General features: G+C 36.8%; 3 protein-coding genes and 1 long non-coding RNA gene across 4 annotated transcripts in view; 2 read left to right on the forward strand and 2 right to left on the reverse strand.

The window, feature by feature from the left end:
• Positions 1-1,742: 1,742 nt before the first annotated feature.
• kon (chondroitin sulfate proteoglycan 4-like protein) lies at positions 1,743-28,335 on the forward strand. Its single transcript, XM_074094518.1, has 24 exons — positions 1,743-2,172; positions 2,367-2,503; positions 3,085-3,231; positions 4,995-5,138; positions 5,317-5,498; positions 5,612-5,819; positions 10,277-10,432; positions 10,506-10,733; positions 11,068-11,358; positions 11,537-11,734; positions 15,641-15,747; positions 15,838-15,973; positions 16,217-16,392; positions 16,843-17,002; positions 17,094-18,481; positions 18,566-18,719; positions 19,714-20,208; positions 20,294-20,489; positions 20,693-20,848; positions 20,928-22,786; positions 22,865-23,103; positions 23,345-23,495; positions 23,680-23,827; positions 24,110-28,335. Exons 1-23 carry the CDS (start codon positions 2,118-2,120, stop codon positions 23,785-23,787), a joined length of 7,071 nt encoding a protein of 2,356 aa, XP_073950619.1. The 5' UTR covers positions 1,743-2,117; the 3' UTR covers positions 23,788-23,827; positions 24,110-28,335.
• A 19-nt stretch (positions 28,336-28,354) lies between these two features.
• Positions 28,355-39,496, reverse strand: LOC141432780 (alpha-tocopherol transfer protein-like). Its single transcript, XM_074094543.1, has 7 exons — positions 39,379-39,496; positions 34,874-35,067; positions 31,873-32,032; positions 31,377-31,438; positions 29,239-29,432; positions 28,945-29,149; positions 28,355-28,851 (listed from the first exon to the last, which is right to left on the reverse strand). The coding sequence occupies exons 2-7, from the start codon at positions 35,055-35,057 to the stop codon at positions 28,643-28,645; spliced, it is 1,014 nt and encodes a 337-aa protein (XP_073950644.1). The 5' UTR covers positions 35,058-35,067; positions 39,379-39,496; the 3' UTR covers positions 28,355-28,642.
• A 25,759-nt stretch (positions 39,497-65,255) lies between these two features.
• Positions 65,256-66,912, reverse strand: LOC141439222 (uncharacterized). The gene is made up of 3 exons (XR_012452573.1): positions 66,665-66,912; positions 65,946-66,130; positions 65,256-65,471 (listed from the first exon to the last, which is right to left on the reverse strand). It is a non-coding gene; the product is annotated as an uncharacterized lncRNA (long non-coding RNA).
• Positions 66,913-68,253: 1,341 nt separating this feature from the next.
• The window catches only part of LOC141432817 (uncharacterized), a 28,207-nt gene continuing 24,371 nt past the window's right edge, over positions 68,254-72,089 (forward strand). The window contains exon 1 of the mRNA XM_074094606.1: positions 68,254-68,767. Within this exon, the coding sequence (XP_073950707.1) occupies positions 68,549-68,767 (219 nt within the window). The 5' untranslated portion in view covers positions 68,254-68,548. The remainder of the gene's footprint in view (positions 68,768-72,089) is intronic.

Here is a 72,089-nt window from a genome sequence, read left to right on the forward strand (position 1 = left end):
CCGGGCGGGCCGGGCGTGTATAAGAAATATCATGTCGGTATTTCCATGTTGTCGGTATTGTACGTCCGGTAAATAGTGTCACATGTGCTGTAGGGCTACTACGAAACTCGAAACTCGAACTTCGTACTTCGTATCGTACCGTCCTTCTCGCTCTCGTATTAAATAGTATAAACTAAGTGTCAGAGGGACCGCACGACACGAACTTCAGTTTTGAGTTTCGTAGTGGTTTCGTAGTAGCCCTGCTGTTCGTGTCGATATTAAAAAAAGCTATAGTGGGGTATTCATTATCCCAGCCTATATACGTCCCACTGCTGGGCACAGGCCTCCTCTCAGAACAAGAGGGCTTGGGCCATAGTTCCCACGCGGGCCCAGTGCGGATTGGGAACTTCGCACGCACCATTGAATCGCTTCGCAGGTGTGCAGGTTTCCTCACGATGTTTTCCTTCAAAGCTAAGCTCGTGGTAAATTTCAAATGTAATTCCGCACTTGAATTTCGTTAAACTCAGAGGTGCGAGCCAGGGTTTGAACCCACTACCTACCCTCTGCTTGAGAGGCGATAATAGGTCAAACCACTAGGCCACCACGTCTTTTTTTTATAGTGGGGTAGTACATTATCATAAATAAGTACATTTATGGTAAAACATACTGCTTTTTGCTGAATGTTTACGTGGGGTGACACTATTTACCGGCACGGACAATTACCGACATGTTAATACCGGTCCAATATTTCGTGTACACGCCCATACCATACAAACTTGATACAAACTGGTGTCAAACTGACAAGAGTTTCTATGGGCGTGTACACGAAATATCAGGCTGGTATATCCTATCCATGTCGGTCATTGTCGGTATTGTAAGGCCGGGAAATAGTGTCACCCTTTACATAAATCATATTATGTATTATCTATAATAGCTATTCGTACTTATAAGCAATTATAGGTGAGAAATGACAAGTGACAAATTATCATACCCCCTGCTTTTAATTTGTTTTTAGCTCCAAAGCACAAAGGATTGTTTTCAGAATATAAACAGATAGTAATATTTGTTTTAGCTTTATAATAATACTAATAATAATAATATCATTTATTTTATATAACTGGGACACACATTTGAATAATTTCGCTCTGAGTATTTACCTACTCTTATTTATTTTATTTATCTTTCCATTTTTAAAGACAGAAAGGCTAGCTGCCATAGGAAGTTTAATTTACTTTAGAAAAAAGAAACCGGCCAAGAGCGTGTCGGACACGCCCGGAATAGGGTTCCGTATAGGGTTCCGTAGCCATTACGAAAAAATTAAGTAATTAAGACTTGAATTAACGGTCAAATTGTAACACCCGTTTCTCGGTATTTCGAACACAAAGGTACTAAAAATAGCGGCATGTACGTTTATTAGCGGTATTTATTATGTTTTTAGGGTTCCGTAGCCAAAATGGCAAAAACGGAACCCTTATAGTTTCGCCATGTCTGTCTGCCTGTCTGTTTGTCTGTCCGTCCGCGGCTTTGCTCTGGGACTGTCACTCGTATAAAATAGTATAGAGGGACCGCATTACACGAACTTCGAGTTTCGTAGTAGCCCTGCAGGGCGCTACTATGAAATGCGAAGTTCATGGCGTTCCGTCCCTCTGACATATATTGTTTAACATAAGAGTGAGAGGGACGATACAATACGAGTACGAGCTTCGAATTTCGGACTAGGCGCCCTCAACAGAAAGTAGAGTACATAGAGTCTACGTACTCTACTTCCTAGAGTATTAAAAATAAAAAAAATATATATTTACGTACGACCGACCGAATGAAGCGTAATCATTCTATTTCTTTTTACAATTAAAACAAAATCCTTAAGTATATAGTTTACTTTTGTTTTATTATATTGGTCCGTGTGCTCAATAAAATGTGTTAATTGAATGATGTTGTATGCATTTGTCTTTGTTTGACGCCACGCCTCATTGGCAGCTGTGTTGACATTTTGAAATGTATTCGTACTATTTAGAGACACTATTTCTTAATTCTAAAAGCCAAGTAATAAATGTAATAAATAGTATTCCTGTAGATTAGACAGCACAAAATGCGATCAACTTAAACAAGTCTATTTTTCATATCTTCTGTGTTCGAAAATGGAACTTTTTCTAATTTTATTTTTTGTTCCTTTTGGATTGGCTTACGACAAAGGTAAGATTCCAGCTTTCCGTAAATTTCTATTCAATTAATTAACTATCGCTGCAAATTGCTGCAGGTTGAATGTAAGTCACAGAAATAACCATAGAGAAGTATCTGAATTGATACCCTGATTATAAAACATTATTATCTTGTTTAGAAAAAAAAGCTTTTAAAAATTAATTGATATATGTATTTATGGTTTTCAGCATCTTTTTATGGGGCCAGCTACATAACTTATCCACTGCAGGAAGCTAAGGGTATAACAGACATCAGTTTTAGGTTTAGAACTCATTTGTCTGATGCTTTACTATTACTGGCTGCCGGGAAAACCGATTATTGCATGGTGAGTATTTTAGAGGAATAAACATACTTTGAACATTAAACGGTTGACACTTTCCTAATAGGTTAAAACCATATGTGTATATAGGGGGGGCTGTGTGGGCCCTGCCCACCCCAGGATGTTGGGCTACTGATTCAAAATTCTATAATACAGATATCTTCACACAACTGAACTATAATAACCCTTGATATGCCAATGGTTAATACTGACATGGTTATACCGACCCTGTTTTTCGTGTACACACCCATAGAAACTGACATGAGCTTCTATGGGTGTGTACACAAAAAACAGGGTTGTTATTTCTATGTCGGTATTGTCCGGGCCGGGAAAGAGTGTCACCCAATTAAACCTCTTTCTGAAGTTGTTAGCATTTAAATTAAGGTGAACTGATACAGTACTCATCATCATCATCAGCCTACAGCTGGACATAGGCCTCTTCCATGGCGCGCCACACCTCAACACTGTTTTTAGCCCCTCGCATCCATCCACCAACAGCAACCCTCTTAATGCTGTCCGTCCACCGTGCCTTAGGCCTTACACTATGTTTTCCTGTCTGTACTAATTTCCATTAAAAAATATTACAGATACGGTTAGAAGGAGGAAGAATGAAATTACACATAAACCTTGGAGCAGGTGAAAGTGAACTCACCTCATCTAAAGGGATATTTTTAAATGATACACAATGGCACCATGTCAGTATAGTACGGAGGGAAGCAAATCTTACTATGAAGGTAAGTAACTGCCTCATCATCATCTCAGCCTTTATACGTCTTACTGCTGGACACATAGTTCCCACGCCTAACTAAGTACCTGCCTAACTTCTATACAAATTTCAGCAATTCACTAAGGTTTCCGCTGTTTTAAAGTTAAATGCAATGATAAAAGTAAGTGATTTCTGGTAAAGTAAATAAATTTTATTTTTATGGAAACTGCATAAATAGGTATACATACAAGGTGTTAATTAAATAACTGAATACTCTAAAGCAGGTTGTGTTTTATTTAATCTTTTTTTACTGAGCCCAGTATAAAAGTAATTTAAAAAAGTTATGAATAAATGCAGCATATGGTAATTGATGGTTTTAGTGTGGTTGTGTATTATTCAAATCATTTATAACTGGCTGTTTTTCCATCAGTCATTTGCCAAAAACAAAAAAGTTGAAGTTGAAGAAGTCAAGTAGAATAGGGATTTTGACTCCACCAATCAACTGACATTCTTTTTATGAGCTGTCAAAACAAAATTCTCCCATAGAGTTTCAATGGAAATAGCAACATATGACATAACTTGTTTGCCAACTCAATCAACTAATTAATTAATTGTTTTAAAGCAACAAAAAAACTATTTTTGTAGTTAATCGAAAATTAATCTGGTTTTCAGGAATAAAATAAAGCGTTTTTTTACTGAAGTTGTGTCTTCAAATAATTTTTTAAATGTTTCAACAACCCTATTAAACATACAAATATTGTTCATAATTAAAGTATTTGAAAATAAATGCAATAAACTAACTTAAACAAAAAAAAGTTGTTTGGGGTATCTAAGGATTTTAATATGTTAACCTCTTCACCACCCCAGTCCTCTAGTCGTGACAGCCAATGGAATGCCTCACATGCTATGGTCATCTATAGGTACATGACCAACATTCAACTCAAAACTAATCCTTCTGCACTGGATTTAAAAATCAAGTTGACTTGCCGCTGGTTTTCCTGTGGTGTGGCTTAATGTGTTAATTAACACCTTGTCTGTAAGCAGCTGATATACTTAAAATGTTACATTATAACTAGACATTTTTTTCATTCTGTACGGAGAAAAATGCTCTGAAATCTGATATTTAAATTCTTTTATATTTACTGGTAACGTCGTAATTTAATAATTTAATTTGTAAAAATACATTGGAAATACTTGTATACATTTCGGACGAGAAATGACAACTGTTTAAAGCCGGGTGTGCATCATGTGATTAAAGTTCTATTTTTGTCACTCTTTGCTATTATAAGCAGGACAGCATCATTTCAAACTGTCAATTTGCTTTAGTGTAGACTTGCTTTATAACTGCCTTTGTGACGGTACACTGCAGGGGTCAAATGAAGGTCATTACTTAAATTTTGTTTATTTAATTCAGTTTATCATATTTTTGGAATCTGATTACTGAAAACGCTTCACAAAGCCTATTTCTCCAAACGGTTTTCGATTTATTATACATTGTCAAAAATTGGGACATCCCAATTTCAAAACCCAGCCACTGTCCCAGTTAAATAAAATTAACTGTGTGAAATATTAGTGCAATTGCTTAATTGCTTAATGTTAACACTACATAATTGTGTTTATAAATTGTATGATTTATAGTGTGAATTCTTAAATATTTTATGTGTATAATTAACCACAGAAGTGAAGAAATAAAATAACAATACAGAAAAGGGTCAGATGAACATAATTATTTCTTAATGATATACTATAGCAAAACAGTATTAAAAAACTATTATATATTTTTTTTTACAGGTTGATGAGGCTGTTGTGAAAAAAAGACTGCCAGGAAGATTCTTCGAACTAAACATACATTTTGGAGTATTTTTGGGAGGACAAGGCGACTTTTCAGAACTGTTTCTAGGTCACATGGAAAACTTTCGAGGGTGCATGGAAGATGTGAGTGGGTAGAAATTGCGTTGTGCTGTGATAGTGATTATAATATGTCATACATCGAAAGTGATTAGTGCTTAATCACATTGGTTTTTACATATTATTGTTATGTGTTTTATCAATGTTTTAACTTCATTAGAACAAAACAATTTTATTTTACCTTTCTTTGTAATTTTTTCGTCAGGTATTTTACAATGGAGTGAAGATAATAGAAAAAGCCAGAAGTCGTAGTGCTTCTGTGCGTGTTGAAGGTGTCACATGGAACTGTGCCCCAGAATTTGATGCTGATCTTAATTCAGACATCAGTTTTATTGATGAAGGAGCCTATCTCATCCTGCCAAAGATAAGCTCTAGAGCTGGAGGAAGGTGTGTTTCTACTGTAGTTTAAACTTATGATATGGACATAAAAATACAACTGCCATGATAGATAAATTTAACAAATAACAGTAATATTTGTATTTCTCTTTCCTTGTCTATAGATGGCAGATAGAATTTAAAACAATAACACCTAATGCCATTATTTTATACAACCCTGGAGGAGGTCGGGGAATGGATTTCCTTGCTGTTGAAATACTAGAAGGGGTGGTGAGGGTGAAAATGGCCCGTGGTCAGATTGTACACACAGTAAGAGTCAATGATGGACAGTGGCATAAGATGCATTTGTTATTCAATCCTTCCTTGATAGAGGTATGATTATTTATTAATTAATTACCAAGTATATAATTATGTCTATAAAATTGCGAAAATACCAGGTTTTTATCTGGAGTATTCATTTGCGATTCTGTTTATTGATTTGGTCTTCCCAAACAAATTAGTGCATTGTTTTCTATTTTTGTTTGTATATCCAGTGACCAGTTAAATATAACCCCTTCTTAAATGTACATCAAAGACATTAATGAAAAACAAAGTTGCTTTGCGTTTTTATAACCGTGGAGATAATTGACACCATGAGGCTTTGCGAATGTATTTAACACTGCAGTTTTTTATTTTGTTTATTTTATGCTATGCTAATGCTAAGCTTTACTAATTGGTTTAGTATGCACCTCTAGTGTTCATAGTGCCATAATAATATTTTTTTGTTTATTAACTTTAAACGTAACACGAAAAATATAATAAGTAAATACTTCATTTGTTTTCTTTTGAGATATAAACAATTATGAAACAAGACGTTCGTGTTACATTTAAGGCAAACTTTTTTTTATGACCTGTTGCAATCTATTATGTCCCGAGTTAACCAAATGAAGCGATGGGGTTGAAGGTGTGACGATGTAACGGCGTGGTGTGATTGGCTACACCAAGGTCACATTTAATTCGCACTATATTTGTACTCACGCCGCTCCAGTAATAGTGCGTAACATTATTATTAACAAATACCTATCTACGAGTTATTAATTCGTTTTTGTTTTATCATTACCCGAAGGGTTAGGAATATTAAATGTTAGGGATCACCACATAATCTGTTCTCATGCGATGGTGATTCCCAGACATTTTAGAACTGTGTTGTATGTTGACTTATTTTAGGTACCTTATGACCAGATATAATTAGCTTGGATGCGAATTAAAATCCATTTATTTATCCTTTTTTAACCGTTTTAAGCTTTGCGTGCTTTCACTCTATGCCTTATTTTACAAGGTTTTGTATATTTAACTGGTCAGCAAATAGTAACTATATTTTTGCAAACAGATATTTTTTTTATAATTAACAGGACTATTTAGTTAGATGACTACTGAAATTATTATCTGTATCTAATGATTCTGTTAGTTGTGAAATAAATATTTCTTATTCTTGTTCAGTCAGATAAAATGACTAGTTGGTCAGCAACTTGTTCAGTCAGATAAAATGACTAGTTGGTCAGCAAACATTTGTAAATCAATCAGCTACTAATGTCAGTCTAAACTATTCTTATTTTTGAACAGTCAATTAAATAATTGTGCTGCTAGAAAGCACCCTACGTTTTACCAAATTTTAGTTCGGAAAATAAGCAGATTTTTTGATTATGGTCAGTAATCTGAAATAGTAATAAATCTTACTTATCTTGCACAAAACAGGCGCAACTCTTACAAAGATCGATACTATGTTTATTTAATGCAATAAATAAATAATAATTATTATTAAAACAAGTAGATGCATCAAATAATATAAATATAAAATATAACAATTATTATTTTGAACAGTTGGACTTCGGGGCCGCCTTCTGTAGCAAAAACTATTCAAACCAAGGTTTTTGAGTGGGATTTGAGAGGGGCGGTTAGGGTGCTAATGTCTAATGATATTGTGGCGGCTTCGGGCCCTGATATTCTTGCTGCCTTGAGTTCTTTTAGTGGCTCTGCTGCTGGGTTGGATGGTATTCCGCCTATACATTTGAAAGAGCTTACATCTGCTGCAGCTGGTGATAATGGGGAGCGGTTACTTGGGCATTTGGCGAGGTTGTGCAACTTCATGCTCAAGGGTCAGGTGTTTCCTACGGTTTGCCCCTTTGTTCATGGAGCGTCTTTGTGATCGTTGTCAAAGAGGGATGGTGGTTTGCGACCTATTGCCGTTGGTAGCATTTTTCGTTGCTTAGTTGCTAAGCTCGGTTGCCGTGCCGTGAGGCAGGAAATGGTCTCTTACCTGCGCCCTTGCCAGTTAGGATTTGGTAAGCATTTAGGTTGTGAGGCAGCTATTCATGCGGCGCGGGCGTTTGATATGGATATGAAGGGAGCGCGGATTTCGTTGTCATTAAACTTGATATTAAGAATGATTTTAATTCAATAGAGCGTGACGTTTTACTAAGGGAGGTCAGGGATAGGGTGCCCTCCCTATATCCATTCTTGTTCCAATTATATTCGGCCCCATCTTATCTTTACTATAACGAATCCCTCATTCTTTCCCAAGTTGGCGCGCAGAAGGGGGATCCGTTGGCTCCTTTAGTGTTTAGTTTTAGCCATTCACAAGGCTATTTCAGATCTTCAGTCTCCTCTAAACATATGGTATTTGGATGATGGTACCCTTGGGGGAATGCCGGAAGATGTTCAGGAAGATTTGGTCATGCTTCTCCCTCATTTCGTGAATTGGGGTTGGAAGTTAATTCCAGGAAGTGCGAATTCTTCCCCTGCAGTGCTGCGTCTCGTGCTTTCTTTCCTGCGTTTGAGGGGCTGTTGCCCGGCCTCAAGGAGCTGACGGTTGACACATTTAGTCTTTTGGGCTCTCCCGTTTTCTCCGCGGCTATTCCGGGTGTCCTTGCCTATTCGGTTTGGTGGCTTGGGGATCGACGGGTGCGTGATGTGAGTCTGCCGGCCTTCCTGACATCCGCGGCTGGAGTTGCGGACCTTGTGACTGAGATTTTTTCACTGGGTGGTTGCAGGGCTACGATACCTTATGCTTCGGATGCTGGGGGGGCTTGGTTATCTCTCAACCCAGGTTCCTCGGTGCCGGAAAAGGCCTATCTTCAGAGCTTGTGGGAGGTTGGGATTAGGCGTATTTTTGATGGTCTGTTGGAGAGGGCTGCGGGGGTGGATAGGGCTAGGTTGAATGCGGGGGCTAGGCCGGAATCCAGAGCGCCTCCTTCTCCGCATTTGGGGACCCTTCTTGATGACGACTCCTTGCGGGTGGCGGTTGCGCTTCGCCTGGGCTGTGATGTGTGTAAGCCTCATTTATGCATCTGCGGCTCTATGATGGAGAGCAACGGTCACCACGCATTGGGTTGTTGTCATTGTGCGGGAAGATTCCCGCGTCATCACGCCCTTAACGACATTATTCGGAGGGCGTTGGTCTCCGCTAATGTTCCGTGCGTTTTGGAGCCTCCGGGTCTCAGTCGGACTGATGGCAAAAGACGGATGGCTTGACTTTGGTGCCCTGGCAGAAAGGAAAGTGCCTTTTATGGGATGCCACTTGTGTCAGCACTTTTGAGGCTGGGCATCTTGGTCGTACTGTACCTACGGTCTGGGGGGGCGGCCGCTGAGTGGGCGGCTCTTAGGAAGAGCGAGAAGTATGCGGCTCTCTTGAACTGCCGTTTTGTTCCGCTTACGGTGGAGACAACTGGGTGTTGGTGCGCTAAGGCATTAGTTTTTTTGGGGAAGTGGGGCGGCGTTTGCGAGAGCGTGGTTTGGACTCTCGTTCCGGGTCTTTTCTGGTGCAGAGGTTGTCCATCGCTGTCAACGGGGCAACGCTGCCAGTGTGATGGGTACTTTTGCGCCGGGAACGATTTGGGGTGGGTTGTTTTGTTAGTTTAGTAGGATGCTTTGACATTTTTATAAAAAAAATCTTTATATTGTATTGACTAATTTTGTAATTTTATTTAATGTATAGTTTATTTTAATTTCTTAAGTGTATTAATTAATTAACTTTTTTAGTTTTAATTTTTTTTATAGTGTTTTTGCTTTATCGTTGATGTGATTCTTGGTAGCTTTTAATTAATTTTAATGTAATTTGGGTTATACTATTTCAAATAAATATTATTATTATTTTGTTTTGTCATATACAAAATAAGTTTTAATGATGATGTGGCATTTATTCGACGTATGTGATTTATATGATTAGGCATAATGGCTTATTTGCTAGCAATGATGGTCTGGAAATATTTCTAAATCACTATTCACTACATACCTCTCAGATAATCCTTATAGATGTGTATTTTTTGCTGACCAACTGTGAAATCTTGCTGATCAAATAATTATTTTGCTGCGCAACTGTTTATTAAGCAGACATATTATTATAACATTACAAGCTGACTGAGTATTGGTTAAATTGCTGACCATTTTTAAATTGTGTGCGGTACTAGGGTTACAGCCCGAGTTTTAACTATTGCAAACAAAATCTTTCTATGCTGTCTAAATGATTTAATGGCTGATTTTGTTTGCTAACCCGAAGGTACCCCTGGTCATTTAATTACTTCTCTTTATTTAAGCTGCAATATTCGATTGATTTGAATTTCTTTTTAAATCCTCTTAATTTTGACTTCCAGCGGCTGGATTGACTTAAAATTTGGTTCATGTATATGTCGCAAAAAGCTTGTGCTATAAATTAAAATTTTAGCAAAAACAAATATTTTTGTTTATTTTGACCAGCTGTTTATTATTTAATAAGCAAAAAAAAAATACTTTGTCGTCACTGTTACCTTTTAAAAGATAATATGCCTACATATTAAAGAGATGTAATATTACAGCTTTCAGTGGACAATATAGCAATGAGTACAAGAATCGAAAGTGGCGGTACACGATATTTGGATCTCTCCGATTCTTTTTATCTTGGCGGCATTGAAACCGATAAACGACAACGCGCTTTCGCGAAAGGCATCAAAGCTGCAGATAGCAGCATAATGGTTTGTTACCAAAGTACATAATTTTATGTTTTCTTGTATTAACTTGCAATACTCTACTTACTCTCCTTTACAGGGCTGCATAAAACCAGTAGAAGTGGATGACAAAATATTTGGACTGCCCAACTCCGTGGTCACTTATGGTGTGAGTCCCAAATGTATTTGGTGGTATCCATGCCATGCCAGTCCTGGGAACCCTCCCTGTGTGCCACAAGCTGTTTGCGAGCAGCATGGAGTCGATCACTTCACTTGTGAATGTGATTCCGATCTGTGCATCAATCCGGACTACGCTGAGAAGTACAAGGTGACATTATTTGTATATTACAATAAGCAAATGACTACCAAACTACCAGATCGAATAGTTTACGCGTGCGAAGCCGCGGGGAAACTCTAGTACATTTATAAATGCGAAAGTTTGTAAGTCTGTTTGTTTGTTTGTTTGTTACCTCTTCACGTCTTAACCGCTGCACCGATTTAGATGAAACTCGGTAAACAAATAGTTTGAGTCCTGAGGAAGGACAGGATAGTTTTTATCCCGGGTGATTACATAGTTTCCGCGGGATAGCGATAAACGACTTCTACGCGGACGGAGTCGCAGGCATCAGCTAGTACTTTTATAAACTTGTTTCCTTTTGTAGGTTTTCTCGAAATCAAGCAGCGAATTGGAATTGGTAGCACTGTATCCACTGACAGTGTTGGAAGGAGGGGTTGCGGTGATCACGACGCAGAACATCGACGTGGTATTAGATCATCACAAGTATGGTGTGCGGCCATCGGGGGTTCTTCTGCATTTGGCACAGTCCCCGCAACACGGCAGGATCGCCATCGACCTATCGCCGCAAAGGAACTCGCCACAGTTCTCGAACTATCTCGAGGGTGACGGAAAAATGAAGCAATACTTCACACTTATGAATTTGTCTAGAGATAAGGTAGATCTGTTTTTCTTACTCTGTTTAACCATACATTGCATTATTTTGCTAATCAACATGATGATATAATTTTTTTTTGACGTTTTTCCTCACAAGACATCGCTACTGAAATTCAAGCTGTCATTTAATTTCATAATAGGTATAAAAAAATAACCACTACCACATTAATAATTGGCAGGTGAAATACGTCCACGATGGATCGGAGAATCATCAAGATGCCATCGTACTCGACATGGAGCTTATTCCTGAAACAAAATTTACGCTACCAAGCTATCTGCAGGGAAGGAACACATTCGTTCTACACGTCAACGTTACCCCGGTCAATGATCCTCCTGTACTAAATTTACTGCCCGGAAAAGTACTCAGGCTGACCCAGGTAGTCTTAAAATAAATTTAAACAGAAGATAAGTGCCTTTTCAAACATGTCGGTTGCCGGGTAATCGGCGCCGGGTGGTGAAAAATCAAATATTGAGTATATTTGATTTTTACACTCGACTCGAACACTACGGCGGGCTAGCTTAGAGATTGCAACCCGGTATGTTTCTTAACCCGGCCGGGCCGGGTTGGCGACGAATACAAGCGACGTTTGGGTTGTGTGTTAGCGATGAAACCTTTAAAGTATTTTATGATTTTTTTTTATATATGAACGGAAAAAGACAATGAATCAAGGTTAATATTTATTTCAAACTGGCTTATGAACAATTATCACAATAATCAGTCTCATTCAAGTCTCAAAATCACACTTAATACAGAATTGATCACTTTTACTTATGGACGGAAAAGTAACATTTGTATTAGTAATTATTCATTTTTATAAGTTTAAACAAGCCGCAGCTCGCAGCGGTTGCCATGTCAACGTACATTCTACGAGTTGGCGCTCCCGCGCCGCGCGTCGTGGTTTACTTACCGGCTCCGGTGACCGGGCCCGGTAAGAATGGCCAGGCCCGGTGGGTGCCTAAAAGGGCACCGGGCCCGGTTTGCAATCTCTAGCTAGCTGGCAATCGGTACGCCTAAAAAGCTAACAGCAGATATAAGAAATGTATAGCATTTTCATCGCTTTAGTTAACTGAGTGAAACCCGTTAATTTTTTCCGCTTTTATAATTATGAAAAGCAAATTATCTATTAAGTTTTTTATTACAAGCTTTTATTTAGTTTCCCCTGTCCCGTTGTCTGTCTGTCTGTCTGCAATCAAATCTTGCAAGTCAAATTCGACCAACTGCCAGTAGTTGGATTGACTTGAAATTTGATATACTTATGTAACTTGCGTGACAATACAATAATCTGGTAGTGAGATCCTGGTATTCCGGCCAGAATCGTCTCCACAGGACGGATCTCTTCAACGGTTAATGGCATCGTCTTGCAAATTATGGCTGTTTGTGAATGTTTGTTTAGGTCAAATCCTGCAATTAGAATTTCACCTTCTTCCATTTGTCATAATATATACTACACTACAATTGCAGTTTACTGCACTTGTACAGTGCAGTCACCAAAAAATGATTATTAGCAGTTTTTTTTGTAGTCACTTTTTTAAATAGAACTTTTAATGTTGTGTGTTTTAATTTACTTATATTTAATTTAACTTTGACGAACGTTCAATTTATATTTTGTTATTTTATAATGTTTCTGATGCTTAGATGTTCTGTTATATATAATTGAAATATCTTATTTGCATTCGTTTTTATTCTGATTTTCCGGAATGGATTTCGATCTTATTTATTTCGATTTATTTATTAACTCGTAGTAATTTTGTTTAATTAATTTGCTTTGTGTAGTTGCATGAGTTGACCCGCACAGACCTGCTGAAAGCACGTGACATTAACAACGAAGTGTGAGTATTAGATGAAGGGTCCACGGAAAGAACATGTCTGGTCACCTTTTTTTTTAATTGAGATTTTATCTCAAAATGTAGAGCTCGCAAAGTACTATGACTTAACATTGAATTAAATATCTAAAAACATTATAAAGTATATAAATATTTTTTACTTTTAAAGAAATGGTAACCATAGTAATTGTTCGTGATGAGATGACTAACTTTCAAACCGCTATAACTCAATAAGTTGCTTAGGTGACTAGACATGTTCTTTCTTTGACCCTCCAGATAGTTGTACAGTACTTCTATTTTCTTAATGTCGTCAAACGTCGATTTTAGATTGTTGTCGAGTGTCGACCAGAGACCGCATTGTTTAATGCGATGCCGCCAGCGAACGCATTCACTAGCTCTTTTTGCCTTCGTCTTATAAGGCGGGACAGAAAGAAGTAGTGAAAACGATTGTGATTCCACGTGCAATTTCGCCTGTATGGAACAAGTATTGACGACCGAATAGCCAAGTGGTTAGAGAACCTGACTACTAAGCTTGAGGTCCCGGGTTCGATCCGCGGCCGGGGCAGATATTTGTATGAATAATACGAATGTTTGCTCTAGGGTCTTGGACGTTTAATATGTATTGAAGTATCTATTTATCTGTATAAGTATATTTATCCGTTGTCTAGTATCCATAATACAAGCTTTGCTTAGCGTGGGCCTAGGTGTCAATTGACCCATGATATTTATTTATTATTTTAATTATTTAATTCTTTTATCACGCGCTCACGGGAACAATTCTTTCATAAGGGTGAATGGTATCCTATTATTTATTCTGGTCTTCTAATGTGACGGATGAACCAGTTCAGTAGTTAAGGTGAAAGTGGAACCAATAAATCAAAGCCATTTTCGCATTTATAATATTAGTAAGGATTGCCATTATCCTCTATGAAGATTGCTGATGGACATTAAGAAAGTAGAAACGCTGTAGTTTTGGGTTCAACCCGAACCATGTTTATGCACGTATTTTAACTAAAAATAAGAAAGAAAACCAAGACCCTAACAAGTTTGTTCTAAGCGCCCAATGGGGAATGGATTATAATTTTAGAAACGCTTGAAACTTTTTTTTATCGATAGGAATAACCTTTCTAATTAACAGAAACATATCAGATTTTTAAGTACCATCAATTAATTTTAAAAAATGATAGTTTTCTTTGCCGACAAAAATTACGATAGTCCGGTCGGTTACGGGTTGTTCCATATTCCAGAACAAAAAACTTTAAAAAATAATTTGTGTCTTTGACTCGTTCGTTTTGACAGGTGACACTCTTTACCGGCCCGGTTAATATCGACATGGAAATACCGACCCTGTTTTTCATGTACATGCTCATGTCAGTTTCTATGGGTGTGTACATGAAAAACAGGGTCGGTTTTCCATGTTGGTATTATCCGGACCGGTAGAGAGTGTCACCTGTCAAAACAAACGAGTCAAAGACATATTTTTATTTTTTTGTTCTGGGCTATAGAACAACCCGTAACCAACCGGATCGGACTATATCATTATTTAGTGGCAAAGAAAACTCTTTCATTTCTTAAAATTAATTGGTGCTAATTAAAAAATCTGATATTTTTTTCTGTTAATTAGGAAGGTTATTAATATCGATAAAAAAAGATTCAAGCGTTTCTAAAATTTTCATCCATTCCCCATTGTTTACTGTCCTCATCTCAGACTCCAAAGCATCCTATTTCTCAGATTTCAATGCAATTTGGTGAATTGGTAAAATTGCTTATTCTGACTATGGTAAGCCCAATTTCACACTATGTCCTACAAATTTTTCCATTGAGTTACGCAAAATGTATGGAAATTTCGTAAGTAAACTGAAAATTTAGTATAAAATGAGGAACTCAAAATGAATAAAAAAAAAACGACAACAAAATAAAAAGTGGCCCCTTTCGAGTTCCTTACCTCAGTTGGCAGAAATGGAATCCTTATAAGATTTGAGTGTCTTACTAGGTTCCGTAGTCCATCTGTCTGCCTGTCTCTTGGCGCTTTTTCTCAGGAACGTATGATGGTATCAAGGAGCTTAGTATCAAATACTCTGGTCTGCTACCCCTTGGAGTAGTGAAAAAATCAAAATTCTAAGTTAGTGCAATCAAAAGACATTCATTAAAAAAAGTGTTTTCATACAAAATTGCCAGGGAATCAAAACGTATAGGGCACTTCCAGGTTGTCCTAGAAACTTGAAATTTGGTATGAAGGGAGTTTTTACATAATTAAATTAAAGCACAATCAATAAGAAAAATACGATCATCACATCAATGACCCCACATTGTGGATAGTTTGCTTAGGTGAGGGGCTCTGCTGACTCTGGATATTCATACGTACAAATTTGTATGTAACCCGCAATGCGCGAGTCGGCTTTTTTATGATTATACTAAATCGTATTTCGTTCAAATATATTTAAAACGAATGATTACAGGGTACCCGCAAAATTATTACTTCGGACATACTGAAAGCGGAAGATCCCGATACTCCGCCTGAAGACTTATTGTACACCGTATTGCATGGAAAAAATGAAATACAGAGGTAATCTATACATACATATTCACAATCACAGTTAACAATTAAAGCAATAATTTGGAAATTGCTATACTAACTAAAATGTTTCTATTTTAGTGGACACATAGAAATGTCTGGACAGCCAGTGGACTCGTTCACGCAACAAGATATCGATACAGGAGTCATATCATATGTCCATGGTTCAAATAGCGATAAACAGCTAAACAAAACATCATTGAAGTTGACTCTTCAGGTAACTTTCCAGAAATAATATGAAATCAATAATAAGAAGTAATAAATTGTAGTAAATGTTTAACAGGCCGCACGTTTGACAAGAACTGAATGCCTGGTACCACGAAAGTTTGCGATAATTAAGCGACAATCGCTATTCCGATACGTTATCATAATACTTATCAACTCTCGGCGAATAGACTATAACTATCTTAATTTTAAGCTGAAGTATAATCGATCATTGTTCTGTCAAACTATTTTATAGGTGTCTGATGGCATAGAGACGAGTGGCCCCGCTATTCTACGGATAACAATAGTGCCTCTACAAGTGCGGCTGGTAAATAACACGGGGTTGCAACTGGTGCACAACTCTTATGCGATCATCACTGCTGACAACCTCACTTTCGCTACTAACGCTGATGAAACCAATGTGCAAGTCAAGTATGTATATAAGCACGCAAAAAGTCCGTAATACTCGTCCTTGAACTACTCTGGGCGCGCCGAAATGAGCAGGGAAAAAACTACGCGCTGAATGTAGCAAAATTGTGTTCTATTGTTTTTAATAATTTTAGTGTATGCTTCGTGTATTCTATTCCAAATTTTCACATCAAATAGCAGTTCCAGTCTGAAGTTAAAAAGGGAGAAAACAGTTTTATGTATAAGTTAAATAAACAAGCCAATTATTTTTTGAGGTCGTTGTTACGTTAGTTTGAAATAAATATTTATAACATTAATTATATTATATTTACACTGGCATCAACCTCAAACAAGATTTTGTAAAAGGTAAAACTTATTTCTCGCTTATTAGTATTTATTTGAATAAATTACAGTTTTGAAACCTATTGAATTTTTTTAAATATCCTTTTATATAGTTTGTTGTTTCCATTTCAGGTACGATATTGTGAAACCCCCTCACTTTGGTGTGATAGAACGTCTCAGGGTTCTGGACGGCACTTGGCAGACGGTAGATTCTTTCACAAGCGAAATGGTCACATTCAGGCGCGTCCGGTATATGCACTTGGTAGGCAACCCATTGCACGACGAATTTAAGGTAAAGTGGTAAATTTTAACGATTTCTAAGAACCGAACAGATATTTTGCGCAATAGTTCTATAGTTAACTGAAGGATATTTTCATTTACAGTTTAAAGCATCGGTTGGGACGATACGAACGAACACATTGTATGACTTTCGGCTTACTTTCATCAAACTCGAACTTTATCAATCAATCAATGAGGAATTGGTGCTAAATAATACGAGAGAAGCTTTCATTTCTGCACAGCATCTACGATTTAAAACGAAACCTATAGGATTACCTAGCGACCGAATTCTATACACCATAATCAAAACTCCTAAATATGGAATTCTACACTTATCTTCTGGGAAATATCACTTGCAAACGCATAGTACGTTCACGCAACAAAATATAGATACCGACCAGTTATGGTACCGATTGCACAGACGAGCCTATTCTCACATTCAAGATGAATTCTCGTTCGTTGTGGGCGCAACTGAATGCGAGAACATAACTGGAGTAATGACAATAAGACACACGCCAGCGTATTCGTCGTCGGACCATTCGCCGGGACGCGTGCATACAACATTAGAAAGATTACAAGTAATGGAAGGCTCTAGAATGGTCATACCTACCACTCATTTAAATTTTCGAATCGACGTCGTTACGAACCTTGTTTTTAATATAACTCATTTACCAAGGCATGGAAAGATAGAAGTCATTAGCGAAAGTTTAAAAATAGTTAGAGATAATACCACTTACTTTACTCTTAAAGAGTTGAATTCTGATAGAGTATACTACTCACACGACGACTCAGAGAGCAGGCACGATTCGTTTCATTTCATGGCGTTAAGTCCTGAGCCTGAAGATTTTCAGTATGTAGGGGTATTTCATATTGACATAATATTAAAGAATGACAACAGCCCAGTCAGAGCCACTGATAAAATATTCCACATAGTTCACGGCGGCGCTCGGCTTATCACATTTAGAGATTTAAGCTACACAGATGCTGACTTGGACACGAAGCCTTCCGATATTATATATACGATTCAAAGATACACTAAAGATCCACCTAACGGAGGAATATACAGGGCTGATAACCCAACGGAACAAATCGCTCAATTCACACAAGACGATATTAATAAAAATTTGGTTCTTTTTAAACACCAAGGCAAAGAATACGGGAAAATGGCGTTCTGGATATCTGATGGTTTATTCGATGTGAACGGTAATCTTGAGATACAGGCATCACCACCTTTTATTCGAATGTATAGTACAAATGGTTCAATTGTAGAAAACGGCAAAGCGGTTGTTATTACAACGAGAGATATGCAGGTCGATACAAACATGAATTGTTTGGAAGAAGATATACGGTACGAGGTGATACAGGAACCGAAGCACGGCGCTATCGAGGTAGGCGAAGGCCAGGGCGCTTTTACTTTCACGCAGTTGGACGTGGCTGCAGGTAGAGTCGCCTACAGGCATCGCGAGCCAAAAACTCCTTCTGACCAGTTCAGGTAGCATTTCCAAACAATTATTTTACTTGAATTCCGTAAATTTTTGATCAATGTTATTTATCCATTACGTCAACTTGTTGACAGATTCAAGGTTATGTGTCTGGAAGCATGGGGTGAAGGGGTATATCCAATCAAAATTTTCCCCTCAAGTTACTGGGAACCACTTAAAGTAACTACTAATAAACCGCTTATTGTGGAAGAATCTACAAGCGTCAATATCACTAGGGATGTTTTGGAGGTAATTTAAGTTTTAGTACCGTAAATTATTTTGAGATATATTGTTTGTAAATAAGGCTTGTTCACAAAAAACGTAGCCGCCTAAAGTTGGGCCTTGATAAGTAAATAGAAAGTTTTTATATGGTAAAATATGACATTTCAACAAAGATATTGTCTATTGTAAGAAAAACAAAATTAATCTCATTGAATATATAAAATCAACATGCCGAAAATAAAAGAGAATACTAACTTGTAAATTAATTATGGTGTCCTAATGTACAGAAAAGGGAATTTCCATGCGACAACTCGCAAAAAGATATAAAATATCTAAACATGGCGTGCGTTAAGTAATTAAAAAATTTGGGGAGTTTAATGCACTAGATGACCTGGCAGAAAGAGGTGGCAAAATAGGCTGCGTTAAACCGAAATTGGACACGGCAATAGTTGCATATTTTCGTCAAAATCCATCGACGTGTACAGTATTGTTCATAACGCCAAAAAGTGAAATATGTAATTAACAAACCAGGAAAAACAGAAAATCTCTGAAAGAAGTGCCTGTCCAGCTTAAAAAAGCAAAATCTCGGGCAAAAAACTTAAGGAAGCATTTAATTGAAATTCACGACACATGCATATTAATGGATGATGAAACTTATTACGTTAAAAAAGACATGAGAATGTTATCAGGGCCGCAGTTTTATACAATGTGGCAGGCCAGGATGTTCCAGAACATCATAAATGCGTGGCTTTTGAAAAATTCGCCCAAAAGATCTTGGTATGGCAAGCCATTTGCTCGTGTGGGCTTAAAAGTTCGAGTTTTTTTACTACCGGTACAATCAATGGGAACAGTCAAGCAACCTACATACAGAATTGTCTTTCTTTATTTTAATTACTGTGAGATGTACACGATTTATTTACATTTATCTTACATGGCCACTTTTTTTCGTGAACAAGCCTTAATTTCGTGTGTTTAATTGCGCGTGGTTCGAATGACATGGTTTTTTTTAACGTCTCAACAGGTCATGCATCCGCAAATTGAACCTTCAAACATAGTTTTCAAAGTAACTGAGGGTCCTTATCATGGTTGGCTAGAGATAACGTCCACGCCTGGTACTATAGAAGTTGAAAATTTAAATGAAGAGCCAGCACATGCTAAGGTTTTCGACCAGTCCATTATAAATGTCAACCGCCTGGTTTATATGCAATCAGGAGTCAACAGAACCAGGGATAAAATAGTCATGGATGTTACTAATGGTATAGTGTGGTTGAGAGACGTAGAATTACACATTATCATTATACCAGAGCACTTTTACATCACTGTGTCTAACTTGACTGTGGTCGAAGGTGAAGCTGTGAGCGTGAAGCCAGACTTGTTTCGAACAGTAACAGAGTATTATAGGGGCAAAGTTGTGGCTTATAAAGTAATCGAGAAACCCAAAAACGGAAAGATTGTGATGGGCGACCAGGAATTGAGTCTGCTGCCGGTTCTGAAACTAAATTCCGGCAATATTCAGGTAATTATAATAATGTATAAACATCGCTGTATCTACTGTTATCCCATGAAACAGTTACTTTAAAATTAAATTGTGCGTTTTACAGTATGTAAATGATGGTTCAGAGGAATCGTCAGACTACTTCAAATTGATCGCTGTAACTGAGAACGGTAAAGAGAGCGAACCCTTCTTTGTCCGGGTGAATATAGTGCCCGTTAACGATGAGACTCCGATCGTGGCCGCGAACACGGGTCTGTGCGTATGGGAAGGCGGTACCTTTACCTTTACTAGGAACGAATTATGTAAGTAATTAGTTTAGTTAGTTAGACACTAATTGCGTCTCGTTCGTTGTAAAACTTACCTATCTTCGCCTGATACGCAAATTATGTAACACGGAGGAAGCCCAAAAGACATGAAAATGATCAAAAATGAAACTGAAGTGTTACTCCATATTTATTTTTTGTGTATATTAAATAAATAGCTAATAATTTCGTTTTATTTCTAGATGTCAATGATATAGATACGCCACTAGAAAATGTAACAATAAGTGTTGTCGACATAGTATCTGGTCACATTTCTATGAAAGGTAACCTTGACGTGCCCGTGAACCATTTTACACAAGCAGATATTGATAATGGGAATGTAATTTTTGTACATAAAAGTAAGTAAAATGTTTTTGGCAGTACAAAACTAAATTACAAGTGTAATAGAAACATAACGAAGCATGGTTTTTGTTTCAGATGGCTCCAAAGGCAAAATGATATTTAACGTAACCGATGGTCTCCACGAATTGTCAAAAATAACATTTCTTATAACAACAAAATCTGTTTCTTTGAAGCTTGTTCGAAAACAAAACCTTCGAGTATTCCCTCTGATGAGAGAACCGTTGAATAACTATTTCCTTATGGCAAAATGTTCTGATTACACGAGAACTATTGTTTATAAAATTGACAGAGCGCCTGCGCTCGGCAGACTGATTATGCTAAGCGGAGATAGTCATCACCGATCAATTAAGCAATTCACACAGGAAGACATTAATAATACGCTTGTTTACTACGAACATACGCATCCATTCTCCGACCTCTACACCAATGACTCTTTCCTATTTACGGTGGAAGCGGCGTTGGCTAATCCAATTCCAGATCAAATTTTCAACATTGACATATCGGTGTCGTCGGGCGGCCTTGCGAAATATGTTCATATTCCTCACATAAAAGTGCAAGAAGGTGACAAAGTTCCTATTAAAGTGAATGTGACAAACGTTATTGCCTATTTAGAGACGCAAGCAGGGCTCAGGCAGCCTCAAGTGGAGGCGCAGTGGTCGCAGCCGACACATGGCGTGCTGCAGCCGTCTGTGTCGTCACTGACGCAGACCCAACTCGAGAGTGGAGTCGTTCATTACGAACACGATGACTCTGACACCATAAGTGATAAAATTGACATGGCTCTCTACCTCCTGCCGGATTATGTTCTTCTGTGCAATGTCACTATTCCCATACACATTATTCCAGTAAACGACCAACCGTTCAGGCTGTTGACAGATTCTCCTCAAATCCAAGTGGTACAAGGAGAGAATTATACTATATCTAAGAAAGATTTGATCACTGAAGACGCGGACACGAGCCCGTCTGATATCCTCTATGATATTATCAGCGGCCCCACTCAAGGAAGAATAGTCATGATGGATAAAAATCTCAGCATTGACGATGCACAATCGATCAATAAATTTACTCAAGATGATATTAACAATGGACGCGTCATTTATGAACATTCCGGAATGCTTCAAACGGCTACGTTCTATTTCAGAGTATGGGATGGACAATTTAAACCTACGTATACGATATTTACCATCGATGTGTTGCCGGTGTCATTAAACGCTTCTTCTATGCACCCTGTATATCTTCAGCAAGGTTCTAATGTGGCTACCGTAACCACGGAACAAATATATATCGAGACCAATGCCAAAAAGAATAAAGTATGGTACAATATTACTCGACAACCGGTGCACGGTAGAATATATGTTGGCAGGAATCTAGTAACCTACTTTTCGCACAGAGATTTAATTGATAAAGTTGTTATTTACATGCAGAACGATATGACGGTAGCTAACGATAGTTTTGACCTTATTGCTTACGTCCATAATAGCAATTCCACTCACCCGTTCACCATAGACGTATTTGTACAGCCTTTAATGGTTTTAGAAGATTTAAGAGTAGAAAGTGACAAGACAAAAATAACTCTGAGCCATATGGACGCGACTGGACTAGCAAAGTTGTCTGGCAGCAATCCCATATACACAATATTGCGTAAACCGAGATTTGGGACTATTAAGAACATCATAAGAAGTTCTGGAGGGAAAACAAGTGCGAGAGAAAGAGAAGTTCCGTACTTCAGTCACGAGGATGTCAAGGCTGGAGTTATTTACTATGTTACTAGGAAGAGTTCTAGTAAACTGAACGGATTAGAGGACGGTTTTAAATTTTTGCTTACGGCGTCAATATTTCAACCCGCTGCCGGAGATGTTAGAATACTTATAGGGAATAAATCTAAGAAGAATTTACCAGGGCCCAATGATCCTGAAAGTCATGAGGGAGTACCTGTAAGTATAGTCCATAGCGCCCTACCTCAAATAGTGAATATTTTGCTATAAATAAACGACGTTTATCGTCAATTTCAGGTAGCAAACGGTGACTCCGCATCATATTACCTTACCATATTAATGGCCTTGTCGGGTATAGTCTTGGCCATTATCGTCATTCTTGGCCTAGTGAAATGCCGACGTTGCCTGGCCCGTGATAGGAACGCATTGGTCAAGATTCACGGGCAAAGTCAGGGCGCCGTGGCTCCAATCCCACTGCCGCGTCCGCCCGACCACCTTATGCCTTCACCGGCGCAGCCCACGCCTCCAATCAAGAGGTAACCCACCTAATAATTTATAATAATTATACGAAACTGGCTTTGTGTACCTAGAATTTAACATCTTGCATTCGGCCAGAACATCCCACTTGCGACAGATATCTACTGTCTGAGATTCGCACATATCTAAAAATCCGCCTGTGTACAATTGTGACGAGATAAATGAGCGCATTTATTGAATTGAACACAGTGACTAAGATTCAGGTGCGCAACCAGTTGTGTAATATTGTTCTCGGTTTAGATACGTGTCGTCGGATCAGTCGGTGCACACGGGCGCCAGCACGCCTTTGCCGTCGGGAGGCAGCGTGGCCTGCAAGGTGACGCCGCTGGCGGACGCAGGCTTGCCGGACCTCAACGCCAGATACCCTTACGGCACTGACGACCATACTGACGTAAGTCTTACTGCGACCGATACCAGATCGTCGGCGACTGGGAAATGACAGCTATTTCTCTAAGATAAACCTCTTGTAATTTCGTTTACCACATTATCTTACAAGTTAGTTTTGTGGCTACCGCTGTCCATGGCCTGCCTCGATATTACGACTTCCGAATCAGTCATTGATGATTTATTTACAGGCGGAAGATTGGAGCAGCTACGAAGCTAGTGAGACCGCTTACCCGATACGGGCGCCTGGTGTCGCGCCCTCGAACCCTATGCTCAGGCGCAACCAGTATTGGGTCTGACCCACGCACACTTTCACTCTGCCGAGGCAACCGCGACCAGGTAAACTATACACACACTTTATTGAGGCTTATCATTACATCCTCCTCGGTACTTGGAGAATCTTTTAATTATTTGCTTAGATATCTTGCCCTCTAAAATGCTGCGTACGCATTTGAACGGCTCAGCCCGAGACAGCTACACCACGCACGGCGAGTTTGTTGAGGCTGCTTATAATGCGCACGCAGCTAAGAGATTACTTTGGAGGATGAAGGTTCATTATCTTTTCTTAAATTAATGCTTGTATAGGATGTTGCCCAACAGTTCCGTTATATTATGTTTCAGTTACACTCACTGCGCATCAAGATAGATGTGTGACGTTAAACCGGCGCCTGCCCCGGCGGCGCTGCGTGGATCTAGTTCCGACGCCTTTCCTGCTCAGCAACTACCGCGTCACCACAAAGCACGAAAATTGTGAGATAACTCTGTGAATAACTAACTCTAACCATACTCATCCACACAGTTTGAAATACTATACAACTGGCTGTTGGGCTGAAATATATCGGACACTGCAATAATATTGTTCCTAGGTAAATCTACATTTATAAGAATAAGCAGTCCGTATAGTTTTGGTATAAAACGTTTGTTGTTCAATAGAATCTGACTCGCACAGTTTAGGTTGCGCCGGTCGTGATAAATTTAATAATTTAATGCGTTCGCTAAGTTCGTGTTAACTAAACTTTCGACATTTTTATGGGTAACTGTAGCTGTAGGACACTAACTTTTGAAGCGGTCATGAAACAAAATAGCAAACTTTTTTATAAAGTACCTACACAATACATGTGCTCATGAATTGATGTTTTATTACAGCAATAAACGTTACGTTAGTGGTGCGAATTGGTTTTAGATAAATTGTATCAAAATTAAGGTTGTTGTAAAAGAGCTCTTTGTAATGCATTTTGGGGTATAATTAATAGGAAGAAAGAGTTATTATTTCAATTGTCACTACGTTAAAACTCGTTAATCTAGAAATAGTGTCCAATTTATATATTTAGTAATCCCATAGTTTACGTGACGCATCCGTACACAAATGTGTTGGATGAAGAAGAAGTTACTTTAATTTTATACTAACAAATAAATTAAATACATAATTCTTTATTTAATATTATGGTATACTTTTCATGATTAGAATTGCTGAGACTGACATTCACTTTCTAAAATAACGTTTTGATTTTTCAGAGTAGTAGCGAGATAGTATTTTCCATTGAGTTTTTTTAATTTTAGCTAAAAACGGCGAGGTCAAATTAAGTAACTATAATTTTGCCTTAACTTGTTGTTTTCGCGTATATGATAATCAAATTGTGAATCAACTTTTGTTTATCATATGTTGTTTTAACAAGGACTGTAACACTAAGGAGTAGGTATTTAGTAGACATACAGTCTTCAACGAAATAGGGCACTGCATAACGGGGAACAAAGCCTTGAAGTGCACCTACCTATTATTATACCTACAGTAAGGGTTGTTGACATACAAGTTAAATGCCAAAGTAATGTTGAATTTGGGTAATGATCTGATTTTGACCGTCATTAGCTGCACTCGCTGGCGTGATACCGTCCTTGTGATATATCCAGTAGACGCTATTGTGTTTACTCGATTGATGGCTTATAACTGCAGCAAGTTGCTTTTATGATCGACGACCTGAAGGCAAATAATTTTATTAGGTACTGTATAAAATACCTATGATTTACGGTCAGGAATCATTTTTTTATTTATAACTAGGTATGTATTAAGTTTTTAGATCCCGCGTCTGACATTATTTAAGCCATAATTACTTGTGCATTAGGTATCAATTAAGTGTTGCATTCACTTGATAGGAGCCAAAGACAGTGCCAAATTTATCAATACCTCTATACACAGGTTATATTATAATTTCAAGTTTATTTGCTAGGTGCTTAAGAATATAATTTAGGTTATTGACCTATTTAAAATATGTTTAAACTTACAAACTACATGTTTAGTTAGGATGTGAAAGTCGCAGATTTATTGTAAGTTTTAATGTTGAAAGTAATATGAAATTAACTGTTACTGTAGAATATATATTTTGTCTAAATAGCTGGTGGTAATTTTGTGTCAATTAAAATGACTCCGCCTCTTTGTTTGTCTGACTGTTCTACGTCTTGTTATACTAAAACTACATAGCAAATTGAATGATAGCCAAATTCTAAAGTGAAGTGTGTACTGCCACTTACATATTTGCCAAAGTACGAGTAGTTACGTTTCCTAAGTTACTTCTAAAGTTATATGTAGTATGGCACGACACAGTTAATAAGGCGCAGCGATCTATAATACCGGTAAAATGGGGTTACTTTAAAATGCAGGGGCTGCTTTGTTAAACAGTTTTTACGCCATGTCCTTATTTTTTTAGACCATCTGAGGCAGTGAAATAACTATCTTCATAAATTACCTAACTTTTTACTTCATTTGTTCGAGCTATGAATATTTGCGTTTTTATAACCATGTTAAATCTATCAAAGTATCCCCAAAATTTCCTAAAGTAACCCCAGTTTACGTAAGTAATATTTAATGTACACTCACGTGCCAGCACACTTTGTTTAGAAAAAATAACGTAATGTAAGGATACGGTGTTTTAGTCGATGTAGTTATTATGGTTTACACCTGCCCGCTTCCCCGGCCCATTCTGGAGCTTGCACGTGGTGTGTACAGCACGTTTTTGTGCATCGTCTTTCTCTTCTCTATTAACGACGCGCCTTAATTACTGCATCGTACAATACTTTAATGACGTTAATGGAATTGTATAGTAAATACACTAGAGTAAAACTACTAAAACTGTCAATATCGCGGGTATTGTAACAAATCAAAATCCCTGTGCACCAAATGCTTTTCACCAATATAAGTCGCAAGTTCATAAGCAGACTAGCTAACCTGTCAACAGTTGATCTGACCTGGTGGCGGCGTCGCTGTTGGTGGTAATGATAAATATAATAATAAAATGATGTGGTTGCAGCATTAGTTCTTGACTTTCTAGCAGTTATTGAGTACGGGGTTAAGTAAATTTTAGGGCTTCAGGTTGCTCGTGAACATTAATATACCTTTAACCCTTTGACCGCCACGGTCGGCAAAAAGCGACAGCTGAAAATCGTGCCATAAGTGCCATGTCGGCATTACGTGGCGCCTATGAAACGATTTTCCGAAAAAATTTTTTGTCGTCTGTGGCCGACCGTGGCGTTCAAAAGGCTAAAAGTCGCAACATGCCAGATAGATATGTTAAGCTATACGCGATATAAACGTTCCAAGTAGTTTTATTTTAATGCTCGCAAGTAGCGCAAATATAAAAAAACTTTACTGTAAGTTAACTTTGTGAGTTAAATTCCATACATTGCAATGGAATTGAACTGCACCGCCCGTATGTGCCAAAACGTAGGGTCTCTGTTAGCCGCCGTTATCCCTAGCCAACAGACAGGTAAGTGGGACCGGTTATTTCAAAACAAGTAGTATATTTACATTTTTAGATAGATTTCATATAATTTATAAATTTCTAATGTACGTTGTTCACTTAGTGACTGCATTTTTATAATGTGCCAAAAAAAGATAAGCGTCGATCATGAGCTGCTCACTATTTATTGTAGTCGAGAATAGCAATACTTCTAAGAAAGTTTTACTTGGTTCAGCGCGAATATGGAAGTATCCGTGGTTATGACGCGTTGATTTTTTACTAATAAATACCTCTTGCTACATAGGTTTTGTGAAGTAAAGGGCGTCAGAGGTAGTGTTTTCTATAGACATTAGCAAAGACGGATACTTTCAGCCTCAAATTTTAGTACTTAATCGTGTAATTTTACAAAAGCTGCTAATTGTCGCATACAACTTAGACTATTGGCATAAAAGCGGATTCTGATTTTTTTTCTACGATTGCTCTTATGTAACTTGTTTATATATCTTATTATTTGCGAGTGTCGTAAGTCAGTAGGTATGCAAAATCGTTTGCATGTTCATACATCGTGTCCGCCACTTTGTTACATTAGGCCTCCGGATTTTCTGTCAGGACCATGCAGCAGTACCTAGTATTCAAATAAGTCTGTTTCAAAATTACGTTATAAATATTTATATGGTTTCGTATTACAAGATTTCTAAATGAGTTATATCTGTGCTAATAAATTTCAGACCACACCGTTCAGAATTGGTTTACGTTAATTATCGCTTTTTGATTATCAAATGGCGGTTTTCGAATGTTATAAGCGTAACCCGCGGTGTTTAGTGTAGAAAACAATGACTATACGGTTTTTTAACAAAATATTCATACATAAGATCCCTTTAACCCTTTTCTTGGCCAGTTGAAACAAGTGTACTGAATTCAAGCCTCGTTGGATTCATGTAGAGCTAACAAAAATAACTACTTATACAAAAAGATGATCTGAAATGAGGTATCTTATAAGAGACAATACCTAGAAAAGGGATAAGAACGCAGGTTCCGTACATTTTTTTCTGTATGCGATGATGTGAAATCAATATTGTGTACTTATTAATTTTTACCAAATAGATAGATTACGGATTTTTAATAAATGACGTAATAAGGTGAAAACGCACTTTTATTTCCATTTATTTTAATAAGTACCTTGTCAATGAAATATATCCTAAGTTCACAACTATTAAGATAACAAATGCATAAAACTATCTATCCTAACGTATAAGTATTTAGTAGGCAAAATATAACGGCTAAGCTAATAATACCATCGAGTAATGTTCATGGGAGAAGTAAATCGCTTAGGATTTGTACTCATCTTAGGATTTACTATGTACAAAACTAAACAATTTAAGATTGTTTTCGCTAATTTCAGTCAGATTTGCCTTATGTTATATCAGTCGACTTCGAGTTTCCTGAAGTTGCCGGTGAGGCCGCGCATGGCGTCGCCGACGGCGTCTGCGCTGGCGCAGGTGTTAGCGCCGCTGCGCAGCGCGGAGATGGCGCCCTCGCGCGCCGCTTCACTGTAAAGCTCGAGCCGAACCGCCATTTTGTCGTTCATTAGTAGGGTGTCGCGTTTAGCCGCCAATTCTTCCTTCCACAATTCTATAATAAAAAAAAAATTCTTACTATCCAGGTACACGAGAGTGTACTCGTATAATAAATGAATTCATAAATAGTATCGTCACGTAAACATACCAATCATCTGCTTCATGGGCATTTCGCCGCCGTACTCCTGCGGCAGCAGTTTTTTGTCGATTTCAACCTCATCAGGAGAAGTGTAAAGTTTCACTCGCTTCCTTATTTTTTCGGATATTAATCCCATGCCGAAGTCAAGTGCGAACTTGATGGTGGAATGCACATTAACGCCGTAGATCTCCTTGTGCCGCATCGGTATAGTTCTCTGTAATAAAAAAAAAGTGAGACTTAAAGTAAAACTTTAAGTGAGTTGCTGAACGAGCAAGAAAATAAGCAGTAGCTGCAATAATGTACCTCTCCGTTCTTGACAATTCGCACAGCTTCTTTCGGTGTGAAAAGGGTAAGGTGGGGAAAACTGACGCCTCCTCCGTCTGCGTAGTGGACTAGCCCGCGCACCTGCGTCTCCTCATCCTCCATCAGTGTCTCGTAACAGATGCCCATCACTCGGCACATGTCCTGGTTTGTGTACTTATAGGGATCGAATACACCTGCGAGGGATAACAGGCTGAATATTAAAGTATAAAATTTAATGTTAAATAAAGAACTGTATCATGTTTCTATTAATATGACCGTGACGTACCCGTGGCCCAACTATAGTTTAACCAACCGCTTTTCGACGTATTTCTTTGTATTTTGCCTTTCGGGCAACTGAAGTTACCTAACTACCTAACCTAACCTACCTATTTTTAATATAAATATAATATTTCCGGATTGGACAAACTAGTTGGACCACGGGTATGTCACTAATATGACGTGCTGACATGAAATGATATTTATTGCCATTAAGCAGTGGATATTTGTTATTTATATCTATATCACTACTTCTATTTATAATGAAATGGTTATTCTAAGTACTTATTCTTTAGAGCTACGATGAGTACTTAAGTAGATGAATATCTTTGCCAGTTTGTCGTTGAATGTAGATGTAGCGGTCAGAATCAGCAATCGAATATACATTACATTAGATCCTGCTAAAGTCTAATATCTAATAGTGCGCAGAAGACGGAAAACACTTGGTTAATATTGCGGTAAACAAGCGTGCCACAGTGCTTATGCAAAAAACGCTTGCTAAACGTGGTAAACAATAGCGTGCCATAGTGATTATGCAAATAACGCTTGGTAGGTAAAGGCGGTAAACAAGCGTGCCACAGTGCTTATGCAAAAAACACTTGGTAAACGTGGTAAACAAGTGTGCCACAGTGCTTAAGTATGCAAAAAACGCTTGGTAAACGTGGTAAACAAGCGTGCCACTGTGCTTATGCAAAATACACTTGGTAAACGTGGTAAACAAGTGTGCCACAGTGCTTAAGTATGCAAAAAACGCTTGGTAAACGTGGTAAACAATAGCGTGCCATAGTGATTATGCAAATAGCGCTTGGTAGGTAAAGGCGGTAAACAAGCGTGCCACAGTGCTTATGCAAAAAGCACTTGGTAAACGTGGTAAACAAGTGTGCCACAGTGCTTAAGTATGCAAAAAACGCTTGTTAAACGTGGTAAACAAGCGTGCCACTGTGCTTATGCAAAATACACTTGGTAAACGTGGTAAACAAGTGTGCCACAGTGCTTATGCAAAGAACACTTAGTCTTGGTAAACGTGGTAAATAAGTGTGCCACAGTGCTTAAGTATGCAAAAAACGCTTGGTAAACGTGGTAAACAAGCGTGCCACTGTGCTTATGCAAAAACCCATGTGTTTTTCATCTTTTTGTTTACTAAATACGTACCGATTTTGGCAGCAGTTAAATTATTAGCAAATAATTAACTACTAACTAAAAATATACAATAGCATACATACCAACTAAATATATATTATAATATACATATGTACCGAAGTGGAGAACCTTTTAAAAATATGAGAACAAGATTCACGTTCAGTAGTTTCGCACACAGGTACCTACTACTACTTAAAGGTAGGTACTTATGGCACACTTTTTCCACTTAGATATACAGTTTTATGTATATGTCGGCGGCCGATTGTAAAATCCGCCAGAATGCGCCATATCGTTCAAAATTCACCGTTTAACGATTTGTCTAGTGACGTTAAGGCAGATCATGAAATTCCTAGGCATGCTTCGCTCGCTTGGCTCGTGCGTTGTGGTCATAATTCATACTAACCACTCCTCGCTTCGTTCGTCGTACATAAATTTTTATTTTTTTTCGGCATATAGCGATGTGCCCGGTATTGTTTCTCAGGCACATCGTGATATGCCTGGCCAACTTATAGGCAAATCATGAAATGGCGCCATTTCACGATATTCTTAGGAATTTCGTGATCAGGTAGATTTTACGATCGGCCGCTGACATATATATATCTTTCAGATAGTTATAAAATACAATACAAACAATAAAATGGTTAAAAAGTGTGATGGAAAATGTAGATATACTACGTGAATTACATAACTGGTGATATAAGGATAGTTTTAGGTATATCTACCAGGCCTGTATATGACAACACGACGACCGCCCTTATCTTTGAAAGGGCTCACAAAAATGTACCTGAAACATTAACATTTAAAAGATTGTGACATGCCTGAGTTTTGAGAATGATTAACAACTTCCGAAATCAAATTTTATAATGAAAAAAATAATCTCAAACTGGTTTTGAACTCTAACACAATTGATTAATAAACTATCAAATATCTACAGGGAGGTAAGTAAATGGGCATGATTCCATTTAACTTTCTAACTTATAGGTAAACCACTGTAAACCCGACCCGCAGTAGAAACCTTTCACAATAAACGTTCCAGTGACTAGAAAAAATGGTGGCTTATTGAGACAAGGTTGTACTGCAGGCCGTGCTTACGGCGGTTTACCTATATCACTATCTAACATACAGTTTGTAGATAAGTACTTTTATCCTTGATCGCTTTTGTTCACTGTGGCTATCTAAAAAGTGTTAAACGATTTTTGTAAGAAATTTAGGTCTTACCCTAAATCAATAAGCTCCATCATAACTGGGAGTTTATAGTCGAGCTGGTTGAAGGCGATACCCCACGACTGACGAAGTAGAATGTAGCGCTCGATGGCTTCCTGTGCCATTGGTACACTGAACTTCTTAGTGCGCAAAAAGCGAAGGAGATAGTTTGCATCTGAAAATGTTAGACAGCAGAATCAATTCGACTACTCTTCAAAATGCCTATTGTCCATTCAGGATAACATTGGACTCTAGAAGGTCACAGAAGAAGGTGTTCTAAACATTTTTTTGTGAAGTCGTGATAATGAGGAAGTTATCGTTTTGTTTACTTTGTAAGTAGATCAATACGTAGTTTGCTACATAATATTAATTGGGTCATATTTTATACATAATTTACTTAATTTATTTATTTTAAACGACCTGAGTGGAGGAAACACGTGCAGGAGAAAGCGTATGCGTTCGAGGGTGAGAGAAGACGAGAGCTAGATTTCAGACGTGACGAGCTTAAAGCATGACCGCCTTCGAACATACACTACAATTATGATAATTGTACTCTAACCTGTGCTGCTTGCAAGTGATCGTTCTCTGAAAAGATCGGCTACGTCAGGCCTATAAGGGCTAAACAACCCAACCCGTAAATGCAATGCGCAGACTCAAGTCACTGTAGCCGAAAACGGCTAGGTATTATTGTTATTAATTATTATTATAATTTAATAACTGGTTTCGTGGACTCACCCGCTGTTGAAAATTATTCTACCTACTCGTAGTTTCTGCTATGAAATTCAAGCTATTTTCCATTTCAAATTTTATCAAATTTGGTGCAGTGCTTTAGTTGTGAAAAGTTAACTAGTCATATTAGTTTAAAGGTCCATTTTAGGTTTAAGGGGCATTTTGATCCAAATTGGCGATTAAAAACTATAAATAATGTAAAGAATATTTCTTGAGTTGACAATTGACAACAAGTATATTTGACTTTGGCACAAGAATTGCAGATTCGACTCTGTTAATTGTCACGGACGATATTTCGTGCAAAATTACAGCTTTCTAGCATTGATAGTCCCTGAGGGATTATACGAGGTTTATGCCATTATTGTTTCTTCCTATTCGCGATTCTGCACAAAATAAATTCCACACAGCTGAATTTGATCACATGCGTAATGCTTCACAGTAATTATTTCTACGCAATCTTGTTTCTTCTTATTCGCGATTCTGCACAATATGAATTCCACACAACTGAATTTAATCACATACGTAATGATATTCAGTCATTATTTCTACGCAATCTTGTTTCTTCCTATTCGCGATTCTGCACAATATGAATTCCACACAACTGAATTTAATCACAGGCGTTATACTTCACGATTCTGTAATTATTTTTTAAAAAATCTCATACATAACCGGGAATCGAACCCGAACAAAATTGGGGCGGAGAAAAAAAATTGTTTTTTTTTAATTTCAATCGTCCCTGTTTATTATTATTATTTTATTTAGGCTGCTGCTGCCTTCGGGAAGCTTCGTCTCAAGGTGTTCCGTTCACATAACTTAAAGCTCGCGACCATGATAATTTTTACCGCGGGAAAAGCGACTCACGCAGTCTGTTTTTTTTTTTATTTATAAACGCGACTAAGAAGAAACAAGATATTATAGAAAATAGATAGAATAAAAGACAAAGATAGTATCGTGAAGTATAACGCATGTGAGTAAATTAAGTTGTGTGGAATTCATATTGTGCAGAATCGCGAAAAGGAAGAAACAAGATTGCGTAAAAATAATGACTGTGAATCATTACGTATGTGATTAAATTCAGTTGTGTGGAATTCATATTGTCCAGAATCGCGAATAGGAAGAAACAAGACTGCGTAGAAATAATGACTGTGAAGCATTACGCATGTGATCAAATTCAGCTGTGTGGAATTTATTTTGTGCAGAATCGCGAATAGGAAGAAACAATAATGGCATAAACCTCGTATAATCCTCCCTGAGTAAAGCCGCGGACGGACAGACAGACAGACATGGCGAAATTATAACAAATATTGTACACCATGCATGTGGTCTTTACGGTCATATTCTGAATTTTCAATTTAATTATATTTTGTACCCGTTATCACAATAAATATATTATGATTATGATACGCACGCGAGTTGTATGGCTGCGTTATGGAAAGAAAAGCATGGTGTGCAAAGGCTCCCACTTTTCAAAACGTTCAATTGATTTAAGTTGTACCTAAGTACCATATTTTGACATTTGTACGGACACAATATTCATTCATGATGGAAAGGTAAGTTCATCTACTTGAAGTACCTACTGGTACAGCTGCCTTTGAAGCTGAACCGAAACTCGAGAGCGCGAGCCATCCGTGAAGACCTTTGACTCACTAGTCATCCCACAGTGTCATCCGTATTCGACGCGAGCGGTTTGCATTTTGTAGTTTAGTGTAAAAATGGGCTATACCGATATTTTCTCGACTTTTTACTAGTTTCTTACTTCGATCGAAGGTTATTCGAAATTAATATTTTTTGATGTTAAGTTCAAATTTTTTTATGGTTTCGTGAAAATAAATAAGTACTCTATTTAAGTTCAACAAGGTGTTCTAAAACAACTAAAACACAATAATATAAACATATTTTTTAACTAAAATCCGAAAACACATTAATAAAATTATGGACAGTTTTGTTGGTTTTTAACCCCCGACGCAAAAATAGGGGTGTTATAAGAAGTATGCCCGCTGTGTGTCTGTCTGTGGCACCGTAGCTCTTAAATGGTTATACCGATTTAGATGCAGTGTTTTTTATTTGAAAGCAGGTTTTCTAGCGATGGTTCTTAGACATGTTTCATTGAAAAAGTCGTTTTTGAGATATTGAACTTTGAAGTGACAAAGTCGGGGGTTTTCCAACTTTTTTTTGGTTAGGATATTTTCCTTCCTTTCCAAAGGTTCTGTCAACAACTTCGCGCAGGAGAGAGTTTCTCTTGAAAATTGATCGTCTAAATAACCTCAATATAAAGAAGGATACGTACCCATTCTGATGACCATGAACTTGGGGTTCTGTTCGATCCAGCTCCGCAGCGAGGCGAGAGCCTGGGACCGGGAGCTCTCGGTCTCGCGCAGCTGTTCCGCGGCAATGGCCTGCGTCTCCTCCGAGAGCTGACACACGTAGTCGTCCGCCGGCAACAGGTAACGTTTCGTCAGTCTTCGCGACATGTTGCTTTTACTGTGAAAAGTGAAATACAAGTTTTACACAAAAAATCTAATTTAAAAGTCACTCCAAAACGATGAAAAACTGGAATATTTTTTATTGCCTATAGGACAATATATTACTAAAGAAGTCTACGTTCTTAAAATAACATAGTAAACTCTGTGTGCGAATCTGACTCGCACTTGACCGGTTTTTAATTCTTGATGTTAAATCTAAATAATTTAATACGCCTGTTTTAGTTTTTCATCCTAAGCAAAGTCAAAAGAAAAACTATTTACCTATAACATAAAATGACCTATTTCCTGTGCGCATACTATGAGCGTATCTCATAATAAACAAATTTACACCTCATATAATATTGCCTTATTCTACGTACATATGTGTAAGCCCTATGTACTGCATTAAGTATATGCGCCCATATGCGCAAAGCAGTGTCGAGTTCTTTAGGTCAGGTACTTAAGTATGTACCTACACCAACCTGTGTTGCGAGTAAAACGTCACTTGCTTGTCGGTGCCGGCGCAGCGACGTGACATCCTCACCCGATCTGTTTCCCAACCAGTCCAACGCAGTAAGGTAATATTTACGCATGCATCCGCGAGTTGAGAAATACAATATTACGACCTTCTAATGCCTTAAATGTCCGACCTAGGGTCTAGACTACAGTTTTACAGAACAAAGATTAAGTTGATATTTGATGAATACCTAATTAACTGTGAAGTCTACCAAATAAGTAAGTACCTAACAGTAAACGTGTTTCCAAAAATGAGAGTATCTAAGAGGTTTAATATTTATGAAAAGAAAATTGAAATGCTTCATTACTGGCCCAATAACAGTAGAGAGCAATCAGGCTGCTCGATCTCCCACCAGGTCGTCTCGCCCAAGCCAGCGTTGAGTAATAAGATACTGGGTCGAGTAGCTTTTGCAACGTTATAATTTTTCAACGTTATGTAAGAATTAACATTCGGACCTTGCGCCATATTACGAAGTATTACAGTTGATTACAGGACAGCCAACATTGTATTGTTGGTTCTTGCTTGAATGACATTTTATTGTTCTATACATATTGGGAAAGAATTGGGATGAAACATGTAATACACATAACAAGCGATTGCACTTCAATTTATAACGTTTTTTTGGAATTATTGTCAATCGGAGACTGGTTTGAAGTTACAAAAGCCTAAGCAAGTGTCCCAATAGTTGACATCTTTAATCTTATGTCATTTTAGCAAGCAATAGAGATGACAGCAGCGTGTCGTCTATTGGGCATTAGCGTTTCGAGCACTCGGACGTTTGCCTTATTTATATATAACTTTAGCTTTGAATGAACCCAAAAAAAAGAAAAAAAAGTTCATAACTATTTCAACAGTAGATAACGTGATTGACTCACTGGCAGAAGACAAGACACGCTGTACTACGAATCATAACTATCCCGTCGTCTCTGTTTATTCGGACGAACAAATAGGAACGGCATTTCAGATATCTGTCACATACTCACATTTTTTCAATGAGTGATGAAACAGGTCTTTAGCATGTCTTTAGCCTATTTATAGCATAAAAGCATAACAATGCTCTTAGATAAATAATCAAGCTAGAAGTCATATCCTACTAATAATTATTATACATGCGAATGTTTGTGAGTACCTTTGTGTGTTTGGTACTCTTTCACGCTAAAACGGCTGGACAAATTTGATTGAAATTTAGTACGTAGATAGCTGGACGTCAGGAGTAACACCGGGATCCGTATAAAAACCTAAAATATTATCCGTTAAGTCTAAGTAGATGAAATACCTAAGACAAGTGTGCACATCATACGATTTTAATGAACACTACGATAAAATTTTTGAGAATTCCCAATAATTCTAAATAAAGAAACTCTATGTTGAAGACTTTTGTTTACGAACCTACGAGTACAGGTTACAAACAGACAAATATTATAAGATGAATATGAAATTACACATATTTTTATTTAGAATGAGTTTTTGGTAAAAAAAAACATTTTTAATGCAAGCTTATTTTGCTGACTTTACTTTTTGCCGACTACTGGAAGTTAGTCGAATTTAACTTGCAAGATTTGATTACAGACAGACAACGGGACAGGTGTATCTAAATAAAAGCTTATAAAAAATAGACGAGCTACTCTTTAGTCGTTTAAATATTCCGGTTTGACAACATAATCACTTTAGTTTGGGGACTACCTACCATTTACCGCCTAAACTTTAGGTGGTAGGCATGGAACTTAAGTCAGCAATACTCTATGGTGCGCCACAATTTAGACTATTTACAGCTTTATAGTAATTACAAATAGATTTACTTTTGCATTTATAATATAAGCATAAATGGATTTTACAGAACATCGAACAAAATTTTGTGGATACCTACATACTCGTATGGCGTTAATACGACGTACGAGTACCTTTACTTAAGATACCCTAGCCCAGTGTTTTTCAGACTGTGAGTCGCGACCCCCGGGGGTCGCGGATGCCCCGTTAGGGGGTCGCGTTATCTTTAAAATACTCTCACCGTTATTGTGTATGATTATTCAATGTTTGTATTATCAATTTATCAACGTTGGATAATACAAATAACTGTAAGTGGAGGTAGGCAAGGGGTCGCCAAATATTTTTCTAACCAAGGGGGGTCGCGTCCTGAAAAAGTTTGAAAAACACTGCTCTAACCAAAGGGTCACAAACTGAACTGAACTGTCGCTACGCTGTCTGTCTGTCTGTGTCACAGGACTGTATCTCAAAAACTGCAACAGATAGCTATCTATCTAGACAGCTAAAATGGGACATATGACAAAAAATATGCTGCACGAGCAAATGTTTAAATTAGAATTTATGTTTTTACTTTTAAGATTTAGAATTCTGGTTGTGGAGTTGAAAGAGTTTCAACTTATCGGTAAATATCTTATCCAAATAGCCATAGAAGGTTTGGTGTTGCCGGGAAATACTGACCATGAAATAATGAGCAAATATAAGTAAACTTGACAACGACAAATATACAATAGGGATAAAAAGACCTACCAGGGCCCAATTGCATAACAAATTACAAGCAAATAGTACCTATTAGTGAATTTCAATACAAAATCGCTAATATTATTAGCTTGTAATTTGTTGTGCAATTGGGCCAAGTAAGTATAGTAAGTATACAGTCTGATTATGCCTCAAAGAGGAATGTTTAACGATCATTTTTAATGGTTCCCTTGTCGTGGATATTTCGGGGAGATCGTTTCATTAAACGATAGGTAATTATATAACTTTATAAAACTAAATTTATGGACTGTTGGCATAATGTCTAAGTGTATAGATTTGTAGTTTAGTCGAATATTATTTATTCACGAGGATGTTTGTTTACGTTAGAAAGTAGGTACGAGTATTTATATATATTTATCAATCAATATCGTGTTCAAGAGCTGAAATGAAATGATTAAGACGTAAAAGCATATACTAAATAATATTTGACGTACCATTGAGAAAAAATATATCGAGACAAGGAAAGCTTTTACTGAAACTTACTTCATTCACAGTTCATTCGATGCATTAGATAAGTAGCTCCCGAAATTTAAAACACTGAGTTTATCAATAGAGGTTCGTGGTCAAATCGTTTTGATAAATTGATCTACGCCTAGTACCTATGTTGTAAGAATTTTGAATTTAGATTTTTACATGGCGTTCTTTTTATCAACAGTCAATTACGTGTTTAGATTTTTGGGATTTACCACGCACCTCTCGATATGTATATAGATATAGATATGACTATAATGCATGAAATATACAGATATCATTGACGTATACAGAGAATATAGGTATAAATAATATTTACTTATACAAAAAATACCTGTCATATTGAATGATGTCTATCTTAATTATTTATAATCGTTAAGAGTTAAAAGGCTTGCTGAAGCCTTTTTCGGAAGAACAATTTCTGTTTTTAAGTTTTTCCATCATTTAATTATGATGAATTGCTAGAGTGCCTACCGGAATTATTGGATCAAACTTAGTAACCACAACATTGAGAAAAGCTCGTAAAACTTCGGCTGGAGTATGTAAATATATTGTTCATTAAATAACAGATTAAACCCTTTAAATGAATTAAGTTGTTTTAAAAACTTAAATTCATATTGTATTAACGTCTATAAAACTTACTTCTATTTAACACAAACTAAAAATATTTTCGGAGCTTTCCGGTAGATCACTATTTTATCAAACTTATGCACTATCGCATCGCACTCTATTCGCACAGCAGGTTTTTCTTTGAATCGGCATGTTCCTGTCTTGTTTCACTAGGGTTCGTCGCACTTTACAAACTTTTCATAGTATACTTACGTGTGGGATATTCCTGTCAAAGTGAGGAGCTCGGACTCGAGAGAGCGCGTTCGGTTTGCTCTGCGCTCCGTCTTACACTGACGCCGATCCACAGAAGCACTGTATTTTGCTCAAGTTGCGTTCTGGACTTGTAGACACAGTGATGGTATTTTAGCGAACGTTACAGGGGTACGCAACCTTTTCCGAGTAAGTATAAAAAATGTTGCGATAAATATACTCAGCGGCACAAAATTTGGCCCACTCTACATAGGTATACACGTAAAATTGCCTATTTTGCCTATTTTTGCATACATTTAGTAGTCTTTTATTAGAAGTAAAAACAAAGCTAACCCTCTAATTTAAAACCACAATATAACTACAAAATGCTATGCTATACTATGCCATTGACTCTCAAGAGATCACCAACTTTATACGTATGTGTGAAATTATATTAAAATGCTACAACGCGCATTTTTCTGCGAAGGGAAAATTACATTAAAAAGTTGTTTAATTTGTGTTGTGAATTCCCTAAGGCTCGCGTGGGAATTATAATAATAATAAATAATTAAATATCATGGGACACTTGACACCAACTGACCCAGTCCCAAACTAAGCAAAGCTTGTAGGTACTATGGATATTAGGCAACGAATAAACATACTTACATATATAAATACATACTTAAATACTACACATTAAACATCCAAGACCCGAGAACGAACATTCGTATTGTTCATACAAACATCTGCCCCAGCCGGGAATCGAACCCGGGACCTCAAGCTTCGTAGTCAGGTTCTCTAATCACCTGGCCATCCGGTCGTCCCATCATCAGTCCGGTGCTGTATACAGCAGTACTATATTAGTGTCGGACACGCCCAGGATAGGGTTCCATATCCATTACGAAAAAATAAAGCAATTTTTAATTTTTGCTAAAAGTGGCTCCAAAGCGGTAACGTTTCGTGTGCTCTGCCTACCCCATTTGGGAATACAGGCGTGATGTTTGTGTTTAATTTTTTTTATTTACCACTTCTTCACTTCGGCGTGACTGATATGTAACTTAGCCGCGGACCGACAGACAGACATAGCGAACCAATAAGGGTTCCTGAGTTGACTAACAGACTTTTTATTGCGTTTCCATTGTAACAAATTCGAGACTATTAACTACTTGTAAGTAATTGTAGTTTATTAACTTTTATACAGCAACAAAGTTCCAAAGTGCTACCTTGCAAGAAAAGGTGAATTACAATTGACGTTTGATCCATTATTTACGATTCTACCGTTGTCAAGCAATATTTGTATTACAAACACAATGTTTGTTCAGTAGGGCACATGCCGAATAAACGACGACAGATTGCATTCACTGGTTGTTCTTCAACTTTTTACTTATAATAAAAGCTACGGTTGATAGCCACTGGTAAATCAGCATTACAGGCGTTAGATAAGCGCTGAGACATTGCGGGATACAATTGGCCGTGAATTGTGGACGAAAATTTATTTATTATTTATTATAGAAAATACTAAGAACCGTGTTACGTTCAAAATTCGAATAGTCTTAAGGCCAGCTAGATTATTCCAACATGCTAAAAAAATATTTACTTACTAAAATTATTGCAAAACAATTTGATATAAATTTTAAATATAAAAATAACGAAGTTTCATGAAGCGTGGCAAATTTTTATGGTGTATAATTAGGTTATATCTAAGTTTTAAAGATGTAAATAAAACGTTGGCTGACTTGAAACCTCTTTAGTCTGAAATGACGTAGGTACCTACTAACTTTTTTAAATTAAAGTCATTTATAACTCCCTCGGGGAGGAAAACTATACGTAAATCCACAATTCCCGTGGGAACAATTGAAGCCATTGTCATTCAGTATACAGGTATGGAATAACGTCATTGACGAGCAAGTGTGAAGAAATAGTACATTACTGCAGAGGCCATGAAGCAAGGGATTGATGGACGAGTTCGGGGTAGACGGCCGAGTCGTAGACGAGGCCGGATAAAACGAGTCCAGCAATCCCTGTTCTGGCCGAGGTTTGTATAGTGCTTTTCTCAAACAATGTGAGGAAATATTTCATCCATCCATCCATCCATCCATCCATCGCATCGCATTGCATCGCATCGCATCGCATAGCATCGTATAGCATAGCACAGCATCGCATCGCATCGCATCGCATCTCATAGCATCGCATCACATCGCATCGCATCGCATCGCATCGCATCGCATCGTATCGTATAGCATCGCATCGCATCGTATAGCATAGCATTGCATCGCATGGCATCGCATCGCATAGCATCGCATCGCATCGCATCGCATCGCATAGCATCGCATAGCATCGCATAGCATAGCATCGCATCGCATAGCATCGCATCGCATCGCATCGTATAGCATCGCATCGCATCGCATCGCATTATCGCATCGCAGTATCGCAAATGGTTACAGAGTAGTGGTGGTTGGCTGTTCGTAATTTTTCCTTTGTCAGTTTAATGTTAGTAAGCAAATTTAAAAAGTTAGAGCAGCGGACAATAATGGATTTTCATACATACTTCATGGCCTAGGCCAAGAAGTTATGTAGGGAGGTGGTAGGGAGCCATAAATGAGAAACTTCAAGTCTCCATTTCGTGACATTAACGCATACATTTCCGAGCATGTTTGAGAAAAACTTTTTTTTCTGACTTTTTAAAAGGACTTCTTCAACAGCCCTCATAGTTCTAAGTTCAAATTACTATATGCATGTTATTAGTATAGTATGAGATTTGTATCGTACCTACTGGACACTTTTTCGTTCCGAATTCAAACCTCTCAACCTACTTACCGCAGACTTTAAATCATTGTGTGGCATTCTTAACTTTCTGGTGACTTTTGGCGACTGTACATTATCATTTTTGAGTGAAGGTTTTGAATGTGATTATTATATTGGTTTCTTAATAATCGGATTATTATTATATAGGTGTGTGGTTTTATTCTAACCGTTAAATTCGGTTCTCGCTGCTGAGGTGAAATGTTGTATGTGTCACACAAGACCAAAGTTTTTTTCCATCTCGTGTGTTTGAATCCCTCGCTGTTCTCAGGATTCTAACCTTACTTCGCTTACTTGGGATTCAAAACTCTTGTTATAATAAAATAAATAATAATAATTTTATTGTTATAACTGTATCGTTTTACATGTATAGTTTGAGGCCTCCTAGTAGGTAAGTAGGTTACCTGTAGCAACCCCGCTCTTCCAGAAATAGTTTTATTTTAAATTACAGTCTACGCTCGTAACAATAATTAGGAACTTATACCTAGGTACTTAAAAAACAAGTGTGTATGTTTGTGTGTGTGTGTGTGTGTGTGTGTGTGTGTGTGTGTGTGTGTGTGTGTGTGTGTCTGTGAATGTTTCCTTGTGTGTTTGCACATGTGAATATCTAGCTTTACATTACAACCATACTACTCATACAGCACACAAAACAACATTGTATTTGATATATCAGAATTCAGTTCATAAGAATTTCTTCAGTTTCAATGTAGGTGAGATCCATTATATACCTAACTAACGCCTTTTTACAATGAAATTGGTTTAAAGGGTAAATTTGTATTTTCTTGTTGATTACATTATACATGTGCGGTGATTGTATACAGTACTGTCTCCTTGCAAACACAGATTTAAAAGATGGTACAGGCGCCACAGTGATGGCTCTCCTAGGCTTGGTAGTCTGAGTTTTGAAAATTAGGTTATTATGTAGTTTAAGGATTGCCCGCAAAATATAGAGTTTGCGCATACTTAAGACCTTGCAGCATTGTATAACTCTGTCGTTGGGTATCTATATAGGTTTAAAAAACATTGTCTTAAGTAGGCACCTCTGCCCTCTTTCAACTTCGAAACTTAACTTTAGAAGCACGCATCGCATACCGAATACAGTAAGTCATTATCGCATGCGCCAAAGAAATGTATATGCGAACCAACAGCGAAGAGTCAGCATGTGCCTAAGAATTTTGAATATCCATATAAGCTTCGAATCCTATCGTTGATGTACTCGCATGTGAGGATGCCATGATAAACGCTGGTCAATAATGATGCAAGATATTTTGGTTGAGGAGATCGCTCTGTTCAAATAAGAGCAGTCACAGGGAAGTTAAAGGAAGGGTTTACAGGTGTGAATTTTCAACCTAAGTTCACTGGATGGTTTGTACTATTAGTTTTAGAGAAAAGATATAGTTAGTTTCGTGATATTAAGAGTAAGTAAATTACTTCTTAGCCAAGAATTTATAAGTTGCAAGCCTCGTTCAGCCACACCATGCAGTGAGTCCCAACCACTCCCAGTAATAGACTACAGTGTCATCCGCATAAGAGATAATGTGTCCGTCTTTAATTTTTCATGTTACTGAGATCATTGAGAATAAATAAGAAAGAGAGTGGGACAAACACTGTGTGGGACCACTTTTGGCGACAGATTATCATTTTTGAGTGAAGGTTTTGAATGTGATTATTATATTGGTTTCTTAATAATCGGATTATTATTATATAGGTGTGTGGTTTTATTCTAACCGTTAAATTCGGTTCTCGCTGCTGAGGTGAAATGTTGTATGTGTCACACAAGACCAAAGTTTTTTTCCATCTCGTGTGTTTGAATCCCTCGCTGTTCTCAGGATTCTAACCTTACTTCGCTTACTTGGGATTCAAAACTCTTGTTTTAAATTAACAATTAATTTGTTGCACAAATAACTAGTTGAGATTCTCTTACACGATATCATCTCAGCCTATATACGTCCCACTGCTGGGCACAGGCCTCCCCTCGGAGTGAGAGGGCATGGGTCATAGTTCCCACGCGGGCCCAGTGCAGATTGGGAACTTCACACAAACCATTGAATCGCTTCTCAGGTTTGTGCAGGTTTCCTCACGATGTTTTTTCACCGTAAAGCTCGTGGTCAATTTCAAATGTAATTTCGTACACAAATTACGTAAAAATCAGAGGTGCTCAGCGGGGTTTGAACCCACGATCCTCTGCTTAAGAGCCATAGCTCAAACCAATATGCCACCACGGCTTCCTTTCACGATAAGTTATATATAGTTTGCAAAATATTTATTTAGGTTTCTTACATTTTGCTCCCAAACCTAACGTCCATATAATTTTGTAGGGTTCCGTACTCAACTAGGAACCCTTATAGTTTCGCCATGTCTATACGTCTGTCTGTCTGTCTCTTCGCGGCTATGCTCAGAGACGTTAGTACTAGAAAGCTGTAATTAGGCATGAATATACATATCAGTCACGCCGACATATTGGTAAAATATTTTTTTTTATCGTACCTCCCAAAGACGTAAAGTACCTAGGGGTGATTTTTTTTCTTGACTAACCCTGTAGTGTGGGGTATCGTTGGATAGGTCTTTTAAAATCATTGCGGGCTAATCTGTTCTAATCTAAACTGTTGGATGGAAAAATTAAAAAAAAAATCAGAATGGTAGTAAATATATCAAATTTACAAGTAAAATTATAGCGGCTAAGATAGCTTGAGAATTATTAGTAGTTTAAGAGTAAATAGCAGCCGAAGGTATAAAACATACCTAAACTTGGAAGATTCCGTACACAATACGAAATCCTTAGAAAAATATTACTTGATTTCCTGGGCGTGTCCGACACGCTCTTGGCCGGTTTTTTAAGTTACACGTTCTTCTTTGGGTCTCTGACTAACCTCATTATTCATTTTCATTTTTCATATTAATTGTGAATTGGGAACTTACAAAGTTAAGCTGTAGATAACAAAAAGTTATCAATGTTTATAGCAAAATAGCAAAATGAACGTTATGTCCGCAAGCAAAGGGCATGTCAAAGTGGCAGAGACATAGACAATAATGATAGACAGACAAATATACTAGGTATACTATCAATTCGAAATAAGCTAAAAGGTCATTCATTAATTGTTTATTTTCACCCTTAACATTTAGTGGCATGAAAAATAGCCTACGTCCTATTCCCAGACCTACCAAATATACACAAAAAATTTCATAAAAATCGGCCCAGCCGTTTTGGAAGAGTTTGGTTACAAATATTTTAGACTTAAGAATTTTATTTATTAGATTTAGCAAAGGAAAACGGAGTTACTTTGATGTCTTTCATAAGTGTCATGTCAATGTCAACTATTTAGTTTTTAGATTAGATTTTTAGAAAAATATGGCTTTGTCCATTGGAGGACAATTTTGCCAGTGTCTAGTAGGTTTTGTCGTTTTACGATAAAAAAAATCTAGAAAACGAAATATGAGAGGTAATGGTCGATGAACGATAACAGCGCGAACTTTTCTCCATCAAGTTTTTGAATTTAACAATTTGACCTTTAATAACGACTGTGAAGTTACATTAAATAGGAAAAAAATTATTTATTCAAAAAGTAAATAACCTGGTAACTAGGTACTTTCATACAATTAATAAAATATAAGAAAAATATAACCTAAAACTAAGACTAAAAATTATAAATAACAAAGTGTGCTTTGTCATGTGCCAGTCTAGGCGCTCAGCAAACATTTTCGGGATGATGTTGAAACTGACGCGCACTGTTCAACAGAGATGCAACTTTATTCCTTCTGATAGCGTGGACGCCGTTGGTGTGCGTTGGTGTGCTGCTGCCGTTGTACGGTAAAAAAATCTAGGACACGAAATATATAAGACTCGGTTTAAGCTCTCTGAAATGGGTTTGGCACTGAATCGATGTTTTTTTGCAGAAAGTGGCCATTAACTTCTATTTCAAAATATTTTATTCATTTTACCTACAAAAAAAACATTAGTTACATTTACATAAAACTGAAATAAAGCTTATATTAGCTTTTAAACAGTAGGTATACTGTGTCATCCTAGTGTCATCCACGAAGACGCGTGATTTTGTCAAAATTAGACATTTATGACATTGTAATAAGAACCACGGCACGCGTCATCGTGAATGACTCTACCATAAATACCTACTTAAAGATTATTATTTGGGGTCTAGGGCAAGTGTTTACCAAATCATTACTAATCCATACTAATATTATAAATGCGAAAGTGTGTTTGTATGTTTGTCCGTCTTTCACGTCGAAACGGAGCGACGGATCGACGTGATTTCTGGCATAGAGATAGTTTGGGCCTTACACTTTACCATCGGGATGTGTCAACTGAAATCCATTACCCAAACAAAAGAAGAGTTCAGTAACATCATTAAGCAAATGCACAAAACCAAATGACATCTCAAAATCATGAATATTCTTCAAAACAATGCAACTTACAAAACGTGTTACAAGATGTGAGACAGTAAATCGTGAAACTGATGAGATGGAATGAGATAGCGCAGCCACCGTTGCTTAGAACGTTACATCATAATTATATTATGCCATAGGCGGTACGCGGTTGAGGCAAGCCACTGACCTACTAAACCTCAGACAGAAAAGAAATAGGTGTTATTATTTTTCTATAAAGTGGCAGTACCTATTGCTTTGTTGTACACGTACAGTAGGTACTTAATAGTGAAAATGATGTAAAATCTCTATATCAGCTGTTCTATGTTCCATGTGAAAAAGTTGGTTGCAAATAAACGTTTTTAGGGTTTCGAGGCTAAAATCGCAAAAACGGAGACAGGTGGTTGCGTCATTTTCGTTTGTCTGTCTGTCAGTCCGCATGTCAGAAACGTTTTTGAAATTTGCTTGCTTTAAGAGCTCAAATTCAAATTGAAATCATTTACTCAGTAAACAGGCCGCAATGGGCCCTTTCACACGAGTTTTTTAGGGACCCTTATAGTTTCATCATGTCTGTCCGTCTGTCTGTCTGTCTGTCTGTCCGTCCGCGGCAAACCTCAGAGACCGAAAAAGTGGTAAAATAAAAAAAAATATTTTTTTGGGTATCATACCAAAGTAACATTCCATAGACGTAAAGTAAGGGTGATTTTTTTTTCTTGACTAGCCCTATAGTGTGGCGTATCGTTGAATAGGTATTTTAAAACTTTTGGGGGGTAAGACGATTTTTCGATTCAGTGATCTGTTTGCTAAATATTCAACTTTAAAGTGCACATTTTCATTAAAATCGAGCGCCCCCTCCCCTCTAATGATTTTTTATTTAAATTTAGTTAAATAACTATCCAAACCAAGTTTACGTTTCACAGTTTTGCTGTATCGAGGAAGAACTGTCGTTCCTACACAAAATGATGTAATCGCCATTATTTATAATATGAAGGTAATGAAGGCGATATTTAATCTTTTTTTTTTCGTCTACCGAACCCTTCTTTATTCGGTTCGTCACGCACTTGGGTAGTTTACAATTCAACTTTGGCACGAACGCCTTCGCACCCACTGAACTTTAGTTATATAATCGGTCCACAAGTATCGCAATTGTTAAATGGCATAGAAATTTCACAAGATTTTGTTATTGCTGCAAGTTTCATAAAGTTTTACGTAGCCTAAAACGTCTAATTACTTAGCAGAAAATAATGAACAGCGAATTAATGTAAGTTGGTATGTAATTAAAAATATTATTACAAACGATTCCATGTCGACCGTACCTACGGACTCTCGAGTTGTTAAGTATTTTTTTCGTCAGATACGTAATCAAGTGTTTTATGCAGCTAATTTTTGTTACCGTTAATGGGTCACTGTAACAACAGTAACATCTAATTTTATCGGCGTAAAAAAAGTGTTTTCCCCTCATTAGCTCGAAAAAGCTTTCTTTATCCTTCGAAATCTGCGTGGAAAATTGCTTTTTATCCTCTTGGCTGGAAAGAGTTTTTGAAATTCAAACTTTATTCGTGAACGAGTGCCCACTTGAAAATACAATATCAACCGCTTACTTTCATAACCTCGTATCTGGCCACAACATTGCTTTAGAATCAGCTTTATGTTAAGTACGACAGTGTTGATTTTGCTGTATATAATGTGGGCTATCACGTATGAATTCGCCACTAGAGGCGCTAGTGTAGCGTGAGGTCTCCGAAATGTCAAATCTCATAGTTTTTGGGTGAGCTACGCGGGTTTATTTATAATTAGAATAATTTGTGAATATTTTGCAATATCTGAAATTAATTATGGCAAATATGCGTTCCGGGGCAATGAATGTCTGTGTTTTGAGACAAAACAGTTTTGTCTTTCGGAAACCTTTGTCCTCCCTTTTTTCCGAACAAAACGGGGACTATGGAACACTGTAACATGCTCGATATTTTTATGGTGTATTAAATATGATTTTAATCTAAACTTTGTTTTCACGCCCGTAATAACAGACTTTCAAAACCATACTTACAAACCTCACGCAACAGTGCGCCATCTAGTGAGACAAAAAACGATAGCCCTCATTCGAGTAGATACGAGGTTGAGGAACTAAGCGTTGATATTTTATTGACGTGTTCCCAAAGAAAGTTCGTCAGACATTGTTGAAGTAATATTTAAATCTGTTAATTAATATGATGTTTTATTCTTATTACTAAACATTTATTTAGTAATAATAAAGCTCATTTCAGTTTTCTGAAATTATTCCAAATGCGTCTATAATTACAAAAAAAATACAGAACAAACAAAAAGAAAATAGATATCAAATGATAAAAAGAGATTCGGAAACGCACCCGAAAAAAAATCACAATGACACGTTCAGAGGGGCTACTACAAAACTCGCAAATTGAAGTTCGTATCGCACCGTTCCTTTCACTCGCGTATTAATGACATTTAAGCGTCAGCGGGACGGCAACATAGGTACGAAATACGAGTTTTGCACTTTGTGGTATAGGGCCTGAAACGTTATTTGTCATAAATGATTTCATTAATATAAATGCGTTAGTGTTTTCATTCTTTTTATTATTGTTGTTATTTGTTAATACCAAAAAAAAATAGCTTAGTAACATTTACTTACATTTTGTTCTATTACATAAGTTTTTTCGTGTTTATTCACAAAAAATAACGACGAATAGGTAGATAGTTATTTGGCCAAATTCAGAACGCACCTACCGGAGACAAAAAAGTTCACACTGTCAATATCAAACAGCATATAACCACTACGTTTTAAGAGGCGGGACTCCCATACTAGCGCATGGAGTCGAGTTTGCATTTAGTTTGCATGGCAAACCATTACCAAAATATAAGCCAAACGTCAAAGATCCGTCAAACGTCGTTAGTGCAGCATGCTAAACGCTTGCGATATCGATTTATCGATATCGATAAAACGGTGAGGGTTGAAATATAGGCTCGGATCAAAAAAATTTGTAATCTAAATTAGGTTAAGATCGAGTCCACATTTAAGTCGTATATTATAGTGGATATTTTCTTCAATGCACTGATATATATTTGACTTAAATGTGGACCAATAATAAAAGACAGATTTTTTGTTGATTTCATATATTTATTTTTGATTATGCAAATACCCTGCCTTACTACAAACCGAGAAACCAAAGAAAACATCAAATCGGATCGAATCATATTTCCTTCTCGCAAAATAGACATTTTCCGCTTGTAAAAATTAATTTTTCTAATTAATTTTCTTTTTCGAGGTGAAGTTTGTAAATCTGTAGGGAAAATTACCTAAATATATGTTAATTAAATACCACGAAAAATTAAGAAAAAAATATTTTTTTTCGACTTGGTGGCAAACGTGGAAATATCGGAAGCTTAAAAATGCTAATAATTATGGTCATATTGTATGCAAGTTGTCACAAAATTCCGCTTCTGTCTTCTTATGTTAAGTAATTATTTGCACTGATAAAACAAACAAGCCTGCAGTGCAGTTATCGATAGTTATAGTACATCTCTAGCAGACAATGATAAGGATATGAAAATATCTATTTTCCTTTGTTTATTTAGCTTGCTGCTCCAAAATATATACTTTAGTATCTAAGACAATATTTACCGGTTCACTTCCAGGGGAAATTTTGCCATAAAAATCCTTTTTTCACCATCATGTCGACTGGTTCGATTTCCACATATTTCACATGTTATAAACCGTCTTTTCGGTGCCATTTTCATAAAATATGTTTTCGTCAGTCACGTGTCACTTAAAAAAACACGCAATCACAAGCTAAGCAACAAGGCTGACATGACACTTATGACAGTTGACTTGAGAGATAAACTGTACCGACATTTTAGTTTAGTACTATGGTAATATTGATAATGGTTTGCCTTGCAAACTCCATACAAAAGTTTTTTTGTTCTAAGTTGCGCGAGACTGGTCAATATTACCAATTCTAGTAATAATTATTTTAACTTTAAGTAGGTTCAGCTACTTGCATAATTAAATGTAAAAAGTACTGGCTAACTCACTTATCAACGCCCAACTCAAACCCTGGATCTAGAAAGCTGAACTTTTACTTGGACTTCGAAATTCCCTCTTTTTAACCCCCGACGCAAAAAGAGGGGTGTTATAAGTTTGACCGCTATGTGTGTCTGTGTTAAGATGACAAAATAAACATTTCATTTCATCAAATTGTATATTTATAACCACAGATTATCTTTTCTCAAACATGCTATGTAATGTTTATGTAGTGTTCCATAAAACAGGCTTCAAAAATACTGTTGCAGGCCTAGGCTTGCAAGACAACAGTCTTTTATTTCAATGCAAAACGTCAAATATCCACGATAAAGGCGACACGATTTGAAATTAATAATCTGAATTTCTATGGTTCATTTATTAGTTACTGAATAAATTCACAGGACTATGAATAGTCTATATGTAAATATATAAATATTGCCGACGCGTTTTACGTCAAATTACAATTTAATTTACATGATACAATATTAATGTTGCTGATTAAAATAATGGGCTGCAGTTCGTATATATGGTCCTAAAAGCCGAACAGCACACTATAAAAAAAAGTTTAGGCGGGAATCATCGAAATGTAAGTACTAGCGGGAATATTGACAAGTGTCATTGTCTTTTTTTTTGATTGACTGGACTTGGGCTTTAGCCATTTTGCAAGTAAGTGCCATTGTCATTTTAAGTTTCGTTTAGAAACGTGATACGTGATTTTTTATTTTTGCAGTCCGTTATATCTACATGTTTTAAAGCAATTCGATTTTTTTGGGATTATTTTAGAATGAAATAAACACTTATATAATTGGTAGTTATAATTTAAGTCTGGTACAATTTTAGTTGTCTTACGAATAAAACATTGATTTCTAGTAGTTTTATTTATTTTAGTGCATGTTTGAGAAAAGCACTATACAAGCCTCGGCGTGAAAGAACATGCCAGCCTCGTATACCTATCCGGCCTCGCTTCGCTCGGTCGTCTATACATACTCGGCCTGCAAGCCTTTCTTTCCCGGCCTCTGCAGTAATGTACTATAACTATCGTATTTAGAAACATTAATTTATAGTTATTTTATTTTTTATATTCCTGCTGCTCCCCGCTGAACAGCCGGTTTTTCCTGTGCATTTATTGAACCTGCGCGCGCATTGAAAATGCGGCGCGTTAAAAAAACAAACCATACGCGCCATTTTCCGGTGACACTATCCCGGCCCAGATAATACTGACATGGTAATACCGACCCTGTTTTTTGTGTATACGCCCATATAAACTGACATGAGCTACTATGGGCGTGTACACGAAAAACAGGATCGGTATTTCCATGTCGGTATTATCCGGGCCGGGAAAGAGTGTCACCCAAGTTGCTGCTGTGTGGTTAATTAGTTAATTACTATCAGAAATGTCTACTTCAAAAAAAGTGAAGGCGAGCAAAATATGAACTCAACCCCTCCGGAAATACTTATTTAGGCACGAAACTCGAGTAATAGCCTGTTGCCGTTAAAATCCAGAGAAAAAACCTAGCGGCTTACGAAACATTCAATCAGTGGAAAAACAGCAAAAACGCCAAGTCATTTCGGAGAACGTATTTCTTGCCTACAGACTTCAATGAACTGGCAAATATAATAAATACAAACCTAGCTCGTTATGGTGTATCCATCACTCCAAAGTTGAAAAGCACGTAGACCAAAAATGAAGTTGATTACTCTTAAACTACTAATAATTCTCAAGCAATCTTAGCCGCTATAATTTTCCTTGTAAATTTTATATATTTACTACCATTCTGAATTTTTTCAAATTTTTCCACCCAACAGTTTAGATTTTAGAGTGTGGGGGGGGGGACGCTCGATTTCAATGAAAATTTGCACTTTAAAGTTGAATATTTCGCAAACAGATCACTGATTAGAAAATTGTTTTACCAATCCCCCAGTGGTTTTAAAAGACCTATCCAACGATACCCCACAATAAAGGGTTAGTCGAGAAAGAAAAAATCACCCCCACTTTACGTCTATGGGAGATACCTACCCTAAAAATTTTTTTTTTTTTATTGTACCACTGTCGGCGTGACTGATATGTATATTCATGTCAAATTACAGATTTCTAGTACTAACGGTATCTGAACATACCTGCGGACAGACAGACGGACAGACATGGCAAAACTATAAGGGTTCATAGTTGACTACGGAACCCTGAAAAGGTTTTCATCACACTTGCACGTAAACAGTATCAAAATTATACAGGTTAACTTGGCCGTAATGCTCCATATAAAACCCTCGAGCTTTATATACTGTATCCCTATATATACTGTAGTCTTTGCTTTTGTTCTTGTCACGAAACCCAATGTCAGTAAATGCTGTAGTAAACTAATATTGCTGCGCGCACTGCTGCTGCGCACGGTGCTCCCGTAGCTCGGGCGCGCTGTGCGGGGGAGGATACTGTTGCTGCCCAAGAGCGCAGCCTAAGATATCGGCAATTTTGGTAAAAATAATATTTTTGTTTTACAAATATACTTACTATTTTAGTCACAAATGTGATAAAAAACATTGTATATCGCACGGGCGGTACCTACTGGAATTACGAACATCGACAAAACTGAGGGATTCTAATTGACTCTCGTTCATAATTCCTAGTTTACCGCCCTTAAGATACAGTGCGCTATTGTTATCTTCATCTAGATAATTTATTCTAATAAAAAAGTTGACAACACATAATTTGTGATTCACGTTATTTTTGAATACTTACCTAAATGATTTTACAATGATTTTATTTAAAATTAACTAGGTTGGGATTATTTAAATTACGTCTAACTGTGCTGCGGGGAGATTATATTAGGTATGATTTCTTTATACTACCAAAATGGGGTTGCACTTCATTGATACTGTTTTTTTTTGTAGTAACCACTACTTTATCTGAAAGGACTCTTACATGGGACCCTTTTTTTTCTCCGTTTTAGATGGTTTTAATGACATTTTTGTATAGCCGCCATCAGATATTTTGGAGCGGCCAAGGTGGACAAAAATATCGGAACATGCACTCTATTATTAAGGTGTTCATGTTTTGATTTGATCACCTTCGCCGCTCCGAAATATCTGATGCCGACCGAATCTAACCTAAACTACTGGAATAGGGATGCACCAAAAAAAATAACCTATAGTTTTAATTTTATTTTTTGGAAGAATAGGATATAATTTTAAAATACCGTTTTCATCGATTTTAAATTTGGATGAGTATTTAATTTTTTATAAAAAAAATTACGACATACTCTGGATGACGTCACAGTGAGACAGCCTCGTTCCATTGCCTAGAAAAATTCAGGTCGTACATAACGTAATCTGTGGCATTAGGTACAATGTGACATTAATACAAGCACGGCTTAGGGTCCTAAATGAACCATGACAAATAGTTTTATTTATTTGTCTTCTTTTAGCATCAAAAATTCCTATGTTTGTTTAATGGTGTGATAGAAAAAAGATATTTTTTATTAAAATTTGATATTTAAATTCTGGTACTTGTAACGTAGTAATTTTATAATTTAATTTGTAAAAATACATTGGAAATCCTCGTATGTATTTCGGACTTTACGATAAATGACAACTGTTTAAAGCCGAGTGCGCATCATGTGATTAAAGTTCCGTCTTTGTCACTCTTTGCTATTATAAGCAGGACAGCAACATTTTAAAATGTAAATTTGCTTTGGAGCGTAGACCTGCTTTAGAACTGTCTTTGTGACGGGACTCTGCAGGGGTCAAATGAAGGTCATTACTTAAATTTTGTTTATTTAATTCAGTATATTATATTTTTGGAATTTGATTTCTGAAAACGCTTCACGAAGCCTATTTCTCCAAACGATTTTCGATTTATTATACGTTGTCAAAAATTGGGACATTCCAATTCTTAGGCGCAAGTCAGTCCTGACACTATCATGACAGATTTTCTATGATATTTGAGATAGTAACAATAAAATAATTTTGAATATCTGTCCACTATTGGCGGAATTATCGTGTAACAAACGTAACAAACATACATATACGAAATGAAAACCTCCTCCTTTATTGAAGACGGTTGAAAAACTACAAAATAATAACATTATCATATGAATCATTTTCTATCCCTTGCTACTGCATATTAGAAAAAAAAACGGAACAGTTGTCTATTACGAAATCATTGATATAATTTAAAGCGAACACCATTCGAAATGGTTACAGTCAAGTTACAGACCTACGAATAAATATTAATTCGTAGTTACAGACCATCGCGGGCTATTGTCCACTTTTACTTTTTACAGCGTTTTTCTTATTTTGTAAGCCAGTGACTTGTATAATTGGGTTTGAGCTATATATCCTATGAATACCTACCTAATTCAAAATAATTATAAATAAATAAATAATAAATAAATATCACGGGACAATTCACACCAATTGACCTAGTCCCAAAGTAAGCTTAGCAAAGCTTGTGTTATGGGTACTAAGCAACGGATAAATATAATTATATAGATAGATACATACTTAAATACATATTAAACACCCAAGACCCGAGAACAAACATTCGTATTTTTCATAAAAAAATCTGCCACGACACGGGAATCGAACCCGGGACCTCAAGCTTCGTAGTCAGGTTCTCTAACCACTAGGCCATCTGGTCGTCAAAATAAAATGGATTATAAAAATGAAATGGCTACACATTCAATAAAAGTGTTATTTTTTTGGTCGATCGTCTTATTGTGCACACCGTCCGTCGCACCGTCCCATTGAAATACCTCGCCTTAACCTCAAACAAAAGACTGAGTGCAGAAATAGTTGGCGGTGTGTCTCAAGATTTGTGCACTTACTGTAATAAATAACACGTCACTTTTGTGAAAGAACGATGCGTTAATTATACGCGTGCATTACCCCGGCACCCGGGTGCACAAATCTGGACGATGAAGTTTATATTGTTCTGCAAAACTTAATAGTTGCTGCAGATCTTTGGTCATGGAGCTATTGTAATGCTAAACTCTCGAGAAACCTCTGCCTGTCATGATCACGGAAATAATGGAGATTAGAAAATATTCCCACAAATTTTCTTTAAGTTCTCAGTGGTTGCGTGAAACGTAGGAGCTATTACCAATTACATGTGTTTGCCTTCGAGTAACAGGTACAACGCAGTGCTCGTCGCGCCGACTCGGCAATCATTTAATGAGAAATGACTCAACGCGAACGAAAGGCGGCTATCGCAATGGGCCAAGGTTATTTATGCTAATAACTATGTAACACTTTGAGCAACTTTTTTCTATTATTAATCTTGACTTCGTTTATGAATGCAGACTCCAGTACATACCAGAGTAGGCACGTACCCACATTTTTTACATCTGTCACTTCGGAAATATGAGCGCGTCGCTCATTGTTAGTGTAATATGCCGGAAGGTAGGTACTTAGGAAGGTACAATAAAAATACAAACTGAAACATGGATGCACAGAAAAAACCCAGAAAAAGAGACCAGTGCTGGGAATTATTTTTGTTGGATTTCACGGGTGACCGTAAAATTGACAAATTTGTAGTTGAAATAAAAAAAAAACAAAAAGACTCCAAAAACCAATCTTAAGTGGGTACAATAAACACGCATAAGTACTTTAGTATTATTATGTCACATATTTTTTATAGAAAGAGAAGGCAATAAAAAAGTAAAAAAATATGTTTGTAATTGCATAGTACGATTGCGAAATAGGGTACCTATCGAAATTGTAAAGTCATTGTTCATTATTATTCTGTTATCGTTAATTATGCCTATTAATGACGTTGTACAGAGGGTGGTAGGTGGATGATGTGATGACATGTTTTGTATTTTCGATGGCCACGCCTACAAGTTTGGTGACTTCGAGTTGCATAAGAAATAGAAACTATAGTAGGACAGCAAAAATTTTGACTAGGTTATTATTATTACTATTCCCTCAATGGCGGCCTTAACTGACTAGGTTCAATGTATAACTTTGTGTGGCAAAGAGATATGATCGCTTGTCAATTAAACGTTTCGAAAATATAAACCTTTTCACATGCTATAGTGTCCTAGTAGAAATCCATGAAAATGCATTTTTTTAGCTTTCAGATCACCAGGATATCATGAAGCACCAAGAGACTCGATGCAATGGAATAGCTACCTTGTACGTAAGATATTGAGTTCACAGTAGTTACGAAAATCTTTTCACTTACGTTGCTTCGACGTTAAGCAGAACGGCAGTGCTACCAGGCTAACTCGCTTTAATCTCCTGCCCTAGTCCCTCATCTGTCTATCACCTCATGAGTGAAAAAAATCATAGTAATGTCACTACAGATGCATGCAGTTCGCGAGCCTTCAAATCCCTAGGTTTGCATAAGTATGAAGGTCGATGTACAATAAAGACGTTATTTTGATAAGGTTAAGCAAGCAATGTAATCCTTAAGTTAACGCTTTTCAAAATAATCATGACAAAAAACCATAAAAATAATTTTCTACCAGTCTGAAGTCGGTGTCTCAGCACGAGCAAGTGCAAATAAAACAATATCTCGGTTTTTTTACTTTTTAGTAACATACTATTTAGTTACTTTTCATAATTTACTAGTGCTTACCCGCGGCTTCGAACACGTAAATCATTAGGTCCAGCAGCTGGATTGAAATCCCGGGATTTTAAAAAAATCCCGTGGGAATTCCCGAAACTTAAATTGTTGTTTTCATTGACGTTACATTAAAAACAATTATGGTCAAATTTCATGACTCTAAGCCCAGCGGTTGTTATTTAGAGATTTTATGCCTATCCCATGGGAATATCGGGATAGAAAGTAGCCTATGAGTTATTCCTGATGTCTAGCCACCTACATACCAAATTTCATGATTCTAAGCCCAGCGGTTGTTATTTAGAGATTTTATCCTTATCCCGTGGGAATATCTGGATAAAAGTATTTTATGTTTTAATCCAGGATATAAACGAACTCTTTGCCAAATTTTATCCAAATCCGTCCAGCCGTTTCAGCGTGAAGAAGTAACAAACATACTCACTCACTCACAAGCTCGTGATCACTTACTCACAAACTTTCACATTTATAATATTAGTAGGATAAACGCATTCTATATATATACGAGTATATATATACGAAACACGTAACACAGGATTAGAAAAACCCGACCGACTTGATTTTATTGAAAAAAAAAAACATAACGAGGACACGTAGCTACCAGCCAATCACGAACATTTTAGAGCTGCCAGTGCAATGAAATATATCTCACAAACTTTCACATTTATAATATTACGAGTAGTATACGTATATACATATATCCTACTCTATTTCGTTACAGTAATACCTCCTACTCGTAATCTTACTTTTTGCAGGATAAGTATTGCTAATTTATATAGCTAAACTGGATGAGCATATGAAAAATAGTTTACATCCTATTCTCAGATCTACCGAATATACATAAAAACATCATAAAACTCGGTCAAGCCGTTTCGAAGGAGTTTGGACACAAACATTTTTGACCCGAGAATTTTATTTATTAGAGATGTTTTGTATGTAGTGTAAGCCGTGGTGGCCGAGTGGTTTGAACTATGGTCTCTCAAGCAGAGGATCGTGGGTTCAAACTCCGGCTCGCACCTCTGAGTTTTTCGAAGTTCATGTGCGGAATTACATTTGAAATTTACCACGAGGTTTACGGTGAATGAAACATCGTGAGGAAACCTGCACAAACCTGCGAAGCAATTCAATGGTGTGTGTGAAGTTCCCAATCCGCATTGGGCCCGCGTGGGAACTACTGCCCAAGCCCTCTCATTCTAAGAGGAGGTCTGTGCCATGCAGTGGGACGTATATAGGCTGGGATGATGATGATGATTGTATGTATTGGGTGTAGATTTATTCATTTGTTTAGCGATTTACATACGTTTTATTACGTTTTACAAAAGATTTGTCTCTTTACAGTCTTTTGAAGGTAATTTTCTATTACTTTTTCGTTACATTTCGTTACGCCTTTAGTAGGTAGACCTACCTTCGCATTCGTATGCGGCAGCGAATCTCTGCTGAACTACTGCGGTAGCGAAATATCTGCGGAAAGTTAGTACACTGCAGTTTTTTCGCAAAGAAATGTCATTGTAATTTTCTTCATCTTCTTCTTATTCTTAATTTTCTAAATGAATAATTATTAATTTTCATAATCTGCGTGACCAACTGCATATACCTAATTCGGGATAATTTCGAATTGAATTCAAAAATATTTCAATATTTTCGGCTTCCATGGTGCAAAAATCTGTCATTAACGACAGATCGCATGCGGACGCCTTGCGATGCGAAACACCACTAGCGAAAGGTGTAACGACAATTTCGCAGATCCTTGCGAAACAATACCGACAAGGACGCAACTATTTCATTTAGCTAGTGCTAGAGTGAGACAGCGTATGCGAAACGCTGTCATACAACTGATAACAGGATCAAATAAAACCGTGGGCAATCAGGGGAAAAACTCGTGTAGTTTTGAAAATTGGTACAGTTATACCTTGCAGTATCCAGATGAACGTACTAAAAGTCCTCAAGGGTGGGGTGTGTGCCGACGGTGTAAGGGGGGGGGGGGTTAAAGGTACCTTTTTTAGGTTGAGCCTGCAAGACAACAGTCTTTTGTTTCAATGCAAAACGTCAAATATCCACGATAAAGGCCATTATACACGACTTGAAATTAATAATCTGAATTTCTATGGTTCATTTATTAGTTACTGAATAAATTCACAACACTATGAATATTCTATATGTAAATATATAAATATTGCCGACGCGTTTTACGTCAAATTACGATTTCATTTACATAATAAAGTATTAATGTTGCTAATTAAATGGGCTGCAGTTCGTGTATAATATAATGACCCTAAAAGCCGAACAGCAAACACAATAAAAAAAGTTTTGGCGGGAAAATTGACAAGTGTCATTGTATTTTTTTTGGATTGACTGGACTTCGGCTTTAGCCATTTTGCTAGTAAGCTCCTTTGTCATTTCAAAAGTTTCGTTTAGAAACGTGATTTTTTATTTTTGCAGGCCGTTATATCTACATGTTTTATAGTAATTTGATGTTATTGGAATTATTTTAACGTTTTAAAAAATCATGTTGGAATGTAATAAACACTTATACCTACAGATGGCAGTTATAATTTGAGTCTGGTATTATTTTAGTTGTCTTACGAATAAAACATTGATTTCTAGGAGTTTTTATTTCTTTTAGTGCATATTTGAGAAAAGCACTATACAAGCCTCGGCGTGAAAGAACATGCCAGCCTCGTATACTATCCGGCCTCGCTTCGCTCATCCGTCTATACATACTCGGCCTGCAAGCCTTTCTTTCCCGGCCTCTGCAGTAATGTTGTACTATTATGTCCAAAAAGGCGCACTGATGTTTGTGTTATAATTCGTACGCAGTGACAGTGACATGACAGTTACGTGATTGATGTAGGATTTAAAATCTTATTCCTTGAGCATTATAGATGTGAAAACTGGTGATCAGATTTTTCAATGGATTTTTTAGCCGTAGTTTGAAGGGGTTTAAATAACCTCATTCCTATGGAGTATTGAGTAAATATAAAAATCTACGCAGACGAAGTCGCGGGCAAAAGCTAGTATTGACATATATTGATTTTCGAAAAGAGTCATTCGATTTATTGGGCATTAGGACCAGCATTTTTAGGAATTTAGATTTTCGGAGTTTTGTCTTTAGGAATACTTAGTGATTTTTTAAATTTTGCTACGGAGCCGTTCATAAAATAGATAAATTATAAATAAAAATGTATACAATCATCCACTTCTGAAATGCGTATGAACTTGTGATTCTCTTTATCATCAGAAGATTTTTAAAATCGAGTACAAATCTCTTATCGAAATTAATTCGAACAAACGCACTCGAAAGCGAGATAATTAAGCTTTCTAAAATGGTTTGAGCGACGTGAGTTTGTATGGTAGCTGGTGTGGGGGTGCAATGCGATGCAATAGGGGGGTTGGTTGAAGCCTAGGAAGGGGTTTATAGGAAGTATTGCTAAAGCGTGAGGGCAATAATTAAATCGCTCAGGGCAGAAAGGAACAAAGCGAGGACTAGGATGCACTGAAACTTCGAAGAGGTTATTTTACTAGTAAAACCCTGTTTAAATTGTATAAGTTGCATTATTTACATTCCGGCGATTTTTAACCACTTCATCCTCGTTCGCTTTAAGACCTCGCAATATAATGCAACTTGGACGTTTTCTTGCAGGTCAGATGTGGGCTTTAGTGTTTTTGTGGACTACTAGTTTGAAAAAAAAATATATGGATTTAAGGTGCGGCCAAACCGCTGCTTAAAAAACGGCGACGGCACGGAATCGCAGTGACGCACGACGCACCATATGAAGGGTCCACGGAAAGAACGTGTCTAGTCACCTAAGCAACTTTTTGAGTTATAGCGGTTTGAAAGTTAGTTATCACGAACAATTACTATGGTTACCATTTATTTAAAAGATAAAAAAATAGATTTTTTATTGTTTTCAGATTATTTAATTCAATGGTAAGTCGTAGTACTTTGTGAGCTCTACATTTTGAGATTAAAATCTCAATTAAAAAAAAAGATGACTAGGCATGTTCTTTCCGTGGACCCTTCATATTATTATGTGCACCGTTTTTATCGCATGCTCTCCACACCGCTGCTTAAAATACGGTATAATTATAATTAATATTATAAATATTATAAATATAGGTATATTTGGCCAATGGTACCTCCCACAGACGTACGTGGGGGTGTTTTTTTTTCTCAACTAACCCTATAGTCTAGGTATCATCGGATAGGTCTTAAAACCATTGGGGGGTTGCCCAGACGATTTTCTATTCAGTAATCTGTTTGCAAAATATTCAACTTTAAACAGCAAATTTTCATTAAAATTGAGCGTCCGTCCATCCCTCTCAAATCACTGTTGGGTGGAAAAATTTGAACAAATTCAGGATGGTATATCAAATTTACAAGGAAAATTATAACGGCTAAGATTGCTTGAGAATTAGTAGTAAGTAGTTTAAGAGTAAATATAGCAGCCTACCAAGGTATAAAATATACCCAAACTTGGAAGATTCCTTACCTACACAATACGAAATCCTTAGAAAAATATTACTTGATTTTTTTGTAATAGCTATGGCACCCTATCTCGGGCGTGTTCGACACGCTCTTGGTCAGTTTTATATGATGTGGTATGTTTGTCGAAAAATGGGTACCTATTAGAAAATTATCTTTTAGTTCGAAAGCATCATAGTTATACAAAAGGTACATATATTTAATGAAAATCAGTTTTTTCTAATTTCATTTAGACTTGAAGTTGATGTTTCTGTTTTAAAAAAAGTTAAACACGCGTCATACGTGGTGCGCCTAAAGATATTGATGCCGAAATGATACCATGCAAAATACTTAGAGTGCGTTCGTTTGTTTCGTTGCATCAGGCGCTCGGCGCAACTCTTACCTGGAAATTCTTACTGCTTCTTTAGGAAGTTTTCTATACAATGAACTAAATTCTTACGTATCGCTTTAATAGGTACTTGACTAAAAACCAATGTAAAATTCTGCAGAATAAATAATAAAAGGGTACTGCGAGTTCGCAGAGTACAACCATGAAAATGTTTATGTCAAGTTTTGACTATTTTAGGGCTCAGGCAAATATTTAGTTTTCCAAAAAAGGTTCGTCACCGACAAAGTTTGAGAGCCGCTGCTACAAATACACCTCATTTCACCTCAAGACAATATGTGTAGGTACCTAATAGTGGGCATAGGTTTTACTATGCAATCCGCAGTTTCTCTCTACTGATAATGAAATGAGAGATTATGAGTAAATAGCAGCCTAAGGAATAAAATATACCTAAACTTGGAAGATTCCGTATAAAATACGAAATCCTTAGAAAAATATTACTTAATTTTTTCGTAATGGCTACGGAACCCTATTCTGGGCGTGTCCGACACGCTCTTGGCCGGTTTTTCAAATATTTGCATTCTGTTGAGTGTGATTCGAAGAAAGTTTACCTACGATGCATTCGCATGGTTCGGTCTTGCAACGTTGCATTCTGACTGCAACTGGCACCAGGCGATCAGAAGCTACATGAAGTTTATACCTAGTCCAAATTAAACACGGATAACGATGCAAACACTTGCCGATTTTGGTCTCTTCCAAGATTTTCTTAGTGTCCTTATCTTTAGGTGAGAAGTTAATTCAACTGAAGTTATGGCCCTGTCGAGATAAAGTTGCATGCTTGATAAGTGGACAATAATTATAATATAATATAATAAGCTAGTATGTGTTCCTAGTTAAAATAACACTCAATATTATAGTGACACATAAATATTAATAATAATAATAATAATCATTTATTCAAAAATAAGGTTGTACAAACACTAGAGGATAGAATCGTTTCATACAAGCAAGAAAATATTTAAGTATATTATTTGATTAGACTTTGCCCGCGGCTTCGCACGCGTAAACTGTTAGATCTGGCAGAGAATATAAATAAATTCCAAGATTTCACTGAATTTTCTTGGGGACGTAGTACAGTCACGTCTAAAAGTATGTATACACAAAAAAAATGAAAAATATGTAGCCACACATTTTCATCATAAATATGTATCTATTACTGACACCAAAAAATTGTATTCATTAAACTGTTTCAGTATTATGTAATCACAAAATGCTTCAGAAAGTTGCATACTTAAATAAATTCCATTTAAATGTATCCACCTCGTAGGCAAAAATAAGTATACATGAATGGGTTCCATATACATATAACCACACCAATTTGGCAAATATTTGTATACGCCGTTTGATTCATAAATATATATCCAGACTGCAACAACAAACCTTGTCTGACTGGCTTAGAATCGTAAGTTGTATATTTAACTGATTTGACAATTCACGAAAACAGTGCGGACTTGTCACTGCATATGTCTATCTCACGATTATTCTATGACGCACTTGACAGTCCTTAGATTGAATTGACTTGTAAATATTGAGTATTTCAGTTTAGGGTCATTCTCAGAAAGGTGCACTAAGCTTTTTTTGTTTTTATTTTAATTATATTGTTAATTGTTAGTGGTAGAGCCGCACTGTAGCCAGTTCTTGGTTTGCAGTACGAATGGGCGGGCTCGACCGGGGTAGTACCACACACTCACAGCATATCGACGTGAAGCAGGAGCTAGCTAGTCCTGCTACTGTGTTTCGTACGATGAGTGAGAGATCTATAATTAAAATTACAATGCTTAAAGATTGCAAATTATAGACGCTTCAGTGGATCTGTCCTCAGTGGATGACCCGAACAACTTGATCGCTTTGGCTTAGTCGATATTAATGACCACTCTGGACGTTTCCAAGTATTTGGTGATCTTGATGGTGTATAAAAAATTAAATATATCCATACCAAATTTCATCCAGCTCACTCCAGTCAGTTCATCCCCCATTTTCTCCCCTTAAGGGTTGCTTTTGGAGATAAAAACTAAGTACCCTATGTTCAGCCCCTTGACAGTCGAAACCAGTCGGTTTCGACGTGATACCGGAACAGACAGAGTTACTTTCAATTCATCACTCCATAGTATAAAACAAAGTCGCTTTTTTGTCTGTACGCTTAGATCTTTCAAACTACGCAACGGATTTTGATGCGGTTTTCACAAATAAATAGTGTGGTTCACGGTGTCTATGTATACCGTAACCGTGTTGTGCCGGAACGGGTCACCAGTATATAATATTATTTTAATGGAGTATGGATTCGTAGTATGTATGTCCCTGCCCGCATGCAGGTTACGAAAGAGACAGACATGTAATCTTAACAAAACAGTAATTCTTCAAAACGAATCAAAATATCAAATCGTGTTTACATATTTATGAATCAAACGGCGTATACAAATATTTGCCAAATTGGTGTGGTTATATGTATATGGAACCCATTCATGTATACTTATTTTTGCCTACGAGGTGGATACATTTAAATGGAATTTATTTAAGTATGCAACTTTCTGAAGCATTTTGTGATTACATAATACTGAAAAAGTTTAATGAATAAAATTTTTTGGTGTCAGTAATAGATAAATATTTTTGATACAATGTATGACTACATATTTATGCAACCTTGTTTTTGTATACATATTTTTAGACGTGACTGTACATAAAACACCCGTACTAAATTTCATGCTGATCCTAGCGTGTGAAATTTCGAAATTTTATCCCGATACCGTGTGGATTTTCGTCCATCTACAATCTACAGGAGTAACAAAGATGTGTCACACACACATACATACTCCAAACTTTCGCTTTTACATAATTATAATTTATAATATTAGTAGGATTAACCACCCATGCTAATAATAATATAAAATATTTATATTAGGTAGAATGAAGGTTGATAATATAATAAATAATCACTAAACATTTTCAAGCTGTAATATAATTATGAACCTGTCTATTTTGCGCATTCGTTCAGGTGATTATAGCGTAGTTACTGTATTTCGATATCGTGTGCTTGCAAAAATAAATTGGCTTCCTTTGGAGTACGTCGAGGTACACCTACTTACCGGATGATGGAGTACCTATATCAAAACAAAACTATCGAATGATTCTTTCCCTGATCCCTTTCCTTTTAATCGGGTTCCGGTCCAAAAGTGCTACTACTGAGCGCATTTCTTTAATTCCTGATCAAATATACTCTTGCGAAAAATAAAACATATGTATTAATATCTTTTATTAAGCGTTTCACAAGAAAATCTCCTGCCGTCGTCAATAGCGTTTAAGTGCTTTATGAGTTTTGAGGCAATAAAAACTAACACGGTGATTGTGATGCCGACCCATACACTATAATAAAGACGTATTCTTGCAGACTGCACTATCTTACGAGACGGGGCGGCAGATGAGATGTGCCGACCGCCGCATAAACTCAGCAAACCTTTGAATAAAAATATTTAAATTCCTGATATTTTACGTGACAAGCCATGTTTGTAAAAATTGTTCGAACGAACAGAGATGTCATCACAGACATCTGCCACATAAAATATTAGAAAGTTTGAGAATGATGATGATGAAGCAACCGCTAACTCACATTGGCACAAGCCACCCACCCACAACCCACCCCACCATTGAGGGGAGTAATAATAATAAATAACCAACCCCAACATCAAGCGTCTGCTTCAACACTCACTGTTAAGTTAGGTAGTGTTGTTTTATATGACAGATACTTGTGACGCCGCGTCTGTGTTTATACATAATTATCTGCCATGAGGATAATAGAAACTTAATCGACAATTAAAACAGGGGTTGACTAGTCTTATTTACAATGACTCGCCAAGGGAGACATTATTTCATATACGGAAATATATGTCATAAGGAAAAAAAATATTTCAATAACAGCCGTGCTACTTACGCCTCTTAATTTTGCTGATTTTATTGTTCATTTTAACCGCGAATGAATCCAGACGAAATAATACGGCAGGCCTGCGTCAACAGGATCAAAATGAATGTGAATAGGATGCAAATGAAGACTATTTCAACAAGATTGAAGTCATTGCAAACAATTGATTTAGCAGGAGCACCCATCTTGTTTTAATCCTGAAAATATAATGAGGTTTATTTAATTAATATACAATGTTTTTCTGCACCAAAAAGTTGACCTTACTTAATTGAAATAGGGTTGGGTATCACATCTATCTAATACAGAGAAGCAAACCAGATTCAATACACACTCTACGTTCTAAAACATGGGGAAGTTATGGTAGCTATATTTAAGTATAAGTAATTAAATAATTTCGTTGGCTTCATACCATTCAAAAAATGAATGCCGAAACAAAATCTGACGTGAAGAAGTGTAACTGTACACATACATGTAAAAAGTTATAATCTATTATGCCTAAGCACATGGCCGTGATGTCGAGGAGATATGCCGATTTGCGCTTCTTGATGATCCCGTCATACATACGTAGATATGTATATGATAACCCTTTGCGACCAACATAACGTCAACATACGCATGCAGGTACACTCAAGGTACACTCTTTCAAGAAATTGATCCACTCAAAGAAGTAGATAGGTGATTCACAACTAATTTATAAATCATTAAAAGTGATAATTAATATAAAAACTTACACTAACTTATATCGGTGTATCTTAGAACCTGGAACATTTTAGATACCGAATTAATCAATCTTTTTTCCATTTTTAGTGATTGGTTTTTCAATTATTTCTTGGTGAAGGTGTAATTTATAAATGAATTTTCCATTTTGGCTTTATCTTGTCTTGATTGATGGCGTGGCAATTCGACCAAAACAAGGATTCTGACTTTTAACGCGAAATTGTCAAAATCAATAACATGAACAGTAGAAAACTTTCCAAAGACAATAAATCAATTAAAAACTGCATCTTTAATCCTACTTTAGATCTGCGGTAAAGCTACTGTTACACATGCTAGTTACTATACTACGGCAATTACAAACGTGCGAACTGAGTCATAAATAATTTTAAAGGTACCTCTCGCTCGCACTCACAGGCCTTATGGGACTGCCCTAGTGTTGTGTGTAGTGTGACACTAGAGCTGTCCCATAAGGCCTGTGAGTGCCAGCGAGAGGTACCTTTAAAACGATTTATAACTCAGTTCGCACGTTTGTAATGGCCGTAGTACCTATAGCACGAAAGCAGGCTAGTAGGTAGCATTTGCTCAATAGTAGCATGCTTTCGTGCTAGTAACGAGCATGAATGTGTAAGGCGGCTTTAAGAAAAGCGCGCCAGCTTGATTGACACTTCCACAAAACATTCAATCTCATCTCGCTCACTTACGGCCTCGCAATGTAGGTAAATAAAATTAGGCTCTCCTACTTATATTAATGTAACTTGCACGATTTTATTAGCGGGTCTAAACTGGGCTTGTTTGACTGTTATTAAAGGGTGCGTCTTGTGTGCCTAAAAGCAGTATTCCTTTTCTGGATCCGTCCGCAGGTAACAGCAGAGCCACAATACACATAACTGTTAGGTATATTGTGACAGAGCTTGGATGCACGAGAGCTATCGTTAGGTACCTAACTTTTTTTTAATGAATGAGACAAGGACGGCAATCAAACTATGCATGTTACGAGTGGTTCACCTGACTACAATTTATAAAATGTTAATGCCATTTATTTGTCAACTAGGTATTTTTATTTGTTACAAAAAAATATAAAAACCCTGGTTTTAAGGCTTACATAGTTTTATTTTAATTAGAGTTTCGTCTTGGAATTAGTACTTTTTAGTGACAACTACCCTATTATTTCGAAGAGTGTAGGTACAGCCAAGGAAACTGAATCACGTAGGTAACTACCAGGGTGGAACCTTCGTGCTATTAATGTCATGTTGACATCCCATACATCTGCCAAAGAAATCACAGCGAAATTGTTTATGAAAAGGTTTCACCCTGATAAGAGATTAAATTTACTTGACTGTAGGTACGTTACGTACAATATCTATCTATTTTTAAAGAACAAACTTATAACTGTACGAACAGATGTTAGCGACATCTACACACAAAGTATACAATTAACGCAAACATCAATTTCTTGATAGACTCGCACGTAGCTAAGCTGGTAACTGTACCTCACTAGGTGCACGTTTTTGTCATTCCGAGTACCGTGTTACCAGCAGATGGCTCTGTATTCAAAAAAAGTAGTTGGTAGAAATAATCCTTTTTATCACTACTTATAGGTACTTAAATAATTTAAGGAGATCTTACATAATATTTAAACTGTAATAATTGTATAATTAAGTTTTATTTATTAGTGTGGGGTGGAAAGGTGCGTGTTGATGACAGTTGAAAGGTGGTGGAAATGGGGAGCGAGAAGCGGCAAGCCCTGTCAGTATGAAATGCACCTTAATCGCTGGTGGTCGTGCCGAGTTAAGTGTAGGGTGTGCGCTGTGAGATCGTTACATTCGTTTTCTTCGAAATAAAATCTTATTTGATCATGTGCCTTTGAACTGTAAATATGTTTTAAAATTAAAACTACGATGCATATGCAGGAGCAAGATTATTTCCCCGCAAACCAGGAAGAGGAGTTTAGCAGACCTGTTGAGTCTATAATGCGATGTGAAGACTTCAAAAGCAATTTTGCGAGGAGGCTTTCTAATCGGTACATCACCAGATCACCTGGCTCGACCCCGAAGCAGGACCCGGCGTTGAAATTGCGACCACCAGATACTAGTACTACCGGAACGATCCCCGATCATGCAAGTATTTTTACGCTAGTTATGGTAACCCTCAGGTGTCTATTATGGCATTTATGGCCACTAGTTGGAAAAATGAATCTCGGTAAGCTCAGTTTAGTAGCGTCAAATAGAATCGAGCCATCAAGTTAAAACGGAGCTTAACTACTAAATCTAGATTTATTTTCTTCCAACAAGAAGGTTTAACAACTACTCAGGTAAAACAAACGAATAATGACTGATATAAGCAGACCCAATTAATTATGCATAGCCGTTAAGCATCAGGTCAAAAAAGTGCAGTGCGATATTTTTAATTATAGCGTTTATTTTAATTTTTATATCCATCATGTTACATGATTGATTTTTAACCGACTTTAAAAGAGGAGGTTCTATGTTCCAATGTTTGTATTTTTTTTATGTGTGTTCACCGATAACTCAGTCAATTGTGGACCGATTTTCAAAATTATTTTTTTATTCGAAAGAAAACTCCTGAGGTGGTTGCTTTGTCACCAAGTCAAGATCTAATGATGGGATCCTAGGGAAATCGATGGCAAACCTCAAGTTTTATAGGCACACCTATGGCAATTTTAGCATATTTAGCATTAAGATAAGCATTTGCATTCAAAAAGTATCATTTGGTAAACTGGACCTAATGAAGAAGACCGTAGATGACCAATGGAACTCGTCAAAGCTAAGTAATGCTCGCTCGTCTATAAACGATCATGATTAATATACCTAGATAAGCGACTAAGAAGAAGCTTTAAGTTAATGATTCTTTCGAACTGATATGATGCTGAAGCCAGAAGGTAGGCAACGGAACTCTGTTATAAAACATCGTAACTAAGCCGTGTTTGGGCTAAATGGAATCGTTGTGAGATGTACTTTGGCTATGAATCACTAAAAGTGAGAAATAAAGAATTTTTTTAACAAAAAAGTAAAACCGACTCCAAAAAACTAAAAAAAAATAACAAAAATGGAACCGACTACAAAACCCTTGAAAATATTTTTATATTTACCTACTAGCTTGAAGTCGGTGACTCAGCACGACCCAGCAGGAGGGACTGAAACCCATAGTATGGAGGTGAGGTAGATGACTATTGTTCCACTCCTGCTGGCTCGAGCTGAGGCACCGACTTCGAGCTAGTAGGTACTTACCTAGAAAAATATTTTCAAGGGTTTTGTAGTCGGTTCCATTTTTTTGTTATTTTTTGGAGTCGGTTTAGATTTTTGTTAAAAATAATTAATGATGAATTTATTAATCTATTGTTATTTATTATTGCCGGCTGTATTTGCTATACGTGCATCAATTGTTACTTAACTGTTACAAAAAACCGGCCAAGAGCGCGTCGGACACGCCCAAGAAAGGGTTCCGTAGCCATTACGAAAAAATCAAGTAATATTTTTCTAAGGATTACGGAATTTCTAAGGATTTAGGTGTACGGAATCTTCCAAGGTTAGGTATATTTTATACCTTTACTCTTAAACTACTAATAATTCTGAAGCAATCTTAGCTGTTATAATTTTCCTTGTAAATTTGATGTACTTAGTACCATTTTGAGTTTTTTCAATTTTTTCCACCGAATAGTTTAGATTTTAGAGGGGGCGGGGCTTGATTTTAATGAAAATTTGCACTATTAAGTTGAATATTTCGCAAACAAATCCCTGAATGTAAAAACTATCTTGGTAACCCCCCAATGGTTTAACTGACCTATCGAACGATACCCCACACTATAGGATTAGTCGAGAAAAAAATACCCCCACTTTACGTCCATGGGAGGTACCCTAAAAAATTACAGACGGACAAACATGGCGAAACTACAAGCTTTGACTACGCAACCCTAAAAAGGTTATCCACTTTTACAGTTTACTCAATATGGTAAACGTCCACATTGCGGGCGACCGTTGGTTTGATTTCAAACCAATGAATTTAGCCAATGAATAGTACCTACTTATATCGATAAGTAGGTACGGTATCTTATTTTTTTCCCTTTTTTAATCGTTGTCACAAATGTATTCAACAATAAGTGAAAGTGCATGTTTTTGCGACAGCAACTGACAAAAGACAGCTAGGTGTGTACTTACCTTCCCTCGTTCAAGTTTTATTACTCTTTTTTTCTGATCGCAACGTCGTAGGTGTAGTAAAATTCAAATTTAGATAATGACTAGAATGACACCTTTAAGTGCGTTTATTTTAACGGTATGAGTAATTGTAATTACCAATCAATTAAAGATGTGGCTAGTTTCGTTGTGTGTTGTGTCAATTCAATATTGCTTAATAAATAATGAATGTAATGTTGTTAGTGAACTCTCTTCCGGACAGTTAGGTATACATACCTATTTGTATTTGTGTTCCATCATTAATATAATAAGACTATATAAAGGTGTCAGTGATAGAATATATAGTTTAGGTACCTTTCTTAGTACTAAATAAAATATTATGTAATGGGGATTACGAAGAAATATAAGCCTGTATTAGCCACGTAACAATTTATTTTTTTATAAATCATCTTCTTAACTCACTTTAATAATAAAAATTATTTGGCAACCGAATTTTAATTTTCGTATGCAAAGGAGGTTTGGGTAAATTTAGACGGACACATAACATTTTTGAAGGCTCCGCTATTTTGGTAGGTACACCTAACGAATTTCATTGAACTGTAAGTGCCCGGCGCCGCTAAAAATTCAATCTTGACACATTGCAAAACTATGACTACCATTGAAAAAAAAAATCATATTGTTTATAATTCAGAAACTTCATAGTTTTGCAATGTGTCAGGATCTATTTCATAACGGCCGTTGACTTATAATCTAGGTACTTAAGATGACGTGGCTTAATTAAAAACTTTGGCCTTTGCCCAGTGCGACCAGAAAGCCGATTCATGAAACTGCTAATTCGTAAATATAAGTTGAACAAGCCAAAATCTGTGAAGACCCCTACAGGTACAAAACTACAGCTCAAATACAAATGTTCACTAGTTGATTTGATTATTTTGAGCTATACTATATATAAATCCCCAATATTATTAGTATTTAAATTTTAGGACAATTTATCACCACTTTCGAATGGTAGGTTTTTGCGAGAGACCTGCGTTAAAAAATCAGTCCTCTGTCCTAATAAGACTATAGATTGTTATAATCATCGAGAGCAATCTAAAACTTAACAGGTAAAAATAAGTAAGTGACCCCTTGTATTTCGATATAAGTACATAAGCGTTGTGTTCTTGACACTAAACAAGAAGAGAATGTGCACTGGAAGCGAACTAATATATTGGAAAATAGATTGGATACTTGATTTTCAAGCGAAAAGTATGCTCGAATATATCGGAAACCTTCGAATTGTGCTAAT

The sequence above is a fragment of the Choristoneura fumiferana genome, chromosome Z (genome assembly GCF_025370935.1).
Source record: "Choristoneura fumiferana chromosome Z, NRCan_CFum_1, whole genome shotgun sequence".
Lineage (NCBI taxonomy): Eukaryota > Metazoa > Arthropoda > Insecta > Lepidoptera > Tortricidae > Choristoneura > Choristoneura fumiferana.

What these genes read in the sequence shown, in the direction of transcription:
- kon (XM_074094518.1), top strand. Translation starts at nt 2,118, where the DNA reads ATGGAACTTTTTCTAATTTTATTTTTTGTTCCTTTTGGATTGGCTTAC. An exon ending in AGCTCTAGAGCTGGAGGAAG is followed by an intron (nt 5,499 to 5,611) that starts GTGTGTTTCTAC and finishes CCTTGTCTATAG; the next exon opens with ATGGCAGATAGAATTTAAAA. An exon ending in ACTACGCTGAGAAGTACAAG is followed by an intron (nt 10,734 to 11,067) that starts GTGACATTATTT and finishes TTCCTTTTGTAG; the next exon opens with GTTTTCTCGAAATCAAGCAG.
- LOC141432780 (XM_074094543.1), bottom strand. Translation starts at nt 35,057, where the DNA reads ATGTCGCGAAGACTGACGAAACGTTACCTGTTGCCGGCGGACGACTAC. An exon ending in TGTTGTCATATACAGGCCTG is followed by an intron (nt 29,433 to 31,376) that starts GTAGATATACCT and finishes TATCCCTCGCAG; the next exon opens with GTGTATTCGATCCCTATAAG. An exon ending in GCCCATGAAGCAGATGATTG is followed by an intron (nt 28,852 to 28,944) that starts GTATGTTTACGT and finishes TTTTTATTATAG; the next exon opens with AATTGTGGAAGGAAGAATTG.